The following is a 72,089-nucleotide window of genomic DNA, read 5'->3' on the forward strand; positions in this document are numbered from 1 at the left end:
CAGCAAGCGGTTTATGTGTCTTCTTGTGCAACTCGCGTTATTGCATAGTAAAAGTATTTTGCTCCTTGTGACGTCATCATCTCTTGCACAGTCATAGTCAGTTCAATTGCTCCATAGTCTGAAAATGTATCTCTTCTACAACGTCATCAGGAGAGGGTCTGAACATTTTGCTGAGTGAGTAGCGTTTCTCACCTTTGCGGTACACCGGTGATGAGGAGGGGGCCAGAATCGATGTACACCTTTCAGTTCTATGATGTTGAGACGAGGGAGGGATTGGTGTAATGAGGGCCACATTCATATCTCTCTCTTCAATCCCCCCTCTGGTCGATATGTTGACCACACTTCCTTGGAGGTCCTCCCTGTTGACGTACAGCTTTTGAGCCCATATTTCCGTCACTCCTCTCAGATGACCATGGTACTTCACTTTTTAGTCCAAACTCCAGGTCTTATAGCAACCGTCTCTGTCGGCTTGCACCATAACCAACATCCCACGTAGTTGCATGGATCTGGCAGAAAAGCGTACTTTGTGTCTGGAGGAAAAAGGGATCACTGCTTCAAGTGTGACTGAAGCACTTCAAAAGTCCTCGTCTCCCATCTGCTTTCGTCTCTACATCAAATAATATTTGTATCCCTTTTGTCCTTTGGGTCGTCTCCTTGCACTGTGTTATAGCTACCCTAATAACACAGAAGGCAAGTAGTACTAACACTAAGGTGAATACAAGTACTTTTAGTTAATTTGACATTCATGACAGGAGGTACCCCAGTCAATCTTCATCTTTCCCTGATGGGCTCATTATCTTCTCCATCTTGGCATGCAGGTCTGACTGCTGCATTATGGCCTCTGTGAGGGTCCCATTATCACCATAATGGGAAGTTGCATAGGTACAGCAGAACAGACAGACTTTCGTGCAGACACTGCCTTCCACAGCTGTGAGGAGATCCAAGATGTACCTATTCTGAAGGGTCATGAGCCTGACCGCTCTGAACTCTTCCTTTATTGCATGTAACCATCTAACCATTTAATTAATTGTCTGTAAAAGTTCCCTTCTGGTTTTCTGGAGCCATTTGGCATTTGTGTTGGTCTGCACTACAGAAACATCTGAAGCAAAGAACATTTCCCTTCTGCTGAACAGTCTATGCTTCTGTGGTATTGCATTGAGGGCTTCTTCCATCTTGGTCAAAACATAATTTCATCTCTTCACTCTGGTCAATATGCAACCTTCTTTTCCTCTGGTGGGATCTGTTTTGGGGAATCTATCTACTTTTATGTCTTTCTGAGGCACTACTGAGGCTGGTGTGTTCAGCTGAACTAAAGAACATATCCTTCACCAGTTTGATGGTAAGTGCAAGTATACCTTTGAACGACAGGGCCAACATTGGTCCATTAGTACTATTGTGCCTGCCTTCATTCCAGGTATTTTCAATGTTAGTTTGTATCCTCTGTTCGCCCCGACCTTTACTGGACCATCATTCTGGAAACACATGGATGCATTCGTGAGCTGCATTATTGGCATAGGGCCTGCTTAGTTTTTGACACACTTCAGGAGTTTACCACTGGATGTCCATTCCTTGAGGCAGTCATCATTTTCATTCTGGACCACTTCCATTGGAACCTTCAGGAGTGCCTGGGCTTTACACCCTATCTTCTCTTCCATCCATCCTTCTCCAGTGAATACTTGTCTGTACACCAACAGTTGAAGTCTCTCCCAGCATCCCAATATTCCACCTACTTCCTTTCTCCCTGTTTTTGGGCACAGCAACTCATTTTGTGTTACTATCCTGGCTTCCCCTTTGTTTGGGCCATTCAGTATATATTGTGTCATCCTGTCTGAACTCTAATAGTTGTCTATCATCGCTTGAGTCTTTATGTAGCTGTCATCATACAGGAACGCCTTGTGTGACAGCCATCACAGAGTAGCTCATCTTATTTGAAACCAGCCCCTTGTGGTGAAGAGCGCTAAATCTATAAGACATTATGCTTGGCTGCTGGAATTTCTGTCGCTACGAATGTTCTGGAGATACTCATGGCATAGTGGATGTGAGAGCACACGTAACAGCTCTCACTTGTGGTCTCTCTTCAAACTTTGGTCATGTGCTGGTTCCACATGTTATTAGTGATGTGGGGCAAATTGGCTATGTATGCATTTACATGTTCAGAATCATGATTTGCGCTTTGCTTAAGCCTTTTTACTTCTTGGGCAGTCTGGTGATCAGCTCAGGTATAGCTTTAATTACGAAAGGAACAGGTGTTGTGTTGGCATATGCTTGAATGTATGCAGAATATAGCACAACTTTCTGCAGCTCAAAGAGTGTAAAGAGGTACAGACAGCAGAATGCAAACATTTTTTATACATTAATTCTTGACGCAGTGTCCACATTTTGCATAAATGCATGCCCTTGGCGTTGTCCTTGAGTTTGAAATAAATGCTTACCAAAACTCACAACCTTTGGGATTACTATTCTTAAAGCTGGTCAACCTCTCCTGTGAATGTGTTGTGCTAATATGGCAACAGCGATTCTTCATAAAAATAAATCGATCCTTCGGATTACTAAGCAAGGAGATAATAAGCATGTTGCTCTTTTTCAGTATTGGAGAGCAGTATGCAACGTAAATGAGGAAACCATAAACAAAGAGTCATTCTGGCACCATTTGGTCTATGCCTCTAGGAGATCATAAAGTGCTTGTTCTTTTTATCATGCAAGTATAAAATTGCTTGTCGAAATTCAGTCCACACAAGTGTGTTAGTTATATTGTGTAAGAAAAGACACTGTGCCTAAACTAGCTTTCTGTGCGCTCCTGTCTAGCTCTGGTCCTTGAACATACCTGAATCTGTCACCGCTCTTCTTATTTGTCTTGCGCTGCACCGTCTGTGTCCTGTGAAAGAGGGATCGCATCTCTGCAGGGCTCGACATCTCCCTGATAATTCCAAGCTTTCTTCCCTACCAGTTTTACAGCCTTATCAGTAGCTTACTCTACAGTGAAGGGTCCCTTGAAACGCAGCTTATGCCAATTTCTGTTAAAGTTCTTCAATATGACCTGATCCCCTGGGTAAAGAGATGGAGTTTTGAGCTGTTTGCATGCTTCTAATGGTGCATCATTTTCATCAACCTTCTTCGACCTCCCCTGCATTGCTGTCAGGTGTTGAGAGATAAAAGAAGCATTAGCCATCAACAAAGCAAGATATTCATACATTTCAAACCAAGAACAGTAGCAGCATTTTGGGCATCTGTCAGCACTCTAGTAGGAGGAGCGAGTGAGAATCGCATGTGTCGCACTGTCACCACATCATGAGGGGTTAAATGGTGTTCAGATGCAGGCTGATTGCGCAGAGCGAATAAAACTATGGATAGGCAATGGTGCCATCCCTATCTCAAAGTCATTTTTACTTTTGCAATTTTCTCTTTGAGCAGGCCATTGAAGTGTTCACAAATTCCATTTGCTTGCGGGTAATACGCACAGGAAAATGTATGATTTATCCTCAGCAGGGTTGTAATAGGCTCAAACACTTTGTCTACAAAGTGAGGTCCATTGTAAGACTGCAGGACCTCGCACTACCTCCACCGTGGGAACACCCCTCTGAAACGGAATTTCACAGCACAGAGGGCATCGGGGTGAGAGCATGGACCAGCTTCGATCCAGTGGGAAAATGTGCATGCCACTACTAGCATCTACGTGTAGCTGCTAAGATTTTGAATCATGTCCACGTTATCTATATGGAGATGTTGGAAGGGCACATTAGGGCGAGGTATTGCTACTCTCAAAACATGCAACGTGTGTTCTGCTGTGAATTTTTGACAAATAATGCAATTATTCATGAAGCCGGCAACATGCTCTGCCAAGTTGGGACAAAACCAATTTTCCATTATATGTGCTGCAAGAGCTTCCTTACTTATGTGGGTCGGGTTATGAAGCAGCTTTAGAGCTATCTGTAAAAAAGGGGAATTACCGTCTTTCCGGTGCTTTCTTGTCACCACATTGCATCCATGGATGATACTGATCAACCCTCCTTATCCACAATTCCTTCTCTTCTCCTGATGCCCGTTCCTGTAACTCCATTATCTGGGTAATGGGCAATGAACTATACCCTTCTTGCAATACCATGCTGCTTGTTTGTGTGAATCTGTTGGGAGGAGTATCAAACTTGTTTTTCTCTGAAACGTACGCTGCTCATTTTGCTTGTGCATCTGCGGCTTTGTTACCATGGGAATCCATGGCCTCCCACCTCGTGTGGGCTTGGCCCTTCATTACTGCGATGGTAGATTGGAGTTGTAGTGCATCTATGAGTCTATCCATTAAGGGCGTGTGTTGCAATGGCGTGCTGTCAGAACATTGAAAGCCCCACCTTTTCCATCATGACAGTCTTACCTGTGCTATTGACATCACGTATCCTGAGTTAGAGTACACTGTACACTGTAATCTCCTCATCCTCATGTGCCTCTAGCACTATTATGAGTGCTATCAATTCTGCTGCCTGTGCTGAAAAATGCAAGGGTAATCTTGCACTCTCCCCTACCTCAAATGTCCTGCTCTGTCTTCATTTTACAACTGCCGTCCCAGTATGTTGTTTCCCTGATATCTTGTAAATTATTGAAGACCCATCAATGGTGTAGTAATTCCCCTTTCCCAAGGGCATTTTCCCTGGCTCTTGGAATGTTGTCATAATATTCTATATATTTAGTGCAGTCATGTACATAGTCTCACTTCTTTGCTGGCTCTGCTATGAATGTCACTGGGGTCACAATTCTGCATCTCACTAGTTTTACTGCTGGATTTAAGACAATCACCTCATATCTAGATGATCTCTGAGTGGTCAATATGATTTTGGGCTTCTCAACAATAGCAAAAAGGGCATGATCCATGTAAAGAGTGGTACTACAGCCCATTGTGATATTTGCTGACCTTTTTATTACAAAGGCAGCAGCAGCCAATGCTTGTTTGCAAGGATAATGGCCTCTCATCACTGGATCCAGATGCCCACCCTCTATAACCCAATGTAGTCTTCTGTGTGAGCACTGTCGTCATAACTACCCCATTTGTGTGTAGGAACAAACACAATTTGGCACTGTAATAGGGAATTCCCAAAACTGAGGCTGTGCCTATTGGCCCTTTCAATTTGCCAAATGCTTCTGTCATTTCCCCCATCCATATGATCTTGCCATCCTCCTCTGAGTCTCTTTGAGTCTGTTTAAAAGGGGTCTAGTGTATGTGCTGTAGTCGAACACCCAGGCCCTGCAAACACCCAAGAATTGCTGCATCACCCTCACAGTCCTTGGCGGCAGTTTTTTGTAATTGCCTTTGCTCTTGCAGGGTGTCTCCTTCCTGCCTTCTTTGGAGATTACTATCCAATGTATAGGGCCTCTTTCTGACAGTACTGTAATTTGGCCTTATCCACCTTGTATCCCTTCTCTGCTTTGACTGTCAACAGCTGTACTGATTCTTTTCATTACTGTTATCCTGTCTTGGTGCATATCAGAATGTCATCCACATATTGGATCGTCGTGCTGTCTAAGTGTACATCCCCCAGGTCCATTTTAAGGACCCTATTGGATATGGATGGGGATTCACAGTACCCCTTTGGCAACCTCATGTGTTTCCACTTCCAGTTTCTATATTTAAACAAGGTCAGATCTTCACGAAGTGGAATTGGGAAAATTGCATTCTTCAAGTCTATCACTGTGGATAGACTATCCTCTATCCTCTGTATTACTTTAGTGGTTTGGGTACCTGGCTGGAGCATGCATCTTCCCTCACCCTGTGGTTGGCAATGTTTAGGTTAGAGGATTCTGGTTCCTCCCTGCCCATTCCCGTGTGGGGTCCTTACCCAACTATGTTTCCTCTGTGGACTACCGGTATGTGGACATGGCATCCTCCCCCTACCCTCCTGGTCCCTCCCTGCCCATTCGCGTGTGAGCTCCTAACCTACCTATGTTTCCTCTATGGGCTAGTGGTATGTGGACATGGCATCCTCCTCCCACCCTCTGGTTGGGAAGATTAAGTTAGGGATAATGGGTTCCCTCTCTGGGATTATTATTTCCCGCTGTGTATATGCCTCCTAGGCATTGCCTTCTGGTTCTGGAGCAAAGAGACACATTTTTAGTAGTTTTCTGAATTGAAGATGATGCCTTGTGTTGCATATGATTTTTGGTACCTCATTCCAGGTTATTGGTGCCAGGTGAGGGAAAGATGATCCTTCAAATGTTCTTTTTTTGTATGGTTTTTGTTCTAGGCGGATGTCGGTGCTTGATCTGAGTGGTATTGTCGGGTGGTAGACATTTATTTTCTCTTTTAGGAACTCTGCTCCTTGGCCGTGGATTGCTCGGCCATGATGAAAAAGACACCACCATCATTTCTTGAGGAAAACCTTGCACAGGTGCCAAGCATATTGTGGGCCAACAACCCATATGACATTGGTCTGTTGAAAGAGGTAGGACCTGTTCAAATAAAACTACAGGCAGGGTCAGATTCTTCCGAGGGCAAAGCAATACCTAGGGAGAGAGACAAAGGCATTTTTTAAACAATTTCTGCTCTAGTTCAGCAGGTGAGTTTAGTGCCATCAGAATCTCAATGTAACATGACTGTGTATCCAGTGAAGAAGGCGATTCAGGAGTTGCGCGCTTTGAACACTATTGTCAAAGCAGAGATTATCTTAGTTCCCATTCCAGCGACAATATTATGCAATATCCCCATCCCTGTTCCTGTGAACGGATTCCCTCTGTGGCTACATTCCCTAGTTTTGGTGTGGTAGTCTGTACAGTGGTATCTGGGTGACTAGTAGCTACAGGATTCTGTTGTGTTGGTGCTTGTGATGCTGCTTGTGGTGGCTGTGTGTACACCCATGCTTGCTGTGTATTGCATCATTGGTTGCAGTGCCTGTGCCAATGTGTGTTGTGTCAGTGCCATTTGCAGCACCCTTGTCTGCCTCTGTGTGTGATCTTGGTTATGATAATCGGGTTGCTCTGTATTGTATGCTGGTGGATGTATCATCCCCCTCTAGAGTCTTGTCAATTCTGGGGCATCACCACCTTCTGTTGCATCGCACCACATCCTTACTTGGCCACCTTTTTGGAACTCCCTTCCGCATCTGTGGTCACACTGTTGCCTCCCTCCTCTGCCATCCCTCTGGCACTCTCTTCTCCCTCTCTGACTAACCTGCCTTCTCTTCCTTCCTCCTCAACCCATCCTCTGGCAACTCCAACACTTTTGCAAGGTGTACCTCTGGCTCTCTTCCATCATGGTAATGCTCTCAACCTCAGCGCTATGCAATCTGACTTTGCAGGCTCTAGCTTCCCCTTTTATGTATCCTCCCCCTCATCCCATAGCATCTCGCACTCTGGCTTTCCCCCTTGAAGGGCTAGCGTGACCTCCTCCCTTCTTCGGCATTGCTCTCCCCTTGTTCCTCATCACTGTCTTCGTTCTGCTTCTTTCATTAGCTCTGCCCATTCTCTTTCTTCCTCCTCTAATCTCTTTTGTTTATCCTCTTCCTCTTTTCCCCTTTGTTTCTTAGTCTCCCCCTCTGTATCTCTGGGTTCCATTACACTTCATCTCTCAAGTTTAAGCAATATGTGTCTTCCCACCCACTCATTCAATGGGACTGCCGTCTCATTGTGCCTTTTACATCTCTGGTTGACCTCCTCACCACCCATCAATTTCACGTACAGCTTGCTGCGCTCCTTGCCGTTGTCAGGCATAGTCTCCATTTTCTTATTTACCAGTTTAGCTCCATTAATTGTATCTTTTATACGCTACGCAGAAGGTGCATACACAGGGTTAGTGTAGCCCGCTGCTGCTTTTATTTTTTTCAAGAGGTAAAATTCCTATCCTCCTGTCGGTGGGTCAGTTGTTTGAGGAGCAGGAGGAGGAGCAATGGGTGCTTTGCCCCTGACATCCTGGCTACTGAGTATCCACCCCCTCTTGGGTGGGTCCTCCTCCTTGTCCTCAAATATATTCCATAGCTCTAATATTGCTAATCTGTCTCTTAATTTCTTTCACTTATACGCAGCTTGCAAATATGTGGTCATGTGTTGCAGCACAGGTTTCGATAGTTTGCTTTCCTGGGGCCATGGCCTCACCATTTTGCCCTGTGTATCATAAGTCCAATCTGCACTATACTTGCACATTTTGTCCTGATAACGCGTAAATGACTTCCACAATTGTTTGAGGGGAGTGTCCCTCATGATGGCACGTCACTTTCTGACTGCCAATACTTACTTGACCACAAATCAGGATTATTTGTACACTTCAAACAATGCCAATCTTAATTTACAATTTCTTGTCAACAATAGACCAACTTCTCCAAAGTAATCAATCGCCCATCTGTTCCACCAGCCTCTCCAGCTCACTAACACCATCAAGGGCATTTTCCACACACCACCCACACTCTAGCCTATGCCCTTAAAGGCCAAACCAAACCCTCAAAATCCTCCCTGAGCTCTACCCAATGGTACCACAATCTTTCGTTCTTCTAAACTTTCAAGCCACATTGCCTTGTTACGAGACAATGTTTTTCTCGCTTTTCTTCACCAACAGCTCTGTACCCCACTGCGGACTGTCTCCCTTCCATCAATGCGTTATGTCCCATTCACAACCTTTTTGTGACATCACTGACCACTATGTATGCAGAGCAATCAAGTGAACTCTTAAACCCTCACAATACAGAAATGAATTCCCCAACAAAAACATCCCACGGTTGTCATCCTGATTTTCATACACAGAGAATCCATTTCTTCATCAGTAACCTAAGCTAGCACCTAGAAACAGGTATCAATATCTTCAGGTGAAACCTAAGCTAGTGCCTGGAAACAGGAATCGCGTTATTCATCTATAACCTAAGCTACCGCCTGGAAACAGGTATCCATATCCATCCGTAACCTAAGCTAATGCCCAGAAACAGGTATCCATTATTTATCCATAACCTAAGCTGATGCCCGTAAACAGGTATTCATTGTTCAACTGTATCCATTGTGAATAACGTTAATAACAAATCACAACACAACAATTGCCTCCCACCTGTATTTGTTAGATTGCTGGACTCATATTTACACTATGTGGATCCCCTGAAGCCCTCAGACACCGTCCCTCCCACAATCTACCAATCCATCTTCTGGTCTGCTAGGCGTCCCATAGGGAGTGGGCAGGAATTTCACCAAGGGGGCTCCTGATGACCGTCTCAGTTTCCACACATGGTTAGTAATCTGGTCCTTGGGGGTTGCGATGCATCCCTTCAGGCACGTGGCAGTAAAAAAAGGTATTTGGCGGGGGTCTTGGTGTAATCGTCCTCTGCTACCCCTTGAAATGAAGGGGATTTTATCAACATCCCCTAATTACAGGCAGGAGGAACCAGTTATGGGGAAGTCCCTGCACTCAAGAAATGGAAAAGTCCAAAAATGGTGACAAAACCCACTGTTTGTTAAAAGATCTCATACAGGGATAAAACGAGGATATCTCAGGATTTCAGCTGTTCTCTCGACCTGTTAAAGGCTTGTCATGGAGTTTTATTCAAATGTGATTTCATAAACAAATGATGCATTGCAGAAACCTAAGGTGGGATGGGATTGCATAGTGAGGTAGGCTACATATGGAAACAATATAGGGTTAGTGCTTCCATTGGCTACAAGCTATCTGGTGGCTCCACCTGTGATCACCTCCTAAATGCTGTAAACACAAGCATGTCAAGTTAGCGCATTACAATTGGACCATGCAACAAAGTGTGAACTAGCTTGGAAGGAAAGTAGGGATTGGTCAGCGAGGGTCTTCTCAGCTTTGGTGCTTTGGATAGTTACCAGCCCATGAGCAACAATTCAAGGTGATTGGAAAAGTCCCAGAGGTGCTGTCTATACCAATAAGGTTACCATCTATGATCCTGTAGGCCTTGAGACAGAACATTTAGCTTTCAACATTGCATTACTTTTGTATCATCTGTCCTGAGCTGGATATGAACGACGGTCTCTCTCTGGCTTGAATGAAGAGGCGTTTTCTCCATGTCTCTGGTCACATGTGTAGAGACTATAATCTTAATTTTCCTGCTCACATTTACAAGAATTTTTAGCTTTCCCGCATGCAGGTGTCCGATCACTTCTGCAACTGTGCAACTCCCCCTTCCTCGGTGTTCTTGGCTGGAACTTGCTTTCTGGTTACGGGAATAGTCTGGTCTGTGCTTTCCTGCTGGATCAGTGAGCTAGGCCTCTTCCTGTAATCTTGAGCCTTCCCAGTGTTTTCTATTCACTTCAGTGTGGCTGCAGCATCCACTTTGATTTACATGGCCTCTCATGTTAGTTGCACTCAGCGTCAGCAAGCAGGTTATGTGTGCTCTTGTGTACCTCGCTTTACTGCATAGCTAAAGTGTATATGTCCCCAAACTAAATAGGTCATAAGCATTTTCTTTGTGTCTAGGCATAGTTTAATCTAAGTGTTTGTGTAACTTCATGTAGGAATGCAAATCTGTCTAATGCATCTACGTCACTGGTTCGGTTGTGACGTCATTGCTTCTTGCACAGCCATAGTCAGTCCAATTGCTCCATCAGCTGCAAACTTATCTCCTCTACAACAACATCAGGATAGGGTTTAAACAATTGTCTGATTGAGTAGCGTTTCTCACATCTGCAGTACAGTGGTGATGAGGAGGAGGTGCTAGGAACGATACACACATTTAATTTCTATAATGTCGAGATGAGGGAGAGACCAGTGCAATGAGGGCCACCTTCATATCTCTTTCTTCAAGGCAGATACTAGGTGGTTGTGAGAAAGACACTGTAAAGGCAGAGAGATGAGATGGTAGTGGAAAGATGATTGTGATAGTGAAGACCCAGTAAAGGCTAAGGAAAAAGAGGTGTTCATAAACAGCAAGCAGCAGTGGACTTGAGAGGCAGAGGCGATTATGTATAAGGAGGAGACTTGGAATGAGATGTCTTCGGGTGAGAAAAATAGAATAAGGAGGCTGGGTGGTATTCATTTTTCTGTCATTTACGTCTATCTTTATCCATATTTATTTTTTGGTCATTTATTCCGCTTTAAACCACATGTATTATTAGTCATATAAAAAGCTAACTTGCAAAAAGTATATTTCTGCATCTATTCAATTGAAATAATTCACTTAGAAAAACGCAGCCACACAGGACACAAAGGGAACTTGATTTTTGCCACATCAATGTCAGCTCAATTTTTGCCAAAACAACAAATGGTTGCTCCAGTGATTGCTGCTAACCTAAAATATTAGTTTGCAGCAATTTAAGAACTTTAACACTATTTTGTCGTACAAAGTATAAACTCTGCGTGTTGCCAGTATGCAGTGCGATTGGCTTGCAACGGATGATTCACAGCATGAGGAAAAAGCAGAAAAACCTGCTATTCTGTTTTTTTTCTCCATTTTTGTAAATAAATACTGACATAATGCAGATTGAAGTTTTTAAGTGTGAAAATCAGTAACAGGAAACAGGGTGTCGTAATTATAAATCACAAAATAGTTATTATTACGATAAAAACAGAATGGAATACATAACAATAAATAAGTAACCGTAAAAAAAAACAATAGGTAAAAAAATCTACTAAAAAACAGGCGATGCATTGTAAGAATTAATACATACCTCAGTATAAAAAGTACTGTTTACTGATCTGTTTCAAAATAACATTTGGGAGGCAGATCTATACATGCGAGCTCTTTTATTTAGGGAGCACCCAGCTGATAAGGTATTTGCTCAGTTGATGAGAGGAGACACACCAGCTTGGAATCCAGGTCCACGATGTACACCAAGCAAGTACTCAATCAAACAATCTCAGATGTGTCAGAAATCGACTGGGTGCCTGAACACCCTGATACTAGAAAGGACACATGCATCACACCCTCCAGCTCTTTGGAGGCCATTTGTGACCAGCACATAAGAGTGCATGTGCTTTGGCTAATATTGATTGACAGGGAGCCAACTAGTTGTGAAATGATGAATAGTGGCTTGAAAGACTGTGTCCAGCATGTATCCAAGATAAATTGCGATGAAAATAGTGCTAAGAGGTAGTATTGGTGAGATGGACAGCTCAGCCAATAATGGGAGAGTGATGTGGACAAATGTTGTTCTCAAGTACTATTTTTGCATAGAAGTTGAATGTAGATCTGCCATCAGGAATGCTGGTAATTGTATATCCCGTGACAGTGTCCTCTGGTTTGTTCTGATGACATCTAATAGAGTGAAGACGGAGGCCTGGGGATCTCCTTGTGCTAGTGTACGATGTGGCCAGGGTGGTATGTAAGGGATCCCCTGGTAACCCTAACTTAGCCTCCATCACTGGGCAGGGGCCAGTGACATGCCAGATGTAATACTTCTAGTCCTTTAAGAGCCTTATGAAAGGGCCCACAGCCTAGTGCAAGACAGTGCTTTCTCCCCAAGGCAAAATGAAAAGAACCCTGCAGCATTTACACTGCCAACACAGCTTCATTGAGTTCCATGGACAAGCATGCCGAATCAGCTGCAGAATTTGCACAAAATAGGATTCCAAAATGTTGGGCTGACTTCTTAAAGCTGCTCTCCACATTCTGCACGAATCTCACTCAGGGACACACGTAACACCTGAGGGTAAAATCAAATACACAGTAACCATTCTCCCAGCAGAAACCATTTCTCCCAGACTGGCAGGGTAGAAGTTACCAAAGGATAAAAAGTATGTACCAGAAAGGGATAGTGTGGGCATTTGGAGAAGGTTCCGGCATGAATTTGGACAAAGCAGTAGTTTCTGGAAGTAGGCTGTTAGAGGATCTTGGCAAAGGACCAACCGGGGTGAAGGAGGCTGGAGATATGAGGAGGTGGAAGAAGTGAGGCATCAGGAATAGGATTGAGGGGAAAATGAGGAGGTGGCATGAGGGAGACATCAGGAGGTGAAAGGAGAAATACATCCAGGAGTGGTTGGGAGGATACGACAGGAGGTGGCAGGAGGAAGTCGTCAAGAGAAAGTTAGTGAGCAGGTAGTCAGCCAGAGCATGATAATATGAAAGGGCAAGGATTAGAGGTTAGACTCTGTTCAGAAGGGGCTAAACCCACAGTGGGCGGAGGAATAAACACATGACATGGCATAATGGGGGTGCAGGTTCATAGGAGGATTAGACAGATGGTGAAGAGGGAAGGAGCAAGGACTCTGGAAAAGGAAGGTGATAAGGCCCTCATCAATGTGTCATTGGAAACCTGAGCTAGCAAAGCCAGCTGGCTCTGTCTTACAGTGCAAGATAAACTCCAACCGCATCTGCATCTCCTGGCAGAGAAACATCGACATCTATTGGATCTACAAAGAGGGGTGGAGATAGTTATGACCCATCAGCTCCAGGAGAATCACCACAGGATTATCAGAGAAAATGCCCTAGATACTGTGAGTGACAGGGAGACACCCCAAAATCATGTGAACATTTCAAGGAGACCCTTGAACATTTGGAACTGTTGGCTAGAGGCTGGCCTTGTACTTTACATTTCAGATAATACCTGGATATATGTTTTGTGTTAAACAAAAGCCATTTTTAAATAAAGATTGTGTCTTTCGACTCTTCATGAACCCCACACTTTCAACCATTGTCAATACGTTGACATAAATAAATATTCCAGTTCAGGTTTTATTTCAAGCCAAACCCTTTTTGCCTTTGCAGATTCCAAATCCAAAAAGCTTCTCTTTAGTGAAAAGGACTTTCTCTCCCTCCTTCTTACTAATTGCATCAGGCGCTTTCTACAACTCTGCATCCTGTATTGTTGAAAGATTGAATGCTATTTGAGAATTTGGCAATGAATTTAGTAGGTCCGACTTATGCCTGATCATCATTGATCTTAGTGTTCACGTTGTTTCCCCTATACCTTGGATTGTGTGCAGACAATTCCATATGCATTTGATTTCACGTAAGCGAGTTGAATAATACTGTATTTCATCATTTTGCCCGATATTGGGTGGGAACATTCTGGTCGTTTGATAATGTTGTTGCAAATTGAACATTGGGTGGAAGGGAATGCGCTTTTGTCGAGGATTTAGCAATGTTTATGTCCATTGTAATTGCATAAGTTACGATTCTGTCTCACCCTTCCGAAAAGGTGAAGTGCAAATGGGTAGGCCACCATTTTACACTGCAATTTTGTTGAAAATGACATGGACAGGACCTGTGTACTTCAAGATGCAAACATGATGGGTATTTTGCTCGTCATTGACCAGGACTTCCATAATGAGCCCATTGTTTCCTCCTAATCAATGGCCTCGTATGTTAAACATCAGATCTCCTTCAATCTACACCTACAAGTTGATGTACAGCATTCACTTCAATTACTTTCTTTTTTGATCCAAAGCAAGCTAATGCATCATACACACATCCTAAAGGGGAGAAACAAAGGTACTGTTAAAAATGGAACTAGTAGATACAGTAGTTCAAAGGCGACGGCCAGAATTGCACAACAAACTTGGGTGTGAGGGCTATGGTGTTGCACTGTTTTCATGGTTGATTGCAATTGCCTCTAAAGTCTTCGGTCCCGATGACCACATGCCACAGAATGTAATCATGTGGCACAGAAACTGCCCAAGTAAGTGTTACCACTCTAAAGCCACAGTTAACGTTGCCAAAGTCCCCAGAGTCACATTTTTCCAGTGACCCAACCTTCCATGAAGGTTGTGTGATATCTAACTCAATCATCTTTCCCCCTCCCAGATGTTCAAGAGTTGCTAATTATTTAGCAGTGGTGACAGCCAGTGGGGCTTAAGACAGAGATGATTTTTTGTAGTGTTTGCGAACGAAGGCGACCAATGTTGTGAAATGCAATTTAGCCACAAATTCATTGCATGATAACTTGTTTGACGTCAGTGTTCTTCCTGATATTTTATCAAATGTGCTAGAGGAGCATTTGAATGGTCTTGATGCCTTGGCCAAGTTTAGTAATAGATCTGCAGCCGCCCCTGCAGACCAACAATATTCCCATGTGGCTTCCTGTGCTATAATTGTTGATCCAACACAACTATAAGTCTCTTCGATTGATCGTGATTCACATGACCAGATTTTCTCAGACTCTTTGGAATATTTGTCATTTCGAATTTCCGATAACTGAAATCCTAACAATATTTTTTCTACAATTTTCCCCAAAGATGATGGTCCAATTGATTGTAAAGTTCAATTGTTTCCTCAGTCAAGTACTTGATGAAGAAATTCAATCATCTACGTTACCATTTGACCGATTTAGACTAGCCTCATCACGAGTTGGGTGCTAACCGCTGGGGCTGTTAGCCCTACCACCAAACCCCCAGCGCTATTAGTGCTGGATCACGGGTTTGGTGGAACGGTAAATCCCCATTCCCCATTGGGCCCAATGGGAATTTCCCATGCCCCATTGGGCCCAATAGGGAATGTGGGCACTATTACCGCCGGTGGTATTACTGCCGGCGGTAATAGCCCAAAAAATCAGCTCAGAGCTGGGGGTAAATCCTCCAAGCCCGTGATTTGGCAGAGCCTTAAATGCAGCGGTAATAGAATTACCGCCACATTTAAGGGTTACCACCAAACTCGTGATGAGGCAGTATGTCTAAGCCCACAAGTATCCTTTGGGGTTTTGAAAGTCCCTCCCCTGGATGCGGTCCCAGCTCCAGTTACTGAAGCTTTTAATTTTTTCTTGATATTGGTGGTGACAATGGCAATATGGGTACGTGTCTTTGAAAATGTTGCTCCTACAGAGTATGTCCTAGGTTCATCCAGGCAATCAGCATTAATGGAAAAATGTATTCTTTGTCTTTTATTTGTATTCATATGGCCCTTTACCCCAAATCGCTGAAAAAGATTAAAAAAGTACAGCACAAGTCAACTTGAAGGAAAACCAGGTAAAACAATTAAGCAGAAATAAGATGGACTTTGCAGTGGGATTGAAACTGAAAGTAGGAGGGTAGCGAACAAAGAGCAGAAGGGAGAGGGGCTACAAGAACAAAAGAATGAAAACAGGACTGAGCACAGGGGGAGGCAAGGGACAGTAAGACGAAAGAGTGACTTTGAGCGAAGTGACTGAGTAGGAGAATACAAAGATATAAGAGAGGAGAGATAGAAGGGAAAGGTTATAGAGAGATTTGAAGATTTGAAGATTTGAAGCCGAGAGTGAAATGTAAGCTAGTGTAAAGAGGAAAGAGCAGGAGAGATAGAGTCACGAGGGGACAGAGAGAATACAAGATGGATGGATGAATTGTAAGTAGATTTGAGTGGACATGGACGGAAGAAGGAAGACAAAGATCAAGGAGTAGAAGTAGAAGAGGCAAGGCAAAATAAGGGAGAGATTAGGAGTCTAGCAGCATGAAAGGAAAGAACATGTTTGCAGATATTGAAGCACTGGTCTCTACAGGAGCGAGAGAGAGGAGATATGGTGAGAGAAAGAGAGAATAGAGTCTATGTATTGACCAAGATCATGAGCAGTAGAAGAGACGGGTAGGTCAGAGGGAGGAAAGGAAACAGATACTGAAGGAAGAGGTGGTGGAGAAGAGGCAGGAAAGAAAAGAACCTCTGTTTTGGAGGAGTTTGGTACCAGGTAGTAGGTGGCCGTCCAGGAATGAATGGCGAGTATGCAAGATGAAATAGTAGCATGAATCTCAGAAGAGAAGGAAGAGAAGGATAGAATGAATTGGATGATGTCCACATATAAATGGTGGCATAGACAAAAGGAAGAGATAATAGTGGCAAAATGGCATGTGTAGTGCGAAAAGTAGAGGGGAACCAGAACAGAACTGTGAGGGAACCCTGTGAAGAAGAGGAAGAGATGCCTGCCTAGGAGACAGAATAGGTGCTGTTAGAAAGAAAGGATTTAAACCAGTTTAATATAGAAATGGAGAAGCTCAAGGAAGAAAGAGAAGAAAGTAAGAGAGAGTGATCAACAGTATCTAAGGCTGCTGATAAATCAAGAAATTTTTTATTTTTTTTTATTTTTTTTTATTTTGATTTAATTGTATAACAATTTTTACAAAACATCATTTGTAAACTCCTGTCTACATCTTATACGGGAAATGTCCTTGCTTTGGCTTGTAGTTGATAGTTAGTCCTGAATCTCTTGGACTTAATGTAGTGAGTCCAGATTTTACTTTTGTCGCAATTCTTCTTTGTTGATGGGTCTCTATCCATACGTTAAGATAGACCTTTCCAGAGGGATCACAGTAGGAGTGAAACAATCCTCTCCTATTCATTTTCTTCTGCTATAGATTCAGTGTTTTGAGAAACAAGGTGACTCCTATAACGCATCTCTTGTTGTTCCCATTATTCAATAGTGACCAAAGGTTTTCCAGATCTAGTGTTGAATAATGTTTCAGTGGGTCCATGAGAAAGCGTTGTCTTTCTGTTATCAAACCTGGACATTCCATTATCAGATGTTTTATGGTTTCTATGTACTCATTTGGTTTGCAGAAGCGACATAAATTCGTTTGCGCTTGTTTACGAATTGCCAAAATCTCATTAGTTTTCAGTTGGTTTAACTTGAATCGTAGAAATAAGCGACTAAGTCTCTTATCCGGAAATTTGTGAAGGTAGCCTCGGACTGCGTTTAGCTTCATTGGAGCGTTTGGCAGACTAGCTGTCAGTGAGTAGTCATTTGCCATCTCTTGCGTGTGAATCCAGTCCGCTTCAAATAATTTTTTCACTACTCTGTTTGGGTTTTGGATTAGAGTTTCTGTAGACAGGTCCAGTTCTTTCAAGATTGTTTGATTGTTTCGTTCCCATTCCGCGAGCATCCAGTTATCTCCATCTATGATTTCTCTATGAATCAGGTCCAACACTCGTGCTTCCGGTTTGTTGATAACCTTGCGATATAGCATCAAAGTGGCTCTCATTTTGATTGCCAACATTGATGTTATGCAAAGTTCTCTCCTTATTAGTGCCATGGGAGTAGATGTCGCTAGGCCCAGGACGTTTCGCCAGAAAAAACTTTCATATTTCACCCAGATAGAATTCGGGACCAGTGGCATTGCGTCTATGCCATATATCAAAGCTGGCACCACCTTGGCCTTGTAGAATTTCAGAATGGGAATTAATGAGAAGCGACCGTGCCTCCTATCCACCGCCTTTGCTTGTGCTGTGAGGTTCTTTAGTTTTATCCAAAGTGTATCTAGCATGGTCTTTTCGTTTCTATCATTACTAATTGTGATTCCCAGATACTTAAAAGCTTGTACTGTTTCCAGTCTCTTACCCTCACAATGCCAGGAATATCTTTGATTCCTTTTATCTTGCCTGCCCAGTACAAGCACTTTGGTTTTTTCGTTATTTAGCCGGAGATTATTTTCTGACATATATGATACCAGATTGTCCAGCTGACGCTGAAGGCCGATGGGCGTCAGATCCATCAGGATGATATCATCAGCGTATAGTAGACGGTCGATCTTCTCTCCTCCCAAAGCCGGTGGAAAGTGTCTGATAGCAAGACTTGATTCCCCATAGTCTGCAATGTACGCGTTGTATAAAGAGGGTGCCAGAGGACAGCCTTGTTTAACTCCTCTGGCTGTTACGATCTTCTCCGACAGACGTCCGTCCGAACTGAGGCGGACTTGAATGGAAGTTCCTTGATGTAGAGCCTTTATTGGATTTAGAATTGAGGCCGGACATTCTTTTGCTTCTAATTTCGCCCAGAGACGCTGTCTATTGACCTGGTCAAAAGCTTGGACCAGGTCAATAAAGGCAACGTATACCGGAGGACCACCTTGTATTGCTTTTGCTTTCAGGGCACTCGTAAGCAGAATGTTTGTGGATGTCCCCGAGTTTCTGACGAAACCATTCTGGAAGGGATCCATAGAGTTAGTAGAACGAACCCAGTTTTGGAAGTCGTCCAAAACAAAGGACGAGAAAACTTTTCCCATAACATCCAAAAGAGCAATCGGCCTGTACTGATTTGGATTATCCGTTGCACCTCTCTTAAAGATTGGGACGATGTTTGCCTTTTTCCAGGTAGGTGGTATTTCTTTCGACTGGTTGCACTTTGAAAAAAGCTTACTCATAAAGTTTGCCCACAGCTCTGGATGTTTTTTAAGTTCCAAATTGCTAATACCATCGGGACCCGGCGCCCTGGAGTTATTCAATTTCATAATTTTGTTTACAATTAAGTCTTTGTCAACAGGAATGTTCCACGTTGGATCATTTGTGGTACTTTCTCTGATAGAGGGACAGGAGGTATTCTCATCAAGGATTGGTGCAAATAGTTTGGAAAAATGCTCAATCCAGCGGGATTCTCCCACATTGTTCTGGATGTTATCATTGACTTTACTTTGGGTCCCCTTAATCAGGTTCCAAAATTCTTTTGGTTTGTTTCCACACACTGCCATCAGCATTTGTTCTGAATCGTTCAGATGGAGTTTATAACGATAGTGGAGCAACCAGTTTCTGTATTCTCGCACGGCCTTTATCCATCGTGCCATGTTCTCAGGAGAAGGGAACTTTTGATAGTATTTTTTCAGCCTTCTGTGTTCCGACCTTTTCATTACCAGATCCTTATTATATGAGTGTCGGTATCCATTCTGTGGTTTAGATGTTTTAATTGGGTCCATCTGGAATCTGGTTAATAAGGGAGTATAGTCCAGGTCATTAACCTCCCTTTTCCCTTGTGTGTTAGTTTTTTTATCCGATCTTGTGTATTGTGCCTCAAGTTTCAGTAGCCCTTTTTCTGAGATCTTCACTCTTTTGCCTCTCTCTGATGGCTCGAGAGGTAAGGTGCAGCTGATCGATTGAGTTTTTGACGACCAACCTTCTAGAATTAGGAGATTATGATCGCTATGGACTGTGGGACTGATCCTAAAAGAGTGGATCTCTGGCAAAATTTCTCTTGAGACAAATATGTGGTCTATCGTCCCTTTTTGGTCACCTCTCTGCCATGACGGAATCAGCAGGTTTGATATGGAGCGATGCCAATGAAGGTTGTGCATGTCCCTGTCCGCCATTATCTTATCGAGGAGTTTTCCTCTTTCACTTACAGGGGACTTCTGGTTCGACAGCTTTGAAGACGTGCCGATCCCTTCACATATTGCGTTAAAGTCTCCATTGATGATGATGCTATGATCAGTCCTGTTTATTTGTGCTTCTTCCCAGATGTTATTAAGTTCTTTGACAAAATCTTCATTTGTGGTCGTCTCCGGGTTCCAATAAACGTTTATTAGGAGCAAAGTGCTCTCTTTATGTTCATTGGGTACAGGCTTTCTCTTAAGTGTTACAGCTTGGATCCAATGAGGCGACAAGAAAGTTTCAGAAACCTCTAGTCCTGTGCCGGCTTTAATCGCAATTATAAGACCCGCAGATGGACGGCCTGTTGCTCCTTTCCTGGCACTCTTAAAGATTATTTCGTAGCCATCTAGCTGGGGTTTGGTGGTCAGCCACGTCTCCTGTAGGCATAGGACATCGAAGGTACCCAGGTTGACATCGGTTTTTTTGGTTAAATGCATAAAACCCCTTGTGTTCCAGCAGCCTAATTTTAAAGGTTGCAATGAGTTAGTTATCTTGTCTGGTGTCTTCTCCTTAGATGTCTCAAGGTGGATCTTCTTTTCCAGAGATCGTTGCTAATATTTTTGTCTACCATTACTCTCAGTTTTTGGCCAGGACCAGGGCACAGTTTTATCCGCTCTTGGTGTTCCATGGCTCCTTAGTGTTTGTTCACTTCGTGATGAATCTTGGAACCTTATGCTTCGCGCACACTTCTGATCCTGATTACTTTGTACATTCTGCTTTCTCTCAGATTTTTCGTTTTCCACTTCATTAAGTCTATGGATTTTTGGTTTGTTTGTTGTTTGCATTTTCTGCGTGGGGCCGGCATGAGGCATCCTGCTGATGTAGCGGACATAATTATCCCTGGTCGTTTGCGAGGGATCCTTTCCGTTACTTACTTCTCTCTGGGACTTTATTTTTTCCGGGCTTCTGTGTTTGTATGCCTAATGTCCAATAATTCGAAACCCACTTCCAGAAGGTTTTTGGTTTCCTTCAATAGACGAAATTTGGTACTTTCAGAGTCAAGATGTATATATGAGTAGTCTGTTCTACCTGACGTACTTGGTTCGACTATCCATAGGTCCTTGTTTTGAAAATGCTTCAAACTGGGGATTTGAGTTAAGATTCTAATAATATTCGTTCTATTCATAGTTAGATCGTTCCGTCTTGAATTGATATTTTTCAACCTTAGAGTAAAGTCACTCACAATGCGCTTTGTCTCCTGTTTCCGAACACTTTCTGATTCAGGTCTTCTGTCATTTTTTCTCTTCTCATTCTCGGCAGAAATGTATCTGGAATATGAATCCGATATCTTTTTGCCTGTTTCCCTTACAGGCTTTGAACTTTTTCTCTGATCAGACCTTTCCACCTCTTTCCGAGGAAGGGGAGGTGCGTTTGAGGATTTGTTCCTTTTCCAGATATTTGTACTTTCTCTACGCACCGGGTCCGATCTTTTCTTGTCCGCGGTATTTGTCCTTGGAGTTGTGCACTTCACGGATTCCAGTTTTTGAGATTTTTGGGAATTCACTGGAGATTTTGATAACAGAACAGGTTTTTCGACAATTTGTACTTTCTTAGGGGGTTCATTATTTGAGTTTTCTGTGTTTGATACAGTTGCTTTTCTCTTCAATGTTTTTTTTGGGTGGTTTTCACGATCGGTATCGTCGATTGTCAGAATACTGCAATCTGACTGGTCCTCGACAATAAGGACGGGAGTGGTTCTTTTTGAACAAATAATTCGTTTTTCCTTCATAGGATTCTGATGGATACTTTGAGTCTCTTTTGTTTTATGAGGGGCATCTTTTTTCTTCTCCGCAGCATTGAGTAAGGTCTTCTGCGCTTGTGATGTGTTATCCTTTTTGGAGTTTTGGCTCACTATCGATTTTTGCTGACTGAAAATACCATACGTGAAGTTCTTGGTGTTTTTCTCGAAGCCTTTGTTTGATTTTTTTGTGCCTTCTTTAGTTTTTATATAAGAAAAGGGGTTAGGCACTTGATCCACCGCTAGTTCTGTGGCGGCGAATTGGCTAAGCGCTGCACGCACGTCATCCTCCTCCAATATAGCTATAATGGCATCCAGGGGTTCGGTCACTAGGTTACTGGCTGGAGTCACGTTTTCTTGATCTTGTAGAGTTGTCACTCTGGGTGCCTCGTGTGAGGTGGCAGACGGAGCTGGTGTAGTGCCAGTTGAGTGTTGCGTCCGTCGATTTGTACATTCCTCGACGTCTAAGTTTGTCGGATGGTTATAAAGTTCTTGCTCAGCAGGCCTTATCCTACGTGCTCTCTCACCTGCTTCAGATCCTTGGGACCCCGTAATGAAGCCTTCCAGATATTGCAGTTTTGACTGCATTAAGGCTAACATGGTCATCTGGTCTCTGAGTGTGTCGTTAATGCTCTCGTACAGCTTAGAGAACGGTGCCAATGCTATCGTTACTGTCGACGTTATAGTTGTTAAATCCAAATTATGGTAATCCAAGTGTTGGGGAGGGGAGGGCATAGTTCTGATTAGACTTCGCGTGGGTGTAGGCGTAGTGATCAGTAAAGATGTTTTTGTTGGTTCAGTAGCCATTTCCATCATGGAGTTTTTTAAGTCTAATTCAGTGATCTGTACGATTTTTTTTGCCATAAATAGTTGTGTCGTGTTTGGTTGCTGTTCAAGGCTGGTAGCACTATTCGTCACTTCATTTTTTTGCTCCGAGACTTGGTGGTATTGATTGAGTGAGATCTCGGTTGCTTTCTTACTTGGTTGTTGATTCTGCCACCTAACTTCAGAGTTTGCTGTTTCGATTGTTATATTATCAGACATTCTCTCTTGATTAGGCTTTTCACCTTTCCCCTCCTGGAGTTCACCATTTGTAGCCAGAGATGTAGATTTGTTTGAATAGTGCCATCTGAGTGGTGGAGCGACAGATGCCACTGTCATAGATGCGGTATTTCCCAGGGGGCCTAAGCTTGTCGTGGGTTCCTCTGTGATATCTCTGGCAGATGGTACATCTGTCTCCACATGAATGAGGCTCTCTAGCATTTCGTTGTCCGTCAGATCTCGCTGGGAATTTGATCGCCTTTCCATTTTTTTCCTGAAGAAGTCATTCAATAGTGCCACTGTGCATGGCTTGGTTAGAGTGGTCTTTGGGCCCATTTTCTTATTTTGGGGGACCTTTGTTCTTGAGGTCATTCTTCTTCTGACCTTGTTACGGGTGTGTCGCTGGGTTTTCGTTGGCGTCAAGAGGAGTAAATTAGGTTGATCATCGATATGTACTCCTTGTTTTTCTTTTCTTTTTTTCGGTAGAATTACCATTTGTGGACACACCACTGCAGAAGATCTTGGATTCCCACTTAGAGTGGCTGCTTCTGTTAAAACTTCAATTTCATCTTTAAGTTTGCTGGACGCTGAATCTAATACAGCTGGATTTCGATGCTGACATTTTCGTTTTATTGACTCTTCGTTCTTACCAATTGGGGCACATGATTTTACAGTGCTTTCCTTTGCGGCGCACTCCCACACTTCCGTACTTTCGGCCGTATGGACTTGAGCGGCACATACGAGTTCCACATTAACCTTCTTTGAGGATGTCGTTAGTTTCTGTCCATTGTCATTTAAACTTATAGGCGAACATCCCGTTCTTTCACCGGTCATTGTCATCCGTGGCTCAAGCCCAAAGGTGCTTTCCTCTCGGTCGGTGCTTTCTGCCTGCTTCTCGGTGTCCAGGGTCAGCAGGTCTACATTCTCAGTGCTGGTCCATTCATTTATACAATGAGTACCCTCCTCTAACGTGGGGATGTGTGTCGTCTGCTGGTTCGGATCAACCACTGGAAATGACATACATCGAGTGTCTATTTGCAAATGATCATTCTGAATCCCCGACACCAGTCCCGGGGCAGAGGATGCTACAGCATCAGAGAGGAGCATATCATGATTGTGAGATTTAGGCGAAAATCTGGCGCTTTTTGATTGCTTTTCCACCGTCAGATCTTGCTGGGTTGACGAGATGGTCCGTTTCGGCACCCGCTTCGGCGCCGCAGACTTTTCGCCACGCTTCTTGATGTTCGATCTTCCCGTTAGCGTGTCTTTCAGCGGTCGAAGGACGCGGCGAGTGGATTCTGCCTCTGGACTCGACGGCGCACAGGTAAGCCGGGGCGGGGGAAGCGGTAAGGATAGGGAAGGTAAGAGAGAGGGGAGTGGAGAAAGCACGGGTGGGCAAGGAAAAAGGAGTGATGTCGAGGACGACGGGACACGGATGGGAGAGAGTAGGGAAATGGGAGTAATAAGACATTTTTCTGGTATAGAGAGGGGAAGTAAGGCCTTACCTGTGCTCGGTCTTGGACTATTCGGTAGAAGCAGTACGGATTTTGGAGGCGATAAGAGAGGCGATCGCGGTCTTTCCATAGTGTGGTTCGCCACTTTCGCTACCATGGCCATGGTTTCCGTCTCAAGGTCGTGAGGCTGCGAGTCCATGTTGGCCAAAGAAACCGCGGAGACCAATGCCGCGGTCATGACACGGTCTGCACAGTCTGCAACTTCACTCAGCAGCTCACTCCGCGGCCGATCCGCGGCTTAGACAGGGTTTTAAAGATTTCAAGCAAGCTGGGTAATTAGTTTCCACTGCAGAAAGACTCAGGGTCTGCACAGTCTGCAACTTCACTCAGCAGCTCACTCCGCGGCCGCTCCGCGGCTTAGACAGGGTTTTAAAGATTTCAAGCAAGCTGGGTAATTAGTGTCCACTGCAGAAAGACTCAGGGTCTGCACAGTCTGCAACTTCACTCAGCAGCTCACTCCGCGGCCGCTCCGCGGCTTAGACAGGGTTTTAAAGATTTCAAGCAAGCTGGGTAATTAGTGTCCACTGCAGAAAGACTCAGGGTCTGCACAGTCTGCAACTTCACTCAGCAGCTCACTCCGCGGCCGCTCCGCGGCTTAGACAGGGTTTTAAAGATTTCAAGCAAGCTGGGTAATTAGTGTCCACTGCAGAAAGACTCAGGGTCTGCACAGTCTGCAACTTCACTCAGCAGCTCACTCCGCGGCCGCTCCGCGGCTTAGACAGGGTTTTAAAGATTTCAAGCAAGCTGGGTAATTAGTGTCCACTGCAGAAAGACTCAGGGTCTGCACAGTCTGCAACTTCACTCAGCAGCTCACTCCGCGGCCGCTCCGCGGCTTAGACAGGGTTTTAAAGATTTCAAGCAAGCTGGGTAATTAGTGTCCACTGCAGAAAGACTCAGGGTCTGCACAGTCTGCAACTTCACTCAGCAGCTCACTCCGCGGCCGCTCCGCGGCTTAGACAGGGTTTTAAAGATTTCAAGCAAGCTGGGTAATTAGTGTCCACTGCAGAAAGACTCAGGGTCTGCACAGTCTGCAACTTCACTCAGCAGCTCACTCCGCGGCCGCTCCGCGGCTTAGACAGGGTTTTAAAGATTTCAAGCAAGCTGGGTAATTAGTGTCCACTGCAGAAAGACTCAGGGTCTGCACAGTCTGCAACTTCACTCAGCAGCTCACTCCGCGGCCGCTCCGCGGCTTAGACAGGGTTTTAAAGATTTCAAGCAAGCTGGGTAATTAGTGTCCACTGCAGAAAGACTCAGGGTCTGCACAGTCTGCAACTTCACTCAGCAGCTCACTCCGCGGCCGCTCCGCGGCTTAGACAGGGTTTTAAAGATTTCAAGCAAGCTGGGTAATTAGTGTCCACTGCAGAAAGACTCAGGGTCTGCACAGTCTGCAACTTCACTCAGCAGCTCACTCCGAAAAATTAAATGTGAAGAGTTTGGCCTAACGTGCAAAGAGCAGAGAGTTGCAGACAGAAAGAAGAGTAGTCTTAGTGGAGCGGTGAGGGTGAAAGCCAGATTTGAATCGGGGGAGCAGTGAGTTTGAGGAAATAAAGGATGACATTTGAGAATAGGCAGCACACTCCAAGAGTCTAGAAAGGTAACACAGCAGAGAGAGGGGTAAAGGGAGAATGTTTTCAGGCTGGGGAGAATAGTGGCATGCTTGAATTGAGAAGTCAAGAAAGACGATTTGAACAGAGCAGTAAGAAAGGGAAGAAGAAGAGGATAGACTTTTAGAATAAGAATAGATAGGACAGGGATCGAGAGTGGCGGACGTGGGATAAGATTTAGCCAGCAAGAGAGCAGTGACAGAGTGTTAGGGAGGAATGAAGGAAGAGAGAGAGAGACCAAAGGAGGAGACAAATAAGGAGAAGATTGGGAAGATGGAGATGGTGAAATAGCAATATGAAGACGATTAACCATAAGGAGATGTACAAGGCCGGGTCAATCACAGAAAAGGAAGAAAAGAGAGTGGGATCAGGAGTAGGGGGACAGAGGATGCGAGATAGAGTTTGCTAAAGAAGACAGGGATGAGAAGTGTAGGAAGGAGGAGGTCAGAATAGTAAAATAGTTTTGAAAGGAGATGGGTAGTATCGAAAGTTGAGTGAAGAGAGGAGAGGATAGCAGAGTCAGACACAGCTAAGGTTTTACAGCAGCAATGTTTAGGTCACTAAAGGTGCATCACAGAAAGTGAAGCTGGTGCGTAAGGCAAGGCTTAGGAGGCTTCGGAGTGGGTTAGAATCGAGAAGCTGGATATAGGAAGTAGCAGAGTCAGCAGAGTGATTGGTAAAGACCGGTAAGGATGGGAGGGAAGAAGTACATGTAGAAATTAACAGGGAGAAGTCAAAGACACGAAGATCACAACAGAGAAAATGTTGGATGAAGAGGGAGCAGGGTGAGAGTGAGTAGGAATGAAAGGAAAGAAGATGGTGGTCAGAGGAGTAGATTGGGAGAGCAGAGACAGAGGTAATTGAAAGCAGAGATGAAAAAATTAAGTCACAAGAGGAACCGGTCATGTCGGAGGGAGGAGAGGGGACAGGAGACAGATGATAAGAGTTAAAAATAGAGATAAGGGGGATATAAGAGTTGATTAAGTAAAGATGGAGGTTGAAGTCACCAAGAAGAATAATGGGAGCATCTAAAGGCAGAAGAGCAGAGAGAAGAGTGTTTAGGTCCTAACAGTATTAGGTGGTAAAACCAGGGGTACGGTAAAGCAGGAGAAAAGCCACAGAAAAAGGTCCTGAAAAGGACAAGTGCGGGTATTCAAAAGATGGAAATAATGGTAGGTCAGGGAGAGAAGGAAGGAGAGAGAAGGAGGAATGATAGAGAATGTCAGCCCCATCCCCCCTCGGCCAGAAGGATGGGGGGAGTTTGAACTTAGTAAAGGTAATACTGAAGGCAGTTGGTATGGCAGTACTGATTGGGGAGATCCAGGTTTCAGTAAACCATGGAAAGTGTACATTGAGACGGAAGTCCATATCAAGAGCATAGTGGGGCTTGCTGCAAAGGCAATGCACATTCCAGCTGGGTAGGTTGATGGGATGGTGTTCTGACTTGAATGTCGTGTAGACCGTTGAGACCTCCGTCCCCAAGTGACGCACAGGGGAACCAAAAGAAACCTGCTGTGCGACCTTTGGGGCCACAGGTGGGAGATGTTACTTCCCGGATCCACGGAACCTCTGGAACACTGATGCTGCTGCAAAAAGAACAAGGTTAAGTACCAGGCAAATACAATATATATCACAAGAACCAAAGGATCTGAATAGTCGTACCTATCCGGTGTTTGGAAAACCCGGGAAACCTAGAAGGGAGGTTCGAGACTCAGATGAGAGGCGGTCCCCAGAACAAGAGGAAACGCAGACAAGCGTGGATATAGGATGAGCCACCTGTAGAGCTGAAGGCGTAACTAGAATTCCAAAAAGGGCAATGGCGTAGAAGTTCAACAAAGTACCAAGGGATGATCCGAAGGCAGGTGGGGGTCGTTTCGAGATTCAGCAATGGGTAAGCAGTTCCAAGCAAAGGTACAAAAGGATAATCCGAGGGAGTCCAAATGAGAGTTCCAGGATCAAGGTAAACCAGTAGAGTTACCAAACGTGGCGCCAAACAGGGTCTGAAGACAGTTCCAAGCAAAGGTACAAAAGGATAATCAGAGGGAGTCCAAGTGAGAGTTCCAAGATCAAGGTAAACCAGTAGAGTTACCAAACGTAGCGCCAAACAGGGTCTGAAGACAGCTGAGAAGCGATGAGTGCTCCGTGCATCAGGCTTTATATACTGTGCGCTTCGGGGTCATGTGACGTCCACCAAGGTCACGTGGGAAACGCTGCTCTGAATCACGTGAGCAAATGAACGATCTACGCGGAGGTGTTCCGCCGCCCCTTCTGCTGTATGTTCTCCATGGCAACTGCCAATGCAGGAAGGGCTGCAACCGAGCCCGTAAGTTGTACCTTGTACGGAACTTTCGGTCCTTTGGGTAAACCAAATCAAATGAGTCTCGAACCCTGGAGGGAATCGTGTGGGAACCCGAGGAAGGTGTTGTGGAGATGTTAGCAGTCTTCTGATGTGCAGAGGATCGTCTAACATAGCCCCCCCCAACTGCCCACGACCTCGTGGGCAGCACGGGTGATCCCTATGGAACCGGGCTACCAACCGAGGAGCGTTAAGATCCAAGGCGGAAACCCAAGAACGCTCCTCCGGTCCATAACCCTTTCAATCCACCAAATACTGGAGCCTACCCCTAAACCAACGGGAACCCAAAATAGCTGACACTTCAAAAACATCAGGGGAGGCCAGGGACACAGGGGCTGCCGGGGCCCGAAGGCGGGAAGAATCAGGACAGGGCTTGAGGAGAGAGACATGAAAAACAGGATGGATTCGCCAAGAACTCGGGAGAACCAGACGAAAAGCCACTGGATTCACAACCTGAGAGATCACATACGGGCCAACAAAGCGAGGCAGAAGTTTCCGACAACCCACCAGGCAAAGGTGACGGGAGGACAACCACACCCTGGAACCCACCGCAAGGGGAGGAGCAGCCAAGCGTTTGCTGTCAACACAGGACTTCATAGAGGCCTTTGCTTCAGTAAAATGGACCAAAGTACTAGCATGAACAGCAGACAGATCCCTAAAACAGGCCGTGGCCGCATGATTCAAAGAGACAGAGGCGTCAGGGACAGGCAAGACCTTGGGGTGTTGGCCATAGAGGGCATAGAAAGGAGAGAAACCTGTAGCAGAGTGAGCCGCGTTATTGTATGCAAACTTGGCAAGCCGTAAAGCACTCAACCAGGAGGACTGCTGCTGCAGGATAAGACACCGAAGATACTGCTCCATAGATTGATTCGTCCTTTCAGTCTGCCCATCAGTCTCAGGGTGATAGGCCCGAAGAATACCTGGTATCGATGCCAAGTAGTTTAGTCAGGGATCTCCAAAAACGAGAGGTGAACTGCGACCCACGATCGGAAACAATGACAGAAGGAAGCCCAAACAACATGAACACAGATTCAAAAAATAACTCAGCCAGGACCGGTGCCGAAGGGATCCCCTTACAAGGAACAAAGCGAGCCATTTTTGTGAATGTGTCCACCAGCACCCAGATGGTGTCAAAACCCCGTACCTTGGGGAGATCGGTCACGAAATCCATCGTCAATGTATGCCAAGGTCTTGTGGGTACCGGGAGCGGAAGCAGCAGGCCAATTGGACGACCTCTTCGATGTTTGGCCTGAGCGCAAACAGAGCAAGAGTTGACATAGCATTCCACGTCGCGCTTCATAGAGGGCCACCAGCACCAGCGCTTTAGGTGATCCATAGTACGCTCCGGGCCGGGATGAGCATTAAAGGGGGCATCATGAGACCATTTAAGGGCCAGGTTACGGGTGTCAGGCGTGGGAAAGAACAGGTGATCGTGCACGAAAGGCAAACCATCATAATATACGGGATCCCAATCCCGCAGTTGGTCAGAATGATTGCTCGTCCATGCTCGCACAGAATCCAACAGTGACAGAGAGGGAGTGCAGAGACAAATCACATGACTCTTACCAAGGACAGTATCGGGGAAGGTTGGCAACTCAATTCCACCCGGAGAGCGTGACAAGGCGTCCGCTTTTCCATGAGTGATTCCAGGACGGTGAGTAATGTGAAAATCAAAGGCGGAAAAGAAGAGATGCCACCAGACCTGTCTGCTATTGATGCATTTTAAGGAGGCCAGATCCTGTAGATTCCGATGATCGGAGTAGACAGTGATAGGATGCTTAGACCCCAGGAGGTGATGGCGCCAGACACGAAAGACATCCATGACAGCCAGAAGGTCCTTCTCCGTTACAGTATAATGGGTCTCAGTATTGGAAAACTTGCGGGAGTGGTATGCCACCGGGTGCAACTTGCCTGTCGTAGGAGATGTATGAGACAACACCGCACCGAGGGCAAAAGAAGAGGCATCCGCCTCGACTATGAATGGAAGATCGGGATTGGGGTGCTGGAGAATCGGTGCGGTGGTGAAAGCGGTTTTCAAAGCCTCAAAGGATTCCTGATGTTCCTTTTGCCACTGATAGGGTACTTGAGGGCTGGTTAGAGCCATAAGTGGGGCCACAATTGTGGAAAAGGACGAGATAAAGCGCCTATAAAAATTGGCAAAGCCCAAAAAGGCCTGCAAGGCCCTGAGTGTCTGAGGAACTGGCCAATCTAGGACTGCCTTAACCTTGGATTCGTTCATGGATAGAGCCCCAGGGGTAATGTGAAAGCCCAGAAACTCAACAGACGTTTTATGGAATTGACATTTCTCGGGTTTGGCAAATAGGGAATGTTCCCTCAGATGGGATAAGACCTCCCGAACATGCTTTACATGGTCATCAAGATTCCGTGAAAAGATCAAGATGTCGTCCAAATAAACAACCATGTATACGTCCAGAATTTCCCTGAATATTTCATTCATAAAACGCTGGAATGTTGCTGGGGCGTTGCATAGACCGAAGGGCAAGACTAGATATTCATACAAGCCGTAAAGGGTGCAAAAGGCAGTTTTCCACTCATCGCCCTCGCGAACGCGCACTATATTGTATGCGCCGCGAAGATCTAGCTTGGTGAAAACGGAGGCATGGGATAAGTGGTCCAAAAGAGGGGTGATCAAAGGTATTGGATACCTATCCTTTTCGTGACGGCGTTAAGACGCCGGTAATCCATACAGGGATGTAAGTCCCCCTCTTTCTTAGATACAAAGAATATGGGACTTGCAGCTGGTGAGGTAGAGGGGCGGATTTGTCCTAGTCGTAGGTCGTTCTGTACATACTGTTTCAAAGCTTGTTCTTCCGAGGGGGACAGAGAATAAATCCTGCCCGAAGGAATGGTAGAATCCGGGATTAGTTCAATCGGGCAGTCATATGGTCTGTGTGGAGGAAGCACCTCGGAAGAACCGCGATCGAAAACTGACTCAAATGCTTTGTACTCAAAAGGAATCCTGGTAACTACCCCTCCGACGGTGTAGGAATTCACAACCTCTGATCCATCATCATTCAATGTGAGTTGAGCAAGAGCTCCCAAGGCCCGTGAAGGAGTATCTGTTTCTTGATGGGTTGGGAGACAATAGTTCTGACAGATATCCGACTCAAAGAGCACCGTGCCTGTTTGCCAATTAATCAGAGGATTGTGTTCACGCAACCATGGTATTCCTAATATGATACCGAATTGAGGTGTGGTGATCAAGTCAAAACTTAGCGTCTCTGTGTGAATGTCTTGTATGGTCAATAATAGAGGAGCAGTTTGGTGTCTAATGGGACCAGAGACTAGTGCGGTGCCATCGACGGCCTGAACCGGTTCAGGTCGGGTTTTTACCACTAAAGGTAGATTGAGAGAATGGGCTGAAGCAATGTCTATGTAGTTCCCGGTGGCACCAGAGTCAATGATGATCGTGACTGCGTGAGAGATACCCGTAGAGGGACAAAGAGTGGCCTGTACAAAGATGGGCTGGACACGAGCAAAAGCAAGAGTGGTACCCGGAGATGAGGACTGGAAACTCGACTTGGTCTCCGGATCCAAGGTCGAGCTGTCCGAAAACCTGGGACTTCTTGGGCCGTCGAGGGCATTCCTTAACATAATGACCTGTGGTGCCACAATAAAAGCATGCATTATCCACCCTCCTACGTTCTCTCTCGGATGTTGTGATAGGGCTACGTAAACCTCCCACTTGCATAGGTTCCTCAATGCTGGAAGCAGGTGTACTGACCACTGTAGGATGAGAAAGCCCCAACTCAGCTCTGAACTCTGATCGACGTGCATCTACCTGCAGGGCAAGATCCACTAGTTCCTGATACTGAGTGGGCACGGAAGGAATCCCTGCTAAGGCATCTTTCATTGAGTTATTCAACCCCCTGTAGAATATGACCGCCCGCTTGCTTTCTGGCCATGATGTCTCGGCGACCAATTGGTTGAAACGGGTGATGTAATCTATCAAGGTCCCTCTACCCTGGGTTAGCTCTAACAACTCCAGATCCCTAGACTGTGCTTTGTGTCGGGTGTCGAAGACTCGAGACATCTCTAAAACTAACAAATCAAAATCATAGAGAACCAGGCTATTGTTCTCCAGTAAAGGATTAGCCCAAGTGGCAGCTGTTCCGGCCAAGTGGGAAAGGGCAAAGGCCGCTTTAGCAGAGGAATTAGGAAAGGCCAGAGGTCTACACAGGAAGTGTAACTTGCACTGATTGATGAAGGTCCTGAACTTCTTGGGGTCGCCTTGATAACGTTCAGGAGCGGCCAAAGGAGAAGGGGTTGGGAGGACCACTGGAGTTGGAGCTGGGGTACTTGCCACCGGAGGAGGTGTGGTTGAAGTGGCAGCATCCCCGAGTTCAGAGTCTGCAGGAAGGGAATGCTGGACGCTCTGTATGGAATCTAGCCTTTGGTGAATCACCGTGTTAGCAGCGGCCATATCTGCCCTTAATACTGTAATTGCCTGCACTAAAGCAGCTATGGGTTCTTCCGTGGACCCCTGCATTATCTAACACGACTATACGGCTTCTCAGTCTGTTCTGACTTGAGTGTCGTGTAGACCGTTGAGACCTCCGTCCCCAAGTGACGCACAGGGGAACCAAAAGAAACCCGCTGTGCGACCTTTGGGGCCACAGGTGGGAGATGTTACTTCCCGGATCCACAGAACCTCTGGAACACCGATGCTGCTGCAAAAAGAACGAGGTTAAGTACCAGGCAAATACAATATATATCACAAGAACCAAAGGATCTGAATAGTCTTACCTATCCGGTGTTTGGAAAACCCGGGAAACCTAGAAGGGAGGTTCGAGACTCAGATGAGAGGCGGTCCCCAGAACAAGAGGAAACGCAGACAAGCGTGGATACAGGATGAGCCACCTGTAGAGCTGAAGGCATAACTAGAATTACAAAAAGGGCAATGGCGTAGAAGTTCAGCAAAGTACCAAGGGATGATCCGAAGGCAGGTGGGGGTCGTGTCGAGATTCAGCAATGGGTAAGCAGTTTCAAGCAAAGGTACAAAAGGATAATCCGAGGGAGTCCAAGTGAGAGTTCCAAGATCAAGGTAAACCAGTAGAGTTACCAAACGTAGTGCCAAACAGGGTCTGAAGACAGCTGAGAAGCGATGAGTGCTCCGTGCATCAGGCTTTATATACTGTGCGCTTTGGGGTCATGTGACGTCCACCAAGGTCACGTGGGAAATGCCGCTCTGAATCACGTGAGCAAATGAATGATCTACGCGGAGGTGTTCCGCCGCCCCTTCTGCTGTATCTTCTCCATGGCTACTGCCAATGCAGGAAGGGCTGCAACCAAGCCCATACGTTGTACCTGGTACGGAACTTTCGGTCCTTTGGGTAAACCAAATCACATGAGTCTCGAACCCTGGAGGGAATCGTGTGGGAACCCGAGGAAGGTGTTGTGGAGATGTTAGCAGTGTTCTGATGTGCAGAGGATCGTCTAACAGGTGGATAGGATGGAGAAGTAAGATTATAAGCACCAAGATCTAAGTGAAATATGAACCACATAACACGAGTGGTATATATGCCAGTGTGAGTGAAAGTGCAGAGAAAGTAAGTGGAAAGATGGTAGAGCCTGGGAGGGGGGTATGCCAGGTTTTGAGAATGGGCAGTATAGTAGAAGCGAGCGAAGAAATAAGGTAGGGAAGACATGCAGAAACCATCCATAGACATCCACAGACAGTAGTACAGCAACTTGCCCAGACTTCGTCAGGGTTTTTGGTGCGGATGCAGTGTTTATGACTTCCGGGTCTGTGAGGTAAGGGGGAGTGGCCAAATCTCACAGCTTCTGACACCGACACTATAGGGGCAGCGATGAGCTGAGCAGCAGCTCCCAGGCTCTCCAGGAGTATAGGTCATGGAGCAGCAAGTCCAGGTGGAGTCTGAGATGGTAGGTCCTCCCTCACGCTGCACTGCAGACAGTAGTGGAGCAACATTTTCAGACATTGCCAGGGCTTCACCCCGGAAGCAGTTATTGAGGCATCAAGGACTCCAAGGCCGAAGGGGGGCCGATGGCATAGGCATTTCTTCTGGCACTGATGCTACAGACACTGACACTGACACTACAATAAGCCAAGCAGCAGCACCCAGGCTTTCCAGGTGGACAGGGCACAGAGTGTCATACACCAGCAGGTGCAGGTGGAGGCTAAGAGATGATAGATCCTCCTTGCAGACAGCAGTGCAGCTACTTTTCCCACCCACACTTTATCTCCCTTTCTCTGGTTCCCAATGATTGTCTTAGTGCTGTGTGCTTTCCCATGGCTAATAAATATGTCAGGCTGGTCTTTAGTAGTGCTGCTAACAAACCCTACAGGGGTCAAAATTAGTGATGCTAATGTCAGTCTAGCGTGAGTGGCTGAAACACTTGTGTATAGGCGCGTTATAAATGCCATATCATATCATATCATATTGTGCAATTTCTGCATGTTTTATAAGTCTGCTGATCCAATGAAATGTATGAATCTGTTATGATGTGCAATGTTTTTATCATTGAAAATATACTTTTGAAATTCGTATGAAAAAGAACTTTGAAAGAAAATTAATGTGTTACAACACAGAAATGAAGATATATGCGTGTAGGAACCATTATTATTCTGTGAAAGCACTACCTTAGTTTTAATCATACACCAAAGCTTAGAGTTTTGGTATCATCACACACATTACTTTCTTGGAGTCAGGAAGTGGTGAATATTGAGAGACCTCCTATGCATTATTCAAAGCATCCCTGACTATGAATATGATTTTAATCGTCTGTGACAAATTCTGCCAACTTTATGTTGAGGTTGATCCAAAGTAGATCGGCAAAGGTCCCACATTGAGGGAAAGGCCTTTGATAGATCTTGCTTAGGCACAAGCACATAGTGTGGAAATATTATAATCAACTACAAGGGGCCAAATTTGAGGGCCCGGTAGAAGTGAATTTAGAATCTTTTGGTTGAGGGTGATTCTAGGTCAGGTAGATATGCAGACATACAAAGAACTGCATTACAGTGTTCCAGCTGCCTGGAATCCTGCAACCGAAAATGATAAAACCTCACTGTGACATCCACCTTCGTCAACCCTCAGCTTCAGGTGCTTTCCTGGCCCAATTATTTTGTACAGTTCCTTAGGAAGTTTGGTACTGTTACATTGCAGGACACATGTCTTCAGGAATAATGCTTGTTGTTACCATGCCCTTAAATTTATATTGATGCCGATTCACACTTTGAGTGTCTCTTTCCAGAATAACAGAAAGATAGAGGTAAAACCTGCCCTGTTTGGTTGATTCATATTCATGTTCCACTTCACCATTTGATGTGACAAGTCTGCAGGTTATACTGCAAGACATTCTTTATGAAATCACTGTGGAAAACTAGAGTATCTGATAGTGGCCACCACCTCAAAAAGGTTCTCGCCCAGTTCTAATAATGAGTGCATACAAGAAAGATTAGAATTCAATGTTCAAACTGTTTTAGATAAGCTTAGTAACATACCCAACCATTTCTTGGGTTCAATATAGGTGGGATTGGAATTACTTATTTGAAGAATATTTTCTTAGAATTGTGAATGACAGATGAAAGGGGGATCACTGTGTTCAGTCAACAAACTACTTCAGCACATCTTCTTCTCTGATTGGGTGGATGTATGCCTCTGTAAATCTATTGGGTCGTTTCCAAGGCTTTTGTGCTGGGCAAAAGGAAGAGCAATCACTTTCCCAATTGCAAATTTGGTCTCCCAGGTTGACAAAACGTTCAGGCCCTTTGCTGGATGAAGCAGAAGGGGTATTTAAGGACTTGCTGGTAAAGTAGCTTAGTGAGGTGTACACTGTGGGGAAAAAGGCCTGGCGAGCTCAAATGGTTTAAACAGTTATGACGGGAAGCTTTTTTTAAAAAAGGGACTCCCAAAGAAATAAAATTTCCTTATAGTATCAATTTAGCATATTTTGATATTTTTATAAAAGTGAGAGAAGCGTGATAGTTTATTGCTATGAGATGTGTACAATCTATAAGGTTCTTTATCTTTTTCTGAGAACTGTTGGGCAGGTATAAAGAAATTAAAGCAACATACAAGAACTTATCAAAGTATCAAAAGAACGCATGTGACTTGAGATTATGGTTTCTAGTGCATGAGACTATAGGCCCATGGAACGTAAAGCAATGCTGGTCATTCATATAGGCGATGGAGAATGGATCAAATGTGATTGAGTCCTCAGATATTCCAGAAGTGGTCTGGATCAATCACATCAACACCCTGTACAACAGAAAAGATCAAGGCTCAGTTTTAGATGATTGATAATTTCCCAAATTGTATTGCAAAAGCTTGTGATAAAATAACTACTCATCTACAGGAGTACGGGAATGAGTAGTGTCTAACCTGCCTACTCATCCCACACTACCTCTAAACCAGCAGTGATCCCAATCATAAAGATGAAACAGACAGAGCCCAAAAGGTATCCCTCAAATCTCCTCTTTTGGTGAACTGAGTTGAGGGCAGGCTCTACCTTCAGGGGTGTGCAAGCTGATAACATTATCAACCCAAACAGCAATGCACAAAGACTCCAAAATAAAAGATTGACCGATCAAAGTGCTATGAAACATATAGATATTTAATTCAACTATAAAATGCAAACAACTAAATAGACAACACTAGAATAACTCACCCTGTAAAAGAAACACAGAGCATGCAGACTTTTGTGAAAGGGCCCTCTGTGTAGGTGACGAGAGGTGTTCAGGAAATCAATTAACAACAATATATTTGTTCAAGAAAAACAATTGCTCTGAAAAAAGAGATAGAAAATGTGGGTTTAAAAGTCACTATGGTACCAAAGTGGACCAGAGGAAATGGACCTCTTAAAAGCACCTTATTTCTTTGCTTTGAGCTGACAGCATGGAGCTGGGCTTCTTGTCAATTTTGCGGTGGTGAAGCCGGTGTCAAAATATTTTGAGCTGTTGTGATACCACTGGCATTCACCATCAAATCGGTTCGATTGTGCAAGTTCTCGAAAGGGTCGCATCAGCGTTTCAGATAGCGTGAAATGTCAAGAACAGTGGTTGAGTCTACCAGAAAATGATACCGTTTGCTGGGTCAAGTTAGTTTCCACAATGGTGAGTTTAATGTCTTCCAGCAGGTCGAGTGTGTGCTCAAATCAGATGCTCTCACTAAGGTGCAACCTGCAACAGTAGACCTACTACTCATCAACTATGTCTTATATTTCCTGTAACCACTCACTTAAGTATGCGCTAGATATGATCTGAATAACCTGTAACCATCTTCTTAAGCTTGTTTGTCCATGCAACCACTATCTTAAGACTGCTATCTATGTAACAACCCTCTTATGCTCTGTATTCATGTAACCATATTCTTAAGGTATGCGCCCAGATGCCTAAGGGTTAGGTGAGCAGTACAAATGGAATAATAAATAAATAAATAAGGTCATGTTTGCCGTTGGGTTTTTCAAGAAGGTCTGTGGCAATGGATTGAGCCAGTGCCTGGATTGCTCAAAATGCAACAAACTGTCCAAAGGTTTGTTTAGTGCCACAAGCATCACCATGATTTCTGGGGCAGCTCAAAGGCATCAACCATGGTTGATCCAGCTTGAAGATGTCCCAAGGTTTGGAAACAGGTTTCCAGCTGATTCTGGACTTCTGGGTTGCTGGGTGTCTCAATCTAATGGGTCCAGAACAAGGTGGGTCATGCTCTGCACTCCCACTTCAGGGTGCTTCGCTGGCACGCACACGGGATCCGTAACCTCCAGCGAACAGGGTCCTGAAGTACAGTCAGCAGGGTGGAAATGAACCAAAAGCTGTCACTCCCACTGTTCCCTGGGGACTGTAAGAGGACAGAGACTCCCTCTGTCTTGGATGCCTGATGTCTTTACCTCCCTGGTAGAGGACTTTCAGATAGACTGTGTCACCAACAGAGGGTCAGATGAAGTCTTCTTGTTCTTGAGTCTAGAGATGAATCAAATAATGAGGTGCTGGCTCTCTCCTTTTAAAGGCATAATTCCACAGTGAATGTGTCCAAAGTAAGCCTTCTAGAATTGGCCCAATCACCATTGTTGTAACAAGTGCCCTTTGCCTTATGACCTCACACCCAGCCTTGCCTGCAGGAAATGGAAGTGACAGAAAAAGGAAGAAAGCCCTAGCAGAAACCAAGATGGTTGCACTCTTCTCTAAGCCTACTGCACACTTTAGGCAACACTAACTGTACCCTCTTCCCATGTCTGCTGACTTCAAATGGACTGTAATGTATTGAGCACGCAGGTGTAAGAGTGGCATTGTTATGTAAGTGCTGCCTCTGAGGCACCAGCTACTGGGAGATTGCGATGAAATGTTCCTGTACCCTGAAAGAAGCCATTACCCTTCCTGCAGGTTAATCATTGGGGCAGCATCCTGGCCAATGTTCCACATGACTGTAGTGGAGACAGTCAAACCAGATAGTAACTCATATCTGTCCTGTGATAGCTAGGCCCATCTCACTGGACACTAGGGTGCTAGCAAATTGTGGTGGCTTTATAATTGTGTGATTCGGGCAGGCTCAATTCATGATTTATATTTACAGACTTGTATGGCACTTACTTACCAGATTATACAATTCTTATAATTTACACAGAGGTGCATGCAATTCAAATGCTATCTGTGTCTTCAGGAACTTTTCACCAAAGCAGGAATTAACATGTGACTATTGAACCTGCTCTGTGCCACTGCAGAGCTTCTGCAATAGATGTCAGCACTCTGGTTACAGCAATCACACATGTGTGCATTATAATCTTGGCATGGGGTGTTTATTAGAAGGGGATCTGATTAGCAGGCCTCGTTTTCAGAGACAGAATTACCTGCATTGTTTTAAAAATACATGTAAAAAAATGAGCTGTCCCAACCGTACTGGTTGTCCTTCTGCCACATGCCTCCCAGCCGAAAAGATTGAGCACCACACTTTTAAATGGCAGGCTCCTCCTCAGGGTGAGCATACCTACTGATGTCTTTTGCATTAGTGTGCTGTGCTCTAGGTTTACGCTGGGATGTCCATATTCAGTCCTTGTATGGATGTGGCCCAACACAGAAACGTAGGATTCTCTCCCTGCACAGCCATCAGCCACCTGACAGATCCGTGGTCATTTTGGATGGTAAAGTTAGACACAAAACTACCACAAATGTCTATTTTTCAATGGTGGCCCAGTTGCAATCTCACTTTCCCAAGTGCCTGCTCATGTCGGTGCATGAATGTTTGACCCCCTAAGAGTTTAGCTCAGCTAGTGTTGCTCCAATTCCAAATTCGCAGATGCCTGTCTGTACAACTATATACCTAATTCCTGCCCAAAATCTGGGACCTTTAAAACGGGTACATACGCAAAGCATATTTTAAATCCTACAAAGCTGTTTGGCAGGCAAGAGTACAGAGATTCTTAACCAACTTCTTCGACATGTAGTCATTCAGGGGAAGGCCAATGGTTCCACGCCCATTAATGAAGGACATATAGTATCAAATGAGTCCTGACAAGTATATAATTAATTTGAAGTAAGCAACATTCTTCCTAAGATGTGTTTGAAGGATTAGTGCAATGCAGGTTATGTGTACCTGCACTTACAATGCATTTCTCTAGTTTGCATCCCAAAGATACATTTATCATTCAGTCAAAATGTGCTTTATTTCAGTAGTAGGCCAAACAATCATTCAACTTCAAACAATTCCATATAACAATACAACCTATTTAAAACAGGCAATATATATACAGGGGGTACAGCTGGTAACAGAATTAGAATTATTTCAGACTTAGAATCATACTTCAGAATTAGAATCATAGCTGAAAATTGCTAAAGTGTGATACAATATAGTGCAATCATGGTAATGTAATACTCTTATTCTAATTTCAAATACACCCCATAAGCATATGATCCATATTGCTTAACTAAGCAGATAAGAGTTGCTTTCAGAAATGAAGCTCCTAAAACAAAAGTGTGATGTCGTGAATAGGTAGCAACATATAATGTTCTGCTTTCCCTAAATATTGTATATTTATGGGTTAATACATTATATTGATAAAGTAGAACATTCCATTCAGCATGCCCTATCAGACACATTTGAAATCACAGAGACATTAGCAAGCTACAATTAGCTACTCATGAATAACATTATTTCTCCTATGGAAGGCGCTAATTAGAAACAAGGAGAACCCAACAGACACTGAGGTGGAAGAGCAAGATTTCATCAACTTAAGAGCCTCACTTATGGATCTAACACCATGCCAATTAAAAATTGGTTTGAGCAGCGTACAGCTCGCAGCAGCATATAAGGGGCATGTCAATAAAAAATGCAATTCATCTTCATCATATATATTGCATAAGGGGCATTTTATCACCATGCCCTTTTTCCCCAATGAGCCGTAAACGTGGCAGGATACCAAGGTGCAATTTTGTATATAATATTTTTGCTTGCCTCTTCCTGGGAAGTCACGATACAGGTTCTATCGCCAGATTGGACTTAACTAAAATATAGTTAGATGATAAGCAATGTGAATGGCAAATGTCCAGTCTAGCTTTCAACACCCAGCCATAGATATATTTCCTGAGGATGCTATTGGACTGTAAATTACATTTTGTTGGATCAATCCATAGGACTCAAAGAGCAATGTTCGAAAACATGGATTTCACATATTTGAACCACAAAAATGTCTTACCACTATTCAGGTACAATACATCCAAAAGGCTCTCTCTGTATGGCATTATCACATCAGAATATTACATTTTTAGCCAATATGAAAGTGGTTTAAGCATAATTTCTTATTTTATCTTTGCTAGCTACATTTATAGCATTGTCAAATCCGGTGTTTTCGGAAGTACTTACTTTTGAAAAGGTGATTTTTAAAGGTTTAGAAAATATTACAATATAAAACCATTTTCTCTTAATGATTTAAATAAAGATTAAAGACATGTTCTCCTAGAGCTACAATAGTGTGAATACATCATAATAAAACATGCAAGCAAGGTTGGGGGGATGTTGTGTGGGACTTTCAAGCCTAGGATATGAAAGCAATGTCTTTGTGAAATAATATAATACAATAAATGCCATTGCCTTCAGACAAAACATGACAATTATCTGATCGTATTAAAGATTGAACTTGGAATGCATTGGAATAATATATTATTTGTGGACACACATTTCATTATTTTAATTGCAATATGCCTAGAATACCATGTTTTTACATTCATGCCACTCAACCAGCTGGTAGGCAGATACCGTCTAGCTTTGTTTCTGCCCTGGAAACTTCAGAGTAAATATGTTGGTTATTGTATTAAACCATTGCTCAACAAAGCAAGGTCTTTTAATTTAGATTTAAGTTATGTTACCCACCTGATGAAATGACTTGATTCTGTTATGGATTTAGATGTTCTGGTGTGAGTGGACATAGCATGGTTATATACCAGCATCCCACATGATCAAGCCATTTTGGTCTGATCTGATGATTTGCAGACTCACCTGACCCACATGATGTACCTAGTTAATTCATTAGTGCCATGAACAAAAATGATATGGTATTTAACAGCCAATATCATGAGCCCTAGAAGAGGACTCAATGGGACCTTCATTTGCTCACAAGTTGGTAAATCTATTCATACCTATATTTGAGAATGGACTTTATTTTTCATAGGTGAATCTGTTCTAGAATAATATTACATTCTGGAAACCTTTTATTGATGACATATTGTTAATTTGGAGAGTTAATCAAAGTGAATTAGAACTATTTTCTCTGTAGATTAATAATATAAAATTGAATCTATGCCACACATCTAGTTTTTGTAAGGATACAATTTCATTTTTGGAGCTGAGCATTTTTCATAGAAGTTGCAAGATTGAGGTATCTTTATTTTGAAAATCTACTGACAGAAATACTAATTTGGCATTTGAAAGTCAACCCTCCTAGTGTCCTTGGGAATAATATACCTTATGTGCAACTCCTAAGGATAAGAAGAAATTGTACACCTATATGTGAATTTTACAAACATGCTGCAATTTTAAAATTAAGACTAACAATGAGAGGTTACCCCCAGAGAATACTGAATTAATTATTAAAGAGATCATGTTATTCGGATAGGAAATGTTTGCTTACTCAAAAGCTGACAAAAGAAACTAAGAACTGTATAGTTTGTGTCACCATATTTAGTGGATATAGTTAGACATTTCTGACATAAACTGAAATGAAACTTCCACTTTAAATTACATTATCATATCAAAACACATTTTTCTCACTAACTTTGCAACAATTTTATCAAATGTGACTAAACAAGGTATGTCAGCATTTATCAATTATTTAAAAAATATATATATATATAATATTAACAACTAAGCCATTGTCGATGCAACATGTACATGTTGCATGTATGTGCCTGAATTCAGCATGATTGTGCAATTCTGAAACTCCATATGCCATTAATGGGAACAATTCCTATCAAGACATAGAGGAGAAATTTGAATCACAGTTCAGAATTGTACATAACTTCATATTGTCATATGTTTAAATATGATGCATCTATTTAATCAAGGGGTGTTTTCACTGGGAGTGTCAGATTCTTAAAACGGCCGATGGGAAGACCCAACAAATCAAAAATGATGATGTCAGATGAAAAAATATGGGGAAATGTAGACCCTATATAAATTCAAATCAATAAAAAGTAGCAGAGCTCTGGGATTCTGGAAGATCGCAGACAGGAAATCCCTGTCCAAATGGATGAGCATTGAAGTGGAAAAATACCTTTAGAAGATGGAGGACTCCCCAAAGTTCAGAGGTAGTCAGAAGAACCCTTTGTCTAAATGGGACTTGATTTCAAGGGAAGAAATCCTAAGCAGAGGCCAGTGTGCCTAGCAGCATATTTATGCCTTGAGCTGTGAGGAACCATGTCAGTTCTGTGACTTAAAGAAAAAAACTCAAAACTGAGCATAAAACATCCAACGTAATTAGATATGTGTACCCAAGGGTCCTTTATCAATAGACCCACTGAAAGTGGGTGGAGGGTCTTGAGGGAAGTTACATTTGGGACTCTTTTTAAATAGAATACTGTTGTATTTTTCCAGTGTGAAATGCACTTATCTTCTGACCACTTTAAAAACTATTAGAGGACTGATTTCATCTTGTAGAATAGCATATTTTGTGTAGAAATTAGCAAGGTTTTTTATAGTAACTAAGTCAAAATAACCCAGGATTTTCAATAGGGTATTTAGAGTGGGTTATTCCATTTTCTAACTGTGACGTAGAAATGGGGAAAAGTTCCTGTCCTTTCACAAAGTCACAATTTCATATTCCTATGTTGTTGAGATGAACTAATATTCAGTGCACTCTAAAATTGAAAGCACAACATTCCTAAACCCAAGCATATAGATTCTTTATAGAAACCACCATGGATTGTATTTTAGATACATGCATACACTAGAGGCCAACAGCACCAAATGCATATGTGATAATAATATGTTAATTTGTGAATCTGTTTTGAAGGTTACAGTTATATGTTCGATTTTGAAACATTTTCTCTATTATAAACACTTACCATTGATGTTGGAGAAAATCAGTTGTATCACATTTTCTGTGGTTTATTAGTATAAGAAACCCTGCAAACTGACAAGCAGCAAAATTGAATGCACATTGTTCTTGTAATCTGGAAATGTATACAGATGTGTTGAATGGATTTATGTGTTTAGTGGAAAATTATATTTTTATAACCAGGCTATATTTTTGCATACTTGCTGCCTCTGATTGTTTAACATTGTTGTAGACTTCTCTAGCACAAAATTATGGAACGGACATATATTATCTTATTTAAAAAAAATCAAATATTATTCCCAAACACAGCCTTCTTATTATTCCAGAAGTTTGGGGTGGGATTATGTATTATGGGGTGTTAGATTAGAAGGCCCCATAAAATAGATATTAAGGCGCATATATATATTTTAGAAATCCATGAAATTGTCTTACAGAAGCATGCAAACCTTGGCCTTATACAAGTCAAATATGGTTAGTGCAACATATCAGTTTGTCAGTCCACTATTCTCCTCAAGTGAGTGGCTATGTCCTTCACTAATTTCCAAGCTAAATGAATACCATGATGCAGAACACAATTGAAGGAATATGCCAATGTACACACCAACAGAAGGAACTGGACTAATGCCCATGCCATTCCATACCAGTGTCACTGAGTGAACTTAATAGCAACCAGGGTCCCCATGTGAGTCTAGGGGTAATACACACTTGCACTCTCATTCATTTGCAGCATGTATAGGTGCCACCGGGCTATTTCAAGTCCGGTGGCCGGGGAGTCAGGCGCCGGTAAATTTGTTAGTCCCCATTCCCATGGGGATGGGGACATGGGAGCACCGGCACCATTAAAAATGTTGCCGGTGCTCCTGTGAGAACTTTGCGAGCAGGTGCCATCCTGCCCGCTAGATCTGACCATGGCGGGCCAGCCGGCATCCGCCCGCAGAGTCGTACTGTGTCGGTCTGATAACAAAGGTGCTGGTATGATTATCAGCACCGTTGTTACCGGACCGGCACAGTTATAATGAGGCCCATAATCCTTGTGCCCAGTGGCCCAGATCACAATTATATACAACATGAGGAATGGTGCACCTTAGGCCTGGTTAACAGAGGCATTGGTGGGATGTGGACATGTTCATCCTCCCCCATCAGAAACACATGTCAGCCTGTGTGATGTGAACTAATGCAGACTATTTAGCCTTGAGGTCCCCTGACCTCTCACACCCAATCGGCCCAGCTCCTGTCTACCCTCAGCACTTGCATTGGCACACCCTTTGCCCCGGAGGTTCGCACTTACACCTAACGTGGCTCCGGCCGTGTAGCACTCAAGAATCATAGTACTTCATCTGTGGCTCACCCATGAGCTTGGACTTCCCAGCACTTACCCCCTCTGCCCTCTTCCTTGCTGCACTTGCACGTTCTGAATACTCATAGGGCATGTTAGGTTCGTCCTTTCTCCTTTTTCCTACCAATGCTCTTAAATATTGTGTTTTGTAATGTGTTTCACTCCCTTCTTCCCTCCCTTTTCCCTGTGGGTGCTTTGAAACAGTATGTTACTTGCTGTATAAACGCCTAACAATCAAATGATAAAATTAAAATAATGACCCTGAATTCATGCATGCACAGACTCGGGGCGTTTGTCCCTCGTCTAGACTGCCCTAAGCATGTGTAGAAGGCATATATGACACATTAGAAGTTTATGCCAGTAGAAATGTGTGTGTTCAGTCCCTGCTTTATGGAGTGATCGGTTCCACCACTTTCTTGAACCTGACATCCGTGGCCTTCTGTCTTTCTGTTGGGTGAGGAAATCTTGGATGAGGAAGCCACACAGTGGCATTTCTGAGCTTTCAGAATGGCGATATGTGACTCGAACCGACTGCGTGCATTGCCTGCAGACACATCCCAGATGGAGTAGTATGAATCCCGGCGGCCCTTTCAGAAATAAAGCAGAGGGGCCTGTGAAAAAGAGTGCCAATGGGAAGAAGCCCTCAGCCTGGCCATGGCAGAGAGAATGACCACCGCCTCAAGGTCCGCCTGGTTCCATGAGGTTGATTCACGTTCGCCCAGCAAAAAATATTATTCTGCCATCCCACGTCTGGCCAGGTACATGCTGATGAGAGTTCCAAACCACCCCCACCGCTGATCAAAACCCACTGGGTCGAGAGGCTACATAGGAGGCCCAGCAGAGAGACTGGAAGTGGAGGAAGACCTCCCACAGGAGTCGTGTGGAGCAGAACAAAGGCAAACATGCTAAGGGTACTGAGACCTTAATCCTGTCCACCTTTGGCCAGGAGCTAAGAGCTGAAGGAGTTAGCCCACAACCTCCCACCACCATGGCCAAAGGAGCTTTCCAACTGGATGGTAATATGACTCTTTCATCATCGTCTGAACCGCAAAACCCCAATTTCACTTGGAATTGTGCATAGGTATGAACTACCGCCCACTTGCAGGTCTGCCTATATTAAGATGGCAGCACAGGCCAAGCTCTGGGGTGAAATAGCCAGAAAAGACAGCACCTTTGGGATCTTCCTGAGTCAGGGTAGGGAGATAAAGTGTTAATCACATGACCACAGGTGGCTTGCTAGCCAGACGTCACAGAGGACCATTTAAGAGCTGCTCCCAGAAACCAATGAACAGGTATATGAAGTCTTGCATTAGCCCTCTGGAACTCCAGGTATCTAAAGGATTTGCCCAGAGGAACGCCAGTGACACATGGAGTTGAAAAGGCCTTGTGAGTGTGATAATGCATGCCATGGCCTCTTCCATATGCCTCATAATCCACATTGGGCGTTCTATGGTCCTAGCAATGTTGTAATGCTGTTTGTCTGCACCACTGGGTCACATGTATAGCTCTTTCGGGAAAGTTCATAGCCAATGATTTCTATTTCTAGAAATGATTCCTTCCAATGCATATGTAATGCTAGTACCATGTGTCAGGTCTCCTTGTATTGGTAGGTGGTCTACTCGCCGCAGTGATATGGTCATCTCACCAAGAACTTCCTGTCAGAAGGGCAGTTGCATGGTGTGAAATGGGAAGAACTGTAATTGTCTGTATTAGATCAATTAATATTTGAGGCAGCTGTCAGTGATGCAAAATATCATTGACTTGACATGTCTGCCCTGCATCCTGGGTATAATTCTGACTTACAGCTTTGCATGATTTCACTAACGACACATTCGCATCAAACATGTTGTGGCTATTTGCTGGAGGTGTGGTGGTTTGACTCACATGGGCCTGCACCCTGAGCAAGGAGAGTGACTATCAGGTGGCAGTCTCATGTGACATGTATGCCTCTGCACAGCGTCTCCATGTGGACTTCTTCATGGACTTCTTCATGGACTTTGGGTTATGTGACTTTTGAAACATAAAAGATACATGGGAGGTATACCTGATAATACAGCTTCTGCTTATGTGTCCCTTTTCTTGTCTTCCTGGAAACAGGGAGTCCCTTGCCCTGGCCTAGGCACCCAAACATACACCTTAAGAGCTGTGGCAAGCCCACAGGAGGAGACTGTGAATCAGAGTGGCGAAGGTTGCAGGAAAGAAGGGGGCTCATGAGGAGCAAGAGAAGGGTGTGGAGCAGCACCTACTACTGACAACAGGGTTACAGGATCCCTGCACAACATCTGGGTCAGGGGCTGCTATGACCCATGAGTGTCCTTATGCTCCACCTGCCATACTCTCCCTTGTTCCCGAGGAACACCAAAATTGGCATATGTAGGCAGACTTCGTGTATCAATCACCTGACTTGGACATGGATTTTTCAGCTTAGAGATGTCAGAGATGTGAGGAGAAAAGGAAAGTGTGGAGTCGTAGATGACTCAGAGATTATTAGCCTCAGAGGTGGGAGCAGGCCAGAGAGTGATGGGAAAGGAAGGTACAAGTGTGCCGATGAGGAGGATCTCCATCTTGCTGGCATTAAGGCAGAGATCGTAGGCAGCACATCACTCCTGGATTGCAGACAGACAGTCGGAGATGAGAGAGGGTGAAGGGGTGGCAGAGAGGAGCCTGAAAATGAGCTGAGTGTCATGCGCATAGCACTGAAAGTAGGAGCAGAGAGCAGCAATGCAGTGGGTGAGAGGTGCCAGGTATTGGTTGAAAAGCAAGGAGAGAGGCTATACCCCTGGGGAACACCTGAGGTAGAGAGTGAAATAGAGGAAAGGAAGGACCCAAGTAGTCCCTGACATAACTCATTTGAGACATGGTCACAGTCCCAACATGGGCATGGATATCAGTTTGTCTCAGAGCTTCAACAAATGAAGTTGAAGGTTCTATGTGTATGATGTTGATACTGTGCTGTTATTCAGCCGTTGTGAGGATGGCATGCATTGGACAAACCTATATCTATGGGAATAATATAGGTTCCGTTTGAAATTCTTGCTGTTCCATTTCTTCCATGAACTCATGTGACACTCATTGTGTTTCCATCATGTGGTCCCATGTCACAGCTACTGCTCATGCTTTGGCCTATCCAACAGGCATGAAGTTTGAACCCAACAGGGACTTCTGCATTGTGCGGATGCTGCCTTTGCACTTGTGGTCTGCAACTGGAGTAGTTGTTAATGTGACTCCTGGAATGGAACAGGGCTGTCTGTCAACAGTTAATGCATGGAGTGTTTGGCATCTTCACTAGATAGTGTGGGATGTTTTACCTATGCATACAAGCCCTACCTTAAAACTGTGCAGTACTGGCATGGAAAACTTCATGATGGCCAGAACTCCCCAGAGAGTGCACAGGGAAAACGAGAAGAATAGGCTGCCACCCATTTTTGCCTATGTTGTGAGCACAGGAGGGCACTGCCTAAAACCACCATTGGGCTACACACACAGTAGCCTGAAACCATTGGGAATGGCAATGCTGATTGACAAAAGCAACCCAGAACTGTGGGGAATTCATTTTCTTAATCCTAAAAATGGTTGCATTACCAGTACTCACCACTATCAGAAAGCCGGCGTTTTAAAACCACCAGACTTTTGTGTAAAACTGAACAAATGGAACAAAACCAGACCAAGGAAAGACTTGCTAAGAGGTGGATACAATGTAAAACTATATTCTGAAATGACTTGAAGGAAGTAATTATTTAATGTATAGGTAAAAAATTGTCAGTTTGATTTGAATGTAGAAAACTGGGAACAAAAAGTGACATTTAGCTGAAACCTGGCTTAATGAAACTGAATTCTGCCTGACAACTACCCCGACAGGAGTTGAAACTGGATGCTCAGCCACTCTGCCTCTGGCCAAAAGGAGTTAACACCTCTCTGATTAGATTAGGGGTGGAGCAGCTGGGGACTACAGGTAGTTGAGCAAAGGCCTGTCCTGGACTCAGGCAAATGTTATATTGGAGGCGTCGTAAAATAGCTTCCTCTTAGGGGAAACTGGGAGGGGCAGTGCCTCTGCAAGCCAGCTGAGCTTGGGGGAAGTGGATAAACCAGTTATTCCACCCTGTGATGTGGGAAGCCACACCCCTTTTTGACCAGGGCATAATTTTAAAAAGATAGATAACTCATAGTGCGGACTTGTCAGAATTATATAAGTAATATCATTATTTTTGTGATTTTTCTGTGAACATTTTAAGAGGTGTTAGGACCCTGTGGTGTATTCTGGGGGGTTGTTAGCGGAAAATAGGGTCTTACTCCAAATGTCTGCATGTTAGAAATCTGACACTTCATCAATTAATGTCCATACTCCTTGCGCACATGTGTGTAAGTTTGGGTAAATGTCCGATATTGCAAAACCAGTTAAAAAGCGCAAAATGTTGTCATTTTTGAATGCAAGCCCCCAGGAAGATCAGAGGCGGACAAGCATGGACCATAAGGAATATATAATGTGTACATGTAATTTCAACAAATTGTATATCTGGGAAAGATGTATTTGAATCAAATATAGATTTGTGGGCAAACTGACCAGGGGAGGATGCTCTGAGCCATAAACAGACCTCATCAGGATGACAATCCATTTCCTTCCCCCAATCATGGGAGAGGGGAGAATTGGGCCAATGACAAGTAGAGAGGGGCAGGCTTAGCTAGGCCCAGGCACACACCCATTTTCAACACACATAAAAAGAGACTGCTGGGACAGGTAGAGACATTCAATTCCATTTGCTGCGGAGCATGCTGACCGACGACTTCACATCCAGAGATCCAACACTTAGACTTCCAAGCTAAACAGAGACTACAGAACTTTGAACCAAGAAGGCCCACTGCAAGCAAAAGTATTTGTCAGCAGGCCTCAAAATCATTTGCAAACTATTCCACAGCCGGGCGAGCTGTCTGAATTCTTTTGCCAAGAACTCTTGCCAGTACCCAGAAAGCAGTGTTACATCCAGAATCCACTTGATCCGGACCCGAAAGCAGAGCAGTATCCAGAACCAGAGGCCGCTGAATCCAGAGAGGCTAGACCAGCAGATCAGAGCTGACCCAGATCGCTGTGAGCAGAACCGGTGCCTGATTGACCCGCCGAGCAGACAGAACCGCAGCCGGATGTGTTGACCAGATCCGTGACGAGGCCTAGTTCAAATTTATATTGTGAGTACCTAGCAGAACTGTGCAGAACCAATCTCTTAGTTAAAATAATCTAATCCAAACTATTTTAACCTAAGTAGAACTGCCTCCTAGAAATCGTGTCATCTGTCATTTTTAAAGCTGCACAACTGTCACCTGTCAATTCTGCAGCTGCAAGCTGTCACCTGTCATTTTGAGTTTACTTTAAATCCGAAAAACTACCGTTATTTAATCGTCCATATCTCTGGAACCGTTTGGGCTAGGAACGAGATTTAACTTTCCTCTGAAAGCTTAGAATCTAATCTTTCCAACAAGCCTAGAACCGACTTCCTTATACTTTTTCAGCAATCACGATTTACGCACTCGCGAAATTTACCGCGATTTGCGATTTTGGCTCAATTTCTCCACTTGTCAAAATAGCAGCTCCATTCTTTCTTTTGTTAAAATCCGTTGCAACTTGGTAATAACTCATAGAGCATTGCTAAAGTGAGCCTGAACTAATACCAACACGCATCTCCCACTCACCCTAAATCTCTAGAGGGAATTAAAATCAGTTGGCACATTTTCCCATCCATTGCCATCACATTTAAAAAGCATTTTGGGCCTGTGTTTCAAACTCCTACCTGTTTCCTCTAAGCTGGCTGGGGGGGAGCTGAATTTCGTATTGTATTTCATTGCATTCCTGAGAACTGTGTGCTCCTCTTTCCATCTCCTTTCATTTCTTACATTGCATAGGGGAGGGGGGTGAATTGCCAGAGAAAAAGTGATTATCTTATCTTTTGCTAAAATCATATCAAGTATTTCTGTACTGCATTTTGTTCCTCATTGCTTTTCCCTTGAAACCATAAAAGTATTTTTGCTACTTTATCCATCCTATACTAACTCCTCATTGATTGTAAATAAGTGTGCTAGTGCCAGACTACCCATTGTTGATCAACATCATATGTCTTAGGGCCTCATTACACGGATAGCATCATGGCTCATACCGGTAAAATACCGGCACCGCCTTGGCGGAAAGGGGATTTACTGCCCCATTCCAAGGTTGGAGGGGCGGTAAATCCCCCTTCCACCATTGCCCTTCCCGATTCCCATTTCTGCCCCATAGGGCTCTATGGGAATGGGGAAGGCGCTAATTACGGCACCGCAATTTTGCGGTGCCGTAATTAGCTCCGAGGTCCCTTAGCGGGTTGGATTTTAACGCCTGCAAAAAGCAGGCGTTAAATCCCCCAACCCGCAAAGGGACCTTGTAGTAAGGCGGTAAGGATTTACCGGTACCAGTATTTTACCGGTACCGGTAAATCCCTACCGCCATCCGTGTAATGAGGCCCTAAGTGTACTATCAGATATTAATTTATTATAAAGTGTGATATATAAATATATTGTTTATTTTTTCAAATAAACCTTTAATTTGCAAAACAAACCTACTTCTTGGCTCAGTGGGGTCAGGGGGATTCTAAGAGGGGGGTGTTGTACAAGGGTTGTCATCCAGAATACTGAACTGGACATAAAAATACATCAATAAGGGTTTTCCTCAGCATCCCAGACTAGGCATTGACTTGGCTGTAGTGTTGATTGAATATCGCTTACAATAGTGTAGACAATGGCATACTGTTCGGGGCATGTTTTGTGGCTAGGGAGATCATGTTTCCCTCTCACACCGTGAAGGTCACAGAGTTGTTACAGATTATTGGTTCAAGTGGCACAGCAGCATATCTGATGGATTTCTTTAGAAGTTGCATGGCTTCAGCAAGTCCTTCTTATGTGAAAAAGCAATGCATTTGGTTGGCAATACTCGCTGCACGAGAGGCAGGGTCAGGAACTTTCACTGAGGCACATAAGTCCGGGCAGATTGTAGACGATAGGAGGGTGAATGGTGGCTTTGGATTTTATTATTAATCGTCCATATCTCTGGAACCGTTTGGGCTAGGAACGAGATTTAACTTTCCTCTGAAAGCTTAGAATCTAATCTTTCCAACAAGCCTAGAACCGACTTCCTCATACTTTTTCAGCAATCACGATTTACGCACTCGCGAAATTTACCGCGATTTGCGATTTTGGCTCAATTTCTCCACTTGTCAAAATAGCAGCTCCATTCTTTCTTTTGTTAAAATCCGTTGCAACTTGGTAATAACTCATAGAGCATTGCTAAAGTGAGCCTGAACTAATACCAACACGCATCTCCCACTCACCCTGAATCTCTAGAGGGAATTAAAATCAGTTGCCACATTTTCCCATCCATTGCCATCACATTTAAAAAGCATTTTGGGCCTGTGTTTCAAACTCCTACCTGTTTCCTCTAAGCTGGCTGGGGGGGAACTGAATTTCGTATTGTATTCCATTGCATTCCTGAGAACTGTGTGCTCCTCTTTCCATCTCCTTCCATTTCTTACATTGCATAGGGGAGGGGGGTGAATTGCCAGAGAAAAAGTGATTATCTTATCTTTTGCTAAAATCATATCAAGTATTTCTGTACTGCATTTTGTTCCTCATTGCTTTTCCCTGGAAACCATAAAAGTATTTTTGCTACTTTATCAATCCTATACTAAAACCTTATTGATTGTAAAGAAGTGTGCTAGTGCCAGATTACCCATTGTTGATCAACATCATATGTCTAAGTGTACTATCAGATATTAATTTATTATAAAGTGTGATATATATATATTGTTTATTTTTTCAAATAAACCTTTAATTTGCAAAACAAACCTACTTCTTAGCTCAGTGGGGTCAGGGGGATTCTAAGAGGGGGGTGTTATACAAGGGTTGTCATCCAGAATACTGAACTGGACATAAAAATACATCAATAAGGGTTTTCCTCAGCATCCCAGACTAGGCATTGACTTGGCTGTAGTGTTGATTGAATATCGCTTACAAAAGTGGGGGCTCGGAGCCGGGATATTCTGGGTTAGATCTATCACTTGTGCAGATTAATACAGTGTGCTAACTGACGGGAGACATACACCCGGTCGGATCACCACGCTGTGTTATGCTGTAAAGCACTCCTCAAAGGAACGCTCTAAGGAAACGGTCTGTTTTGCAAAATAAAATACAAACTTCTGTAAGTCAGGAAGGAACTCAAATTCCAGAATGACGGCCGTGGTAGACATGAAAATAGCGAGGGAGCACCTCTTACATAAGCTATTTGTGAGAGGTGAGTGGACTCATCAAGACCAGGCGGTCTGGTGGCAGGCAATCGCGCAACAGGTCACTGAAACAGGGTCAGATACCTGGAGAGATCAGGGTTCCAAAATGTGGCCCTGAAAGAACTATATATGGCCCCTAAAGCCAAAGATGAACATAATAAGATTGCCAGGATAGCGGCATATTTGTATCTATATTTGGGAGCCATGCAGGACAAATGTGCTGAAGGCCAAGATCTGGCAAATAGGCAACAGATGGCGTTAGAGAAGGCCCAATCAGATCTGGACTCTTCTGAGCAGAGGCTGCCCAGGAGCCAGGAGTCAGAAAAGGACAGCAGACAGTACATCACTAAAATAAAGGAGGATATGGATGTGCTGCAACAGGAAAAGGCGGACCAGGATACCAGATTTCTGGCCTTGCAGAAGGAGTACCAAGAAGGTTTGGACTCCCTACTGCAGAGCCAGAAAAAGCTGGAGCAACAATTAGATTTCAATAGGGCATGTGCCGAGCAGGTAGTCACCCTGCAAAGCCACCTAGATAGGGAGAAGGCAGAGAGCAATAAACTGATTTTGAAAGACCTGGATACCTAGGCAGAGTTTGACCAGGAGCGCCAGAAAGCTGGTGCCTTCCAAAGGCAAAGGGACGACCTGGCGGCACAGATGCAGGCTCTTAGTCAGGAAAGGGATACCTTAGGCCAGGAAGTCTGCCACTTAAAAAGGCAAATGGAAGAAAATCACCTGGTCCTCCAGGGACTGGGTGACCTCCAAAAAGAACACCAGAACTTGTTAGAGCACAACAGGAGGGTGGAGGATGCTCTGGCAAGAAAGGAGCAGGCCAGTAGGGATGGGACTGAGGAGGTAACCCTCCTGCAGCAGAGACGTGCCCAGTACTCCAGGACCAATCAGGAGGCACAGAGAGAGAATGACACTCTCTGCCAGCACAATGATAGGCTCCAGCAACAGGTAGTGATGCAGGAGAGACTGATAGAGTCTAGTAAGGCCTTAACTGAGGAACTGAAAGCGCAGGCTCTTGCTTTGCAACAGGAAGCAGGGGCGGATAGAGATGAGGTTCGCTGGGAAAGAGAAACTCCTGAGCATAACCTCAGGAGCCCTAGTACCAGAGGCCTTCATCTCTCCCAGTCCCTGGACTCTGCCACCCCCATGTCCCCTCGCACACATGAGCCCAGGGCCACAGGGATGGCAGATTACTATCCAGCTAGAAGTATGGGGCTCATAGGCCAGTACCTCCCAGGAATGGATGGGCGGGCATCCGGGTATGGGCACCCAAGCACAGTGTAATTTAGTGGGGAAACCCAGGAGAGTAGGCCCACTAAGGGCATCCTGAAAACCTCTGCCCAGTTAGGTCAGTGGGGGGGATACCCAGCAAATCCTGGTAGCAAGGAAGGATCGGAAGACTCCTCTGAGTGTCACAGGACACAGGAGACCAGGTCCCCACATTCAGCCAGCCATTCCCAGGCTCGCAGAATCCGGGAAAACCTGGAAGATCAGACGGGCACCTCTGGGAGCAGCGCTTCTGAGTCGGAGGATGAATGGACCAGGGTTACCTGAACCAAAAAGGCCAATAAGGCAAAAAGGGCCTTGCTTAAGGACCCATTGAAACAAATAAAGGCAATAAGGAGTGTCATCACGCCTTATCATAAGAACGCCAAGTATTCTGTTTGGGAACACTTGGAGCTCTATGAGCAAATGATGGAGACTTTCCATTTGAAGGACAGCCAAAGCTGTATTCAATATGTAAAGTGGACCTTCTCACCAGAATACTCCAGTTTCTTTGCAGGGCCGGAGGATCAAAACCATTCAAGGTGGTCCACATACAGGGCGGCCATCTTGAAACATTTTTCTGTGCACAGAAATCCTCAAGAGGCTCGCAAGGCAGCCTACAATTTGCAATGTGGGGAGGATCAGGCCCCACAAGAGTTTGTGCAAGAATTAAACGTGCTTTTGCGCAGACCACCAGAAGGGTGCGCACGGATAGCACAGAATTTATCGATATGTTTTTCCATGCCTTACCCAAATACATAATGACCCAGCTCGTGAGAGATTTTCATGAGAAACGATCTTTAGACTGGGTCATTGAACAGGCTACCCGGATCTATGAGGTGCAGAAGCCTATCGAAAATAAAAATAACGCGCCGAAAAACCCCAAAACCAACAGCACCCCTGCTGCTGCCAAGGTGGCAGAGGTAAAGGTTGCCCCCGTTTTAGATTTGGAGATGGGGGGCCTAAAAACCTGCCTGCACCAAATAATTCACAGCCCAGAAGGCCCTCGGGCCAGTCACAGACAGGGAGTCGAGGAGGTAGTCCCACAAATGGGGTCCCCCGCTCCCCTGACTATGTAAGTCCCCGCTACAAGGGAAACCGACCAATCCTGGGTTATGTGTGGACTCCTCCAGCCCAAGGGGGGGGATCCAGCCAAGCACCTGACCCAGGGAACTTCCCTCCTAACTTCCCCCAGGAGGGCAGAAATTCTCCAAATCCTGGGCAGAACCTTTTCCGCAGGTATCCGCCCAATTTCCAGACCCAAAATCATCCATCCTTCTTTCCCCAATTCCCTGTGCCCAGACAACCTAATCCGGGAGAGGGGAGGCCAAGGGTGGAGGGGTACCAAAATCTTACCAACCAGGGGTACTACCAGAGAAGGGATAGCTACCCTTCCCAGGATCAGCCCAGGGGAGAAAATAGAGCCCCCTATCAGCCTGAGCGGGTTTCACAACTTGAGCGCCAGGTCCAAAATATGGCACGGGATCTGGGTCACATACTGAGGGCTCAACAGAACCCTCAGATGAGCATGCCACCGCAGAATACCCCAAACTCTGGACCTGGTGCTCCAGAACAATGACGGGGTCAGCACCCCGATAACCCACCGGTTCCCAGGGAGGAGGCACAAGGGGAAGGGGGGTGTAAAGCCTTGGAGGAAGCTTCCTTCCCAACTTGTAAACAGCCCCTGGAAAACCAGGAACCGGAAACAAAATCTCCTGCCCCTGAAAGCCTGCCTCCCAAGGAGCAGAGGGGGGGGGGGGTAGGAGAAACAAAGGACCCAAACAGACCCACTTTGTGGAGGAGGTACAGGTCTTCCAATTTGAGGGAGAGGGATCCTCAGAAGATCCTGGGAAAAGGATCTTCTCCTTCAGAGATGGGGGAACTCCTCCCAAGGAAAAATGCGTCCCAAGGGATTCCAATCCAGACTGGGGAGATGTGGAGACTGAGCTACCGCCGCCCATCATCTCATCCCAGAACCGACAATACCAAAATCCCGTGGGTCAAACCCATCCTGAGGGCTGCCTCCAAAAAAGGGGGGGGGGGTGGCCCAGAACCCGAAACCATTTCGAGTTGCCAACATTTTCTTTCAGATTCCCCAGGTTCTCCACAGAATTCTGCCCAAATCTCTTCGCTAGCAATGTCCAAAACCAGAAAGTTAGCCCACCAGTTGTCCAAAAATGTGCATTATCTGTGCCCCCTTGAGGAGAAGGAGGGAAGATACTATGCCCCGGTACAAGTACAGGGGCAGGGTACAATTTTGGCACTGGTGGACACTGGATCCCAAGCTACCCTTCTGTCCAAAAGGGCCTTTGAGGAACTAAATGCAGGAAGGGGGGAGAATTACCAAATTCCTCTCACCTCTCTTCCTGGACAACTGCAGAACTTTGACGGGAAGGAAATTACCATTGAGGGGACTGCAGACTTGGACATTAAAATTGGGCGACACAAGGTGAAACACCCAGTCATAGTAGTGACTCCAGAGGGCACCCCTTGTTTACTAGGGAATGACCTCCTGAGAAGGTTGTCACCCCTAATAGATTGCGTAAACAAGGTCCTCTGGACCCAGACTAGCCGACCAATAAAATTAAAACAGAGTGTCAACCATGTTAGTTTAAACGGCACCTGCCACATGGTTGAACAAAAATCTGACCAAGTAGAATTTCACTTCCAGAACAACCAAACTCCAGACGTGACAGTAATAGCAGTAGGACAACAGACTGGTGATAGGGGGTCCTCTCTATTTCTGAAAATCAACCTTCCTTCCAGTTTAAGATGGTATTCCACACTGGAAGGAAACACCCTGAAATTCTTTACTAATCCACAATCAGAAACTCCCACTCCTATAGTCCAGAAAGATGTGAAATCAGCTCAGAGCCTGGCTGATATTCAACAAATTGGAGAGCAGTTGTTCATCCCTGTTCAGTTAAATGATGGGAAGGACTCTGTTCTCGCTCGAGTGTGTGTGAACAACGGTAAGAGCTTCATCAGCGAAGCCATGTTCCGTCAACTCCCAAAAGATCCAGCCATTCCCACATTCAAACTGATAGACAAATGGGAAATGGACCTGGAAGCACCTAATTCCAAACATCTCCTGCGAAACAGGTGTATGCTCAAAATCTCCATTGGCAACAAGAGCATAGTCCATAATTGTTGGGTCGTGCGAGCCGTCACTGCTGCCTTTTACTTAGGCAGTGACATTCTCAATCGCTTTGCCATTAGTTTGGACCTAATAAACTTCAAAGCTTGGTCCCGATTAGCAGATAATCCCATGGGCTTTGATGATTCAGAAAAAGCATTTAGGGCAGCTCAATTGCTACCTTATGCAGTTGAAATTCAGATTAAAGAGGAAGTGACCATCCCAGAAAGGACCCGACAATTCTCCCTGGGAGTGAAAGCTAAAAAAGGACAAAAATTGAAAAACCCTGATGCTTATATTCATCTAAATGCTTCTCTCCAACGGCAAGGGTTAGGGGTAAACCCAACACCATTAGTCAACATAGAACATGACACCATTCCAATAGAGGTGGATAACAGCGACTTAAAGAGTATTACTCTAGCCGCAGGCACCATTATTGGAATGGCGGTTGATGACCGACATTTCTCCATTGATTTAGGAAATGAACTGTTAGGACCGATCCCCAAGGACTGTGTTGACAGTGATAGTGAGGACAATACAACACCAGACAGGATTTTCACCCGGCATGGGGGGAACTTCCTGGTGTACACTTCTTGCCCTTATGGGAAGGAAGATGTGACTTGTGACTTCAGGGGGGATGAGGTGATTTTCCAGGTCCATGAGGGCTGCCTTTCCCACCTGAAGCCTCCAGTCCAAATCAGCACTCTGACCAGGGACTTCTCCACCCAGCTGGAGGAGGCCGCTGAGATAGCCAAACCAGAAGTCTTTCCAGGCTTCAGGCAGATGGTGGAAGAGAGGGTCAACCTAGCTGATGCCTGTGTGACTCTGGAACAGAAGCAAAAGTTGAAACAAGTTTTCTTGGATTTCCAAGATCTCTTTGCGGTAGACTCATATGACTGTGGTCGCACCGACATCCACACCACAACAATTCCCACGGACCCTGGAATGACTCCAGTGTTTGTGAAGCAATATCGCTTGCCTCTCGCATCCATGGAGTCCCTTACTGAAATAATTAAGAACCTTGAGTCCCGGGAAATAATCCGTCCAGTCCACAGCACTTTCAATAATCCGGTGCTGGGAATATTGAAGCCAAACGGCCAGTGGAGACTCTGCGCCGACCTTAGGGAGCTCAACAAATGGGTCCATACTTCCCGATGGCCTCTGCCCTACATTGACCAAGGGCTGGCCCAGATTCAAGGGTCACAGGTATTCACAGCAATAGACCTGACCAATGGATACTGGACCGTGCCTGTCAGTAGGGAGGACCAATACAAACTGGCTTTTACCTTTGGGGGCCAGCAGTACACATGGACCCGGACTCCCTTCGGATACCTCAACTCCGGCAATGAATTCAACATTTTCCTACATAAGGCCATGCCCGACCTGGGTGCGAGGGGTAACCTGGCTTATGTAGATGATGTCCTCATCAAAAGTTCATCTGCGGAGGAACACATAGTGGAGATCCGTTATGTTCTGACACAGTTGAGGGCCGCCAGAGCAAAACTTTCCTTTCAGAAAGCACAGTGGTGTAGAACCCGTGTTAATTTCTTGGGGCATGAGATTACTCCTCAGGGTCTCTGTCCCCAAGAAAAGAAAGTGGAAGCACTCCAGAAACTGAAAGACCCCACAACTCTGCGGGAACTAAGGAGCCTCCTTGGACTGACTAATTACAGCAGAAAGTTCATTGAAGACTACGCAGAGATCACTAGACCCCTGATTCAACTCTTGAAGGGGGGGTTAAGTGGGAATGGGGTCCAGAACAATCTGAGGCGGTAAGACAACTCAAAAGAAGCCTCTCACAAGTGCCTTGCCTAGCTTACCCTGTCAGAAACAAGGAGTTCTACCTTGAGACGGGGTTCTCTAATACGTGCTTGACGGCAGTATTATACCAAAAGCATGACAAGGTCAATAAAGTAGTCTCCTATGCGAGCAAAACTTTATCCTCTGTGGAGGAAACATTCAACGATTGTGAGAAGGCACTCCTGGCAACGGTGTGGGCATTGAAGAATTACTGCCCGTTTATCCAGAGGGAACACATCATAGTGGAGACTCCACACCAGCCTCTGCAATATCTCCAAAGTGACAGAATCCGGGCCGGAAATGTGAGTAATTCCCGAATTACTTCCTGGATTCTGTCAATGCAAGGCTTTCCTGTGAAGGTCAGATATGGCCAAAACAAGAAGAGTCCCCTCGCGCAAGGTCTGGCGGACTTACATGATTGTGCCAGAGAAAACTGTCTCGAGGACGAAAGTCTAAAAATCAAGGACAACATGGAGGCATACCTTAATTCCCCACACAAAGTCTTTGAAGAAGACAAGTGTGAGGGAATGCCCACTGTCTATGTGGATGGATGCTCTTACCATGTTGACAACGACGGGGAGAAAGAACTGGTGGCTGGCGTAGGGAATGCATGGGTGAAGGAGTTCCCAGAACCCTCCGCTGGATGCAAAATTGGTCCCCGAAGTAGTCAGGTGGCAGAATTGATGGCTGTGCATCAGGCCATCCTCACTGCTGTCCAACATCAACTCCACGAACTGGTCATAATCACAGATTCAGATTATGTACGGAACGGGTTCGTGGAGCAACTGGTTAATTGGAAAACCAGAGGCATGTTATGTGCTAATAACAAACCCTTGAAACATGGGAAGTTAATTTAAAACACTGATGATCTGGTCACATCGAATGGGATGACCATCTACTCGAAAAAGATCAAGGGTCATTCCAAAGTAGAGGGACCAGACAAAACTGGAAATGACTTAGCTGATCAGCTTGCCAAAACCGGGGCCATCCAAGGGGATCTAATAGAAATAGAGTCCGTGTTGGGGGAAATTCAGGTCACTGCTATCACTAGGTCCCAGGCAAATGCTCACAATGATCTTTCAACTGCACAATGGAGTAAGGAGACCCCTGATGCTGATTTAATTACAGCTCAGAAGGGGGATCCAATTATTGGTAAGTTTTACCAACACCTTGAGGACCCTGAGAACTTTCCCCTGACGGATACTGATTACATTGGGAAAGAGGACCTAAGAGTGTTGATGAAATGTCCAAAAATGTTCCGAATCCAAGACGGTTTGTTGCTAAGAAATCCCAAGCTGGCCATGATCAGTGGGTGGTTCCTACCTCATTCCGAAGCCTGATGTTAAGTCACGCCCATGATGCGGCCACCGTCGGTCATAGGGGGTTTCACACAACACTGGAAATCTTAAGAGAGGTTGCATACTGGCCACACATGGGGCAGGACCTCGACCAATACTTGAAGGGGTGTCTTGTGTGTGCACAATTTCAGTCATCATACCTCACACACCGTGCGCCTCTCAAAAAGAGGGGGATGACACTGCCATGGTCAGATTTGCAAATCGACTTTGTAGGCCCGGTGATTCGCTCGTCTAGAGGAAACAAGTACATGTTGACCGTTACATGCTTGTTTACCAAGTGGGTGGAATGTCTCCCGGCCCCAAACTGCAAGGCAGAAACAGCAGCTGCCCTGATGATTAACCACATCTTTTCCCGTTTTGGTCTACCTCAAAGGATTGAGTCAGACAGAGGTAGCCACTTCACCAGTGAAGTAATGACAAAGATGTGGGAGATAATGGGGGTTAAAAAGAAGATACACATTGCTTACAGGCCAGCTTCTTCTGGAGCAGTGGAGAGATATAACCGAACCATTGTGAGCATCTTAAAAAAGTTTGTGGCAGATTCTGGGCCAAGTTGGGATATCCGATTACCTCTGGTCCTAATGGCCATCAGATCTACCCCTTCATCTGCAACCAAAATGTCACCATTTGAGTTGATGACTGGACGCAAGATGGTGCTTCCCCAGCATTTGCTCTACAGAACCCAAGAGCAAACGTTGATAAATGCCTCCACAACCTATGAGTATGTGGATAATTTAAGGAAACACCTTCAGCATGCTTTTGCCTATGCTCAGCAGAATCTAGAAAGATCAGCCGAGAGCATGAAGACCCACTATGATTTAAAAACTACCCGAAAGGAATATAAGGTGGGTGATCGGGTCTATCTATACAATTTCCAAAGGAACCAGGCCAAACAGCGAAAATTCTTGCCTACATGGAAGGGACCGTTTGAAATTATAGACAAAATCTCCCCTGTGGCCTACAAGATCCGCATCCCCAAAGGCGGTTTGGCAGAGGGGGAAGACAAGTGGGTACATATAAATCAGCTAAAGTGTTGCCATCCCAGGCACACTCTGCAACAACTGGAGGAATCCACTGGAATCCCAGAGGGGGCCGCTCCATAGTAATTCATTTCCAACCCTAAAATATTCCACATATAGCATATAAAATTCTGTGATCCTTGTATATATATATGTTCCTGTCTCCTAATTTAAAAAAGAAAATGTATATGTTCATATCTCCTGATTCATAAAATGTATATGTTCGCCACACCATTAATAGTGGTGAAGAAATGTCTACGAATAGGTATTGCCGCTTTGCTTTATCATCCTAGGACAGATGAAACCATGGAGACTGACCAAGGAGGTCGACCGTGGACCGGGAGCAGAGACCCGAGGGGCCCGGGGTACTGCCCAATCCTCCCATCAGGACCAGCAAGGAGAACTGATTGATCGACTGGAGGGAGGAAAAGATGCTGAACTGTGTCATCCATGGAATTGGAAGAAGAGGAGGCGAACATCCCAGATCTTGCGAGTTCCATCAGCGAAAGGACAGAATGGCCATCGCAAGAGGGGGGGCTTGTGGGATGTTTTACCCATGCATACAAGCCCTACCATAAAACTGTGCAGTACTGGCATGGAAAACATCATGATGGCCAGAACTCCCCAGAGAGTGCACAGGGAAAACATGAAGAATAGGCTGCCACCCATTTTTGCCTATGTTGTGAGCATAGGAGGGCACTGCCTAAAACCACCATTGGGCTACACACACAGTAGCCTGAAACCATTGGGAATGGCAATGCTGATTGCCAAAAGCAACCCAGAACTGTGGGGAATTCATTTTCCTAATCCCAAAAATGGTTGTATTACCAGTACTCACCACCATCAGAAAGCCGGCGTTTTAAAACTACCAGACTTTTGTGTAAAACTGAACAAATGAAACAAAACCAGACCAAGGAAAGACTTGCTAAGAGGTGGATACAATGTAAAACTATATTCTGAAATGACTTGAAGGAAGTAATTATTTAATGTATAGGTAAAAAATTGTCAGTTTGATTTGAATGTAGAAAACTGGGAACAAAAAGTGACATTTAGCTGAAACCTGGCTTAATGAAACTGAATTCTGCCTGACAACTATCTGTTCTAACTTGATGGGTCCGACTTGATGGTCGTGCAGTTATGTAATGCCTCCGTCCCCAAGTACCGCTCGAGCAGAATGTAAAATACTGCCCTAGCAATCTTTGAGGCCACAGGTGGGAATGTCGTCGTCAGCCTGGTATCGGGAACGCCAGAAGGACCCCTGAGTACTGTCAGGCAAAGGGTTATAATCAAAGAAACACTCAAAAAGGCACTTGGCAATTGGCAGAAGGAGTAAACAAGATGCAGTGACACCAGCTTACCTAAAAAGGGTGGAGTGTAGGTAAGGAACCTATGCAGGGGAACCCACAGCAGGCTGGGATGATGTAGTTGACACTCCTGAAAGCACCTGGTGGAGCAAGACTGGATCCGTGGCAAAACGTGAAGCAATCCGAGGGTTGCAAAAACAGAAGGGCAATCCAAAAGCAAGTCCAGAGTACAAATAGGTGCCAGATGTCCGGGAAATCAGAGAGCACGCCAGAGTCCAAGGGTAATCCAAGAGCAGTTCCAAGAAGCGTTCCAGGGTCGAAGCAAGGAGAGAAAACAAGAAGCAAAGGTAACGCCTGGCAGTCCTCCGTAGAAGTAGCTGTGAAGCAAAGAGTCTTGTTTGCCGGCTTCTTTTGAAGAGGTGAGCGGTATCACGTGACGCATCACGTGACTGCTCGCGCACGTTGCGTGGAGCGCAACGCGGCCAGCGATTGGGGCTGTCGGTACGTCCTGGTATCCTGGCGTCGCCGGCTGTGCAGGAGGCGCCATGGCAACCGCCAACGCGGAAAAGGGCGAAAAGAGGCAGGTCCGCCCAACATGGTATTCCGCCTGCCGTGTTTCCCCCGCTGGTGTGAATGGGAAATACGACGGCGAGAAGCGCCTGATGAGGGAGACAGGTGTGAGGGGGGAAGTGAGAAATGGGTTGTGTGAGAGGGCGTGACAGAGCCCCCCCTCAAAGGCCCACGACCGCGTGGGCTGGAAGGATGCTCCCGGTGAAACCGGGCCACCAGGCGAGGAGCGTGAACATCTCGGGAAGCAACCCAGGAGCGGTCCTCAGGGCCGTACCCCCGCCAGTCCACTAGATACTGTAATCCGCCCCTGTGCATACGGGAACCCAGAATAGCCCGCACTTCAAATACATCGGGGGACGAGACAGAGACCGGGGCAGGAGGGGCAGCCAATCGGGTAGGGCCAGGGCATGGTTTAAGCAGGGAGACGTGAAAAACCGGGTGGATCCGCCAGGCGGGGGGCACCGCCAGGCGCATAGCCACCGGGTTCAGGACTTTGACCACCTCATATGGACCCACAAAGCGAGGGAGAAGTTTGCGACATCCAGGGATGTGTAAATGGCGGGTAGAGAGCCAAACCCGGTCCCCCACCTTGTATGCAGGTGCATCCGCCCTCCTCCTGTCAGCAGCGGTTTTCATGGAGGATTGGGCCTCACGCAGGTGGACCAATGTTTGGGCATGGACCGAGACCAAATCCCGAGCGCAGGCTGAAGCGGCGGGGGTATCAGAGGAGGAGAAGTCCGGAATAGGAAGAGTACGGGGATGTTGGCCATATAGGGCGAAGAAAGGTGAGAACCCAGTAGCAGAGTGCAATGTATTGTTATAAGCAAACTCGGCGAGATGCAAGAGGTTAAGCCAAGTGTCCTGATACTGTAACGTTAGGCAGCGTAGATACTGCTCCAATGACTGATTGACCCTCTCGGTTTGCCCGTCGCTCTCTGGATGGTAAGCAGAGGAATAATGAGCATCAATACCCAACAGAGAGGTGAGGGCCCGCCAGAATCGGGAGGTGAACTGTGTGCCTCGATCGGACACCAAAACATGGGGCAGGCCAAAGAGACAGAAGACAGACCTAAAGAAATGCTTGGCTAAGACCGGGGCTGAGGGTACCCCCTTGCATGGTACGAAACGGGCCAGTTTGGTATAGGAGTCGACAACGACCCAAATAGTATCGAAACCCTGTGTACGTGGCAGGTCGGTAATCAGGTCCATGGAGACCGTGTGCCAGGGACGTGGAGGAACCGGGAGAGGAAGAAGAAGACCCAAAGGTCGGCCCCTGCGTGACTTGCCCTGGGCACAGACTGAGCAGGTATTGACGTAATTTTGTACGTCGCGTTTCATAGTCGGCCACCAACACCAGCGTTTGAGTAATTCCAGAGTACGATGCTGCCCGAGGTGACCATTAATGGCAGCATCATGAGACCACTCCAACGCCAGGTTCCTGGTTTCACTTGTGGGAAGAAAAAGCTTCCCGTGTACAAAGGGCAGCCCATCCTGCATGACCGGATCCCATTCTGTTAGTGACTGTGGATAGCGGGAGACCCACTGCCGTATGGTGGACTGTAATGAAGGTGATGGTGTGCAGACACAAACTACATGAGTCTCACTCAACAAGGTTTCAGGGAAGGATAGGAGAACCTCCCCCCCAGGGGAACGAGACAGAGCGTCTGCTTTCCCATGCCCGACACCTGGTCTATGTTTGACCACGAAGTCGAACGCGGCAAAGAAGAGATGCCAACGTACTTGTCGGCTGTTTGTACATTTCAGGGAGGCCAGGTCTTGGAGATTCTTATGATCGGAGAACACCACCGTCTGGTGTTTTGCGCCCAGGAGGTGGTGTCTCCAGGTCTGTAGGGTGTCCTTAATGGCCAATAGTTCTTTTTCTGTGACTGTGTAGTGCAATTCGCTTGCCGTGAACTTACGAGAGTGAAATGCAACCGGATGCAAATGACCAGTGGCAGGACATGGTTGGGACAGTACAGCTCCTAGTGCATAAGAGGATGCGTCTGCCTCGAGGACAAACGGGAGTTCAGGGTCAGAGTGTTGTAACACCGGAGCAGTGGTGAACATAGTTTTCAGGGAGTCAAAGGCGTTTTGTTGTGTCACGGACCAGACATAGGGGACTGAAGGGCTAGTGAGCGCAGTGAGTGGTGCTACAATAGAGGAGAACCCAGCTATGAATCGTCGGTAAAAGTTGGCGAAACCCAAAAATGATTGCAGTTGCTTGAGTGTGGTCGAAATTGGCCATTCGTTAATTGCCCGGACTTTGGACTGATTCATAGAGAGACCCCCAGGAGAGATATGGAACCCCAAGAACTCAACCTGACTGGTGTGGAAAATGCACTTCTCGGGTTTAGCAAATAGTGTGTTGGCTTGAAGACGCAACAACACTTCCTTGACATGCGTGATGTGTTCATCAAGGGAGGAAGAGAAAACCAATATGTCATCCAAGTACACTACCACGTAAGCGTTCAGGATATCGCAAAATATGTCATCCATGAAGCGCTGAAACGTAGCAGGAGCATTACAGAGGCCAAACGGCATAACTGTATACTCAAACAACCCTTGTCGTGAGCAGAAGGCCGTCTTCCATTCATCTCCCTCCCGCATGCGTATGAGATTGTATGCTCGCCGCAGATCCAGTTTGGTGTAGATTGTGGCATGAGTGAGTTTGTCTAACAATGGGGTAATGAGAGGTATAGGATAGCGGTTTTTTACCGTGATGGCGTTCAAACGTCTGTAATCAATGCAAGGACGGAGATCCCCTTCCTTCTTTGGCACAAAGAAGATAGGACTCGCAGCTGGGGATGTTGATGGGCGAATGTGACCCAGACGCAGGACCTGCTGTATGTATTCTTGCAGGACTCGCTCTTCTGTCTGGGTTAGGGAGTAGATCCGCCCCTTTGGGATGGGGGCGTCCGGGACTAAATCAATGGGGCAGTCATAGGATCGATGCGGAGGAAGACCTTCCGCAGAGCCTTTGTCAAACACAGCCCGAAATTCAGAATACTCAGGAGGTATGTTGGTCGTGACCGCCCCTATCATGTGAGTGCCCTGGGCGTCAGATCTGTCTTTTATGGTTAAAGAAGTGACTACCCCTAGAATGTCTGCGGGACCGGAAACCCGAGGTGTCTCGAGCAGACAGTAGTATTGGCATGTTTCTGATTCAAAGGAGACCTGACTCGTGCCCCAGTTTATCAGAGGATTGTGCCTCTTTAGCCAAGGAATGCCCAGGATAACACCAAACTGAGGCGTGGCTATGAGATCAAATGACATGGTCTCTCTATGGACTTCCTGTATAACTAATTCCATAGGGGCTGTCTGTTGTAAGATTGGTCCAGAGGCTAAGGAAGTCCCGTCTACTGCATGAACCGGTTCGGGGTGTTTCTTTTTGATCAGAGGTAAGTTTAGCGAACTGGCTAGCGCTATATCTATAAAGCAGCCTGTGGCTCCAGAGTCGATCACTATTTGTACTGCATGGGAGACTCCTGCAGCTGGGTTTAAGGAAGCTTGTACCACCACAGGTCGGACGGGACCAAAAGCTGGATCAGAGGTATTTTGTATAGGACTCGCCCCAACCCCTGATCTCAAGGGCGAGTCTTCGGAAAACCCGGAACTTTGTTCCTTGGCCGGCGGGGACATTCCTTTACAAAATGCCCGTTGAGACCGCAGTAGAAGCAAGCGTTGTCCGCCCTTCTGCGCTCTCGTTCGGCATGAGTAATAGGACTGCGTACCCCGCCGATCTGCATGGGTTCAGGTAAGGTGCCAGATGAGGTTGAAGGTGAGGTATGGGATAATCCTGCTTCCCCCTTACGTTCTGCCCGCCTGGCGTCGATTTGCAAGGTCAAATCGACTAGGTCGATATAAAGTGAGGGAAGAGAAGGCACCACAGATAAAGCATCCTTCATGGAACCACACAATCCCCGATAATAGATCACTGCTTTCTTGTTCTCTGGCCAGGAAGTCTCAGTAGCGAGTTGGTTGAACTTGGTGATATATTCAATGAGGGTGGATCGGCCTTGAGTAAGATCTAAGAGTTCCATGTCTCTGGATTGGGATTTATATCTAGTGTCAAAAACCTTGGCCATTTCTTGGGTCAATAACTCGAAATCATACAGAGCAGGATGGTTATGGGTTAGCCCATGTGGCTGCCACACCCGACAAATGGGATAGAAGAAAAGCCGCCTTAGAGACCGGATCAGAGAAAACCTGGGGTCGGCATAAGAAATGCAGCTTGCACTGATTTATGAAGGTGCGATATTTCAAGGGATCCCCCTGATACCGCTCAGGGGCTGCTAGAGGAAATGGGGTCTGAACCACCACAGACTGGGCTGGCAGAGTGGGTGGTGTGACGGGAATCGTGTTTTGGGATGGGGCAGCATCGCCGAACTCGGCGTCAACAGGTAAGGGATGTCGTGTGCTTTGCATGGCATCAAGACGGTGGTTCAGTGCAGTGGTGGCAGAGGCCAAGTCAGTGCGGAGGGCAGTGGTAGCAGCTGCCATATCTGTCCTAAGCGATGTCACTGCTTGCATTAAAGCAATCACAGGGTCCCCGGCTGAAACATCCATAACTGGACGACCATAAGGCTTCACAGTCTGTTCTAACTTGATGGGTCCGACTTGATGGTCGTGCAGTTATGTAATGCCTCCGTCCCCAAGTACCGCTCGAGCAGAATGTAAAATACTGCCCTAGCAATCTTTGAGGCCACAGGTGGGAATGTCGTCGTCAGCCTGGTATCGGGAACGCCAGAAGGACCCCTGATTACTGTAAGGCAAAGGGTTATAATCAAAGAAACACTCAAAAAGGCACTTGGCAATTGGCAGAAGGAGTAAACAAGATACAGTGACACCAGCTTACCTAAAAGGGGTGGAGTGTAGGTAAGGAACCTATGCAGGGGAACCCACAGCAGGCTGGGATGATGTAGTTGACACTCCTGAAAGCACCTGGTGGAGCAAGACTGGATCCGTGGCAAAACGTGAAGCAATCCGAGGGTTGCAAAAACAGAAGGGCAATCCAAAAGCAAGTCCAGAGTACAAATAGGTGCCAGATGTCCGGGAAATCAGAGAGCACACCAGAGTCCAAGGGTAATCCAAGAGCAGTTCCAAGAAGCGTTCCAGGGTCGAAGCGAGGAGAGAAAACAAGAAGCAAAGGTAACGCCTGGCAGTCCTCCGTAGAAGTAGCTGTGAAGCAAAGAGTCTTGTTTGCCGGCTTCTTTTGAAGAGGCGAGCGGTATCACGTGACGCATCACGTGACTGCTCGCGCACGTTGCGTGGAGCGCAACGAGGCCAGCGATTGGGGCTGTCGGTACGTCCTGGTATCCTGGCATCGCCGGCTGTGCAGGAGGCGCCATGGCAACCGCCAACGCGGAAAAGGGCGAAAAGAGGCAGGTCCGCCCAACATGGTATTCCGCCTGCCGTGTTTCCCCCGCTGGTGTGAATGGGAAATACGACGGCGAGAAGCGCCTGATGAGGGGACAGGTGTGAGGGGGGAAGTGAGAAATGGGTTATGTGAGAGGGCGTGACACTATCCCCGACAGGAGTTGAAACTGGATGCTCAGCCACTCTGCCCCTGGCCAAAAGGAGTTAACACCTCTCTGATTAGATTAGGGGTGGAGCAGCTGGGGACTACGGGGAGTTGAACAAAGGCCTGTCCTGGACTCAGGCAAATGTTATATTGGAGGCGTCGTAAAATAGCTTCCTCTTAGGGGAAACTGGGAGGGGCAGTGCCTCTGCAAGCCAGCTGAGCTTGGGGGAAGTGGATAAACCAGTTATTCCACCCTGTGATGTGGGAAGCCACACCCCTTTTTGACCAGGGCATAATTTTAAAAAGATAGATAACTCATAGTGCGGACTTGTCAGAATTATATAAGTAATATAATTATTTTTGTGATTTTTCTGTGAACATTTTAAGAGACGTTAGGACCCTGTGGTGTATTCTGGGGGGTTGCTAGCGGAAAATAGGGTCTTACTCCAAATGTCTGCATGTTAATAATCTGACACTTCATCAATTAATGTCCATACTCCTTGCGCACATGTGTGTAAGTTTGGGTAAATGTCCGATATTGCAAAACCAGTTAAAAAGCACAAAATGTTGTCATTTTTTAATGAAGCCCCCAGGAAGATCAGAGGCGGACAAGCATGGACCATAAGGAATATATAATGTGTACATGTAATTTCAACAAATTGTATATCTGGGAAAGATGTATTTGAATCAAATATAGATTTGTGGGCAAACTGACCAGGGCAGGATCCTCTGACCCATAAACAGACCTCATCATGATGACAATCCATTTCCTTCCCCCAATCATGGGAGAGGGGAGAATTGGGCCAATGACAAGTAGGGAGGGGCAGGTTTAGCTAGGCCCAGGCACACACCCATTTTCAAAACACATAAAAAGAGAATGCTGGGACAGGTAGAGACATTCAATTCCATTTGCTGTGGAGCATGCTGACCGACGACTTCACATCCAGAGATCCAACACTTAGAATTCCAAGCTAAACAGAGACTACAGAACTTTGAACCAAGAAGGCCCACTGCAAGCAAAAGTATTTGTCAGCAGGCCTCAAAATCATTTGCAAACTATTCCACAGCCTGGCAGCTGTCTGAATTCTTTTGCCAAGAACTCTTGCCAGTACCCAGAAAGCAGTGTTACATCCAGAATCCACTTGATCCGGACCGGAAAGCAGAGCAGTATCCAGAACCAGAGGCCGCTGAATCCAGAGAGGCTAGACGAGCAGAGCAGAGCTGACCCAGATCGCTGTGAGCAGAACCGGTTCCTGATTGACCCGCCGAGCAGACAGAACCGCAGCCGGACGTGTTGACCAGATCCGTGACAAGGCCTAGTTCAAATTTATATTGTGAGTACCTAGCAGAACTGTGCAGAACCAATCTCTTAGTTAAAATAATCTAATCCAAACTATTTTAACATAAGTAGAACTGCCTCCTAGAAATCGTGTTATCTGTCATTTTTAAAGCTGCACAACTGTCACCTGTCAATTCTGCAGCTGCAAGCTGTCACCTGTCATTTTGAGTTTACTTTAAATCCGAAAAACTACCGTTATTTAATCGTCCATATCTCTGGAACCGTTTGGGCTAGGAACGAGATTTAACTTTCCTCTGAAAGCTTAGAATCTAATCTTTCCAACAAGCCTAGAACTGACTTCCTTATACTTTTTCAGCAATCACGATTTACGCACTCGCGAAATTTACCGCGATTTGCGATTTTGGCTCAATTTCTCCACTTGTCAAAATAGCAGCTCCATTCTTTCTTTTGTTAAAATCCGTTGCAACTTGGTAATAACTCATAGAGCATTGCTAAAGTGAGCCTGAACTAATACCAACACGCATCTCCCACTCACCCTGAATCTCTAGAGGGAATTAAAATCAGTTGGCACATTTTCCCATCCATTGCCATCACATTTAAAAAGCATTTTGGGCCTGTGTTTCAAACTCCTACCTGTTTCCTCTAAGCTGGCTGGGGGGGAACTGAATTTCGTATTGTATTTGATTGCATTCCTGAGAACTGTGTGCTCCTCTTTCCATCTCCTTTCATTTCTTACATTGCATAGGGGAGGGGGGTGAATTGCCAGAGAAAAAGTGATTATCTTATCTTTTGCTAAAATCATATCAAGTATTTCTGTACTGCATTTTGTTCCTCATTGCTTTTCCCTGGAAACCATAAAAGTATTTTTGCTACTTTATCCATCCTATACTAACTCCTTATTGATTGTAAAGAAGTGTGCTAGTGCCAGATTACCCATTGTTGATCAACATCATATGTCTAAGTGTACTATCAGATATTAATTTATTATAAAGTGTGATATATATATATTGTTTATTTTTTCAAATAAACCTTTAATTTGCAAAACAAACCTACTTCTTAGCTCAGTTGGGTCAGGGGGATTCTAAGAGGGGGGTGTTATACAAGGGTTGTCATCCAGAATACTGAACTGGACATAAAAATACATCAATAAGGGTTTTCCTCAGCATCCCAGACTAGGCATTGACTTGGCTGTAGTGTTGATTGAATATCGCTTACAATAGTGTAGACAATGGCATACTGTTCGGGGCATGTTTTGTGGCTAGGGAGATCATGTTTCCCTCTCACACCGTGAAGGTCACAGAGTTGTTACAGATTATTGGTTCAAGTGGCACAGCAGCATATCTGATGGATTTCTTTAGAAGTTGCATGGCTTCAGCAAGTCCTTCTTATGTGAAAAAGCAATGCATTTGGTTGGCAATACTCGCTGCACGAGAGGCAGGGTCA

This window comes from Ambystoma mexicanum, chromosome 1q (genome assembly GCF_040938575.1).
Source record: "Ambystoma mexicanum isolate Mex_15411 chromosome 1q, UKY_AmexF1_1, whole genome shotgun sequence".
Taxonomy (NCBI): domain Eukaryota; kingdom Metazoa; phylum Chordata; class Amphibia; order Caudata; family Ambystomatidae; genus Ambystoma; species Ambystoma mexicanum.